The sequence below is a fragment of the Dendrobates tinctorius genome, unplaced genomic scaffold (genome assembly GCF_039654945.1).
Source record: "Dendrobates tinctorius isolate UK_male_01 unplaced genomic scaffold, ASM3965494v1 ptg000158l, whole genome shotgun sequence".
NCBI lineage: Eukaryota > Metazoa > Chordata > Amphibia > Anura > Dendrobatidae > Dendrobates > Dendrobates tinctorius.
This window is the reverse complement of record NW_027361825.1, coordinates 4,840,219-4,912,307: the sequence shown is the minus strand read 5'-3', so window position 1 is coordinate 4,912,307 and position 72,089 is coordinate 4,840,219. Positions and strand designations below refer to the sequence as shown.

Genomic DNA, 72,089 nt, shown 5'->3' with positions numbered 1-72,089 from the left:
CACAGATTTATGATGTGTTTTGTAATAAAAATGCCCTGTTGGTTTCAAACCTTTATTAAAAAAGTTTTTTTAACTTTAAAAACAGTTTACAAAAAAAAAATATTTTAAATAAAAGTTAAATTATTGTTTACACTGGTTGTCTGTCATTTCTTTCTGCGGCGAAATATGTTTAAAAAAAAGGTTAAATACAGGGTATTTAAAAGGTAAAAAGGTATTCAAAACCAGGTATATAACTGTGGGTAAATTTTAGCTTTTTGCCACAGTTGTGTTCCTGGTTGTGTTTGAAGCAAAGTATTTCACCTGAAAAGTTGTGTTTATTGTTGGTGATTTCCTAACAATGTACACAACTTTTGTTAAAAGGTGAAATACTTTGCATAAAACACAACCAGGTACACACCTGTGGCCTAAAGCTAAAAATAGTAAGACCATGACAAGATAGCCAACTTTGGTTGGCAAAGGTATATACTGTTGGTACAGAAGGTACACAAGTTTGGTTAGGGCACAAATCTTTCACACTCTGTCATCCTGCCAGTGTACTCTGCCTTGAGGTGACATAAAGTATAGTGCAAAATTGTCCCTCATACTGAAACCGTCACAGAACTTCTAGTGGTAATATTTCCAATGACAACATCCATCTTCGTCAGTAACTTGCTCTTCTCTCCAACCTGCACTTTCTTCTCTACAACCTGTCAAAGAAGGGCTGTAGGAACATGCTATATATAGTTTTCCAGTAGCCAATCCCGTTCGGAAGGCCACAAGGGTCAATTTTAAAAACCGGATCCGGCGTAATCCTTCGAAAAACGGATAGAAAAACGGATGAACCGGATGAGACGGATCCGGTTTTGTCTGTCAAGAACAAGACGGATCCGGCAGTAAACCGGATCCAGCACATCAGGTTTTACAAAACATTTGCCGGATCCGGCATTCCGGCATGACGCCGGATCGCGCCTGACGCCGAAAACCTGATGTGTGAAAGTAGCCTTAATCGGATCGGAGTATCCGGAAAAAATCTGCTGCGCAGTTGTGCAGTTTCTTCTCTTGTCCCAGCACTCTGTTGCTGTAAATGTAGGGCACTTCGAAAAGGGTGCTATTTGTACTACCCGCTTTTCCTAGATGAGGAGCCTCAATTTCCTACCTCCTCTCACCATCAAAACCGTACATAACACAACCTTTTCAGTCTCCCTCACACCTCCAACTGCCACTTATTTTCAAATCAGATAAACAAGTTGCAATACCAAACTAAGGCAGAAGAGGGCAGCATAGAACTACAAGTTGTAATACCAAAACAAGGCAGGAGAGGGCAGCATAATATTAACCCCTTCACGACCTTTGACGCCACATAGGCGTTATGAAAAGTCATGGCAAAACGACCCATGACGCCTATGCGGCGTCATGAAAAGATCTCCCTCCTGCGGGTCAGGTGAGTGGGTTCAATGAAAGTTCACCCGACCCGCCGGTACAGAGGGACCTAGACTTGACCCCAGGGGGGGTGGCTTCGCCCCCCCGGGGATACGATCACTCCCAGTGACCTTTTTGTCACCCCCCTCGCATCTGATTGGAGCTAGCGTCCATGTGACGCTAGCCCTCCAATCAGATGTGGAGGGGTGGGGTAAAATCATGGCTGCCTCGTTCCTCAACTTCATCCCGTCCGTGGAAGCTGAGGAGCGAGGTGCCAGACTGCCGCCCTAACCTGCGATCGCCACCGCCGTCGCCACCACTGCCTTCCGGTAGTATACCTCTCTCCTTCGCCACCTAATTCCAGCCCCTCCCACCTCTGCTCACTCACCCCTGCCTCCTGATCCTCCCCCAGCACCCCCGATCTCCCCCAGCACCCCCGATCATCCACCTGCTGTTACCTCTTCTGCCAGCTCCTCAGCCGCCTACTGCCTCCTGTGCCCCAGTGATCACCCTCATTAACCCCTGCCCCCCCTGATTAACCCCTGCTGCTGCAGGTTCTTTTATTTCTTTATCTCCTCAGCCACCTTCTGCCCCCCCGGTGCCTGACAGCCCCTCTCTGCCCCTGGTGATCCCCCAGCACCCTTGATCATCCCCCAGCATCCTTGATCCTCCCCCAGCACCAAACACTCGCACATGCACACCATAATAAAGGCTTTTTACACACGCACACACACCACACGCACAATGTCCCGCTCATCCCAGTCCCAAAGGGTCTACTCAGTTGAGGAGGCATATGAAATTATTGCCTCTGATACTGATAGTGAGAGAGATGACCCCACCTTTCTCTATTCCTCCCATGCTTCCTCTTCCAGCGACACAGACTTGCCACCACCGAGATGTCGCAGGACGAGAAATCGTCCGGTGCCCAGGGAGGAAGAGTCGGAGGCCTTAGAGGAAGAGTCGGGTATCTTGGAGGAAGTCTCACAGCCAAGTGTGAGTTTCCCCCGACCTAGTGCTAGTGACGCCCAACCTAGCACTAGGTCTCCCTCCTGGACCACCGTCCCTGAAATTTTTGCTCCACGGATTCCTGATTTTGTTCCCCAATCAGGAATCCAGTTTGAGACTGCCAACTTCAGGGAAATAGACTTTTTCAAAGTCTTTTTCTTGGGAGTCAATCGTCAGTCTCATGGTGGAGCAAGCAAATTTGTATGCCCAACAATTTTTGGCGGATCACCCAATTTCTTCATTCTCTACTTGGAGTCCTGTGGACTCTGTAGAAATGATTAAATATTGGGGACTGGTCCTTCACATGGGGATTGTGAAGAAACCAGAAATTCGCCAATACTGGAGTACTGATATTTTATATCAAACTCCAGTATTTGGCATGGTGATGACTCGGAAACGGTTAGAGGCTATTCATAAATTTCTTCATTTCAGGGACAACACTGAAATCCTTCCCCGCGATGACCCGAATTTTGATAGACTATTCAAAATTCGGCCAGTCGTCGAACACTTCAACAACAAGAGATGTCTTTGTCTTGACCACAATCCATGGTCCCGGCACCACGGCCACCACCATTCGAGGTACCCCAGCACCGGTCCACAAACCGGACTGTGTCCTGGCGTACAACCATCACATGGGGGGAGTTGATCTTTCTGATCAAGTCCTCCAGCCCTATAGTGCCATGCGGAAAGCGAAGGTGTGGTACAAAAAACTGGCTGTGTACCTCGTACAAATGGCACTGTATAATGCATGCGTGCTATCACGATGTGCAGGCCAGGACCACTCCTTCCTTGATTTCCAGGAGGCGGTGATAAAGGTCATGATTTTTGGAGAGGAGGACGGAGTGCGCCCCAGCACCCCTGGAACTCAAGTTTCCCGTATGGTACCAGGGCAACATTTTGCCCGTGAGGAGAGAAAAAAAACAGGTGCCGGGTATGCTATAACAGGGGGACAAGAAGGGAAACTCGTTTCCAATGTGAAACGTGTCCCGACAAACCTGGACTGTGTTTGAATGAATGCTTCAGAATTCATTACACGTCCATGGACTAAACACATCCTGACACTCCACTACAGAACTCACACACACCAGCCTGACATACACAACACAACACCACACACACCAACCTAACGTACACTACACCACACACCAACCTGACGTACACTATGCCACACACACCAACCTGATGTAGTATCAGGTTGGTATGTGTGGCGTAGTGTACGTCAGGATGGTGTGTGTGTGGTGTATACTATACCACACACACCAACCTGATGTACACTACACCACACCACACACCAACCTGACGTACACTACGCCACACACCAACCTGATGTAGTATCAGGTTGGTATGTGTGGCGTAGTGTACGTCAGGTTGGTGTGTGTGTGGCGTAGTGTACGTCAGGTTGGTGTGTGTGTGGTATATACTATACCACACACACCAACCTGACGTACACTAAACTACACCACACACACCAACCTAATGTAGTGTGGCAGGTTGGTGTGTGTGGCGTAGTGTACGTCAGGTTGGTGTGTGTGGTGCATACCCTACCACACACACCAACCTGACATACACTACATATTTTTCATAAGCTACCTGGTGTCCGCTAATGATTGGAGCTAACTCTCCATTCAAAAAGTCAAATGGCGCTCCTTCCCTTCAGGGCCCTGCCCCGTGTGCCCAAACACTGGTTTATGACCACATATGAGGTATTGGTGTACTCAGGAGAAATTGCCCAACAAATTTTAGGATCCATTTTATCCTGTTGCCCATGAAAAAATGAAAAAGTGTAGGCAAAAAGAAATTTTTTGTGAAAAAAAAGTACTTTTTCATTTTTACAGATCAATTTGTGAAGTAGCTGGGGGTTCAAAGTCCTCACTATGCATCTAGATAAGTTCATTGGGGTGTCTAGTTTCCAAAATGGGGTCACTTGTGGGGGTACTCCAATGTTTAGGCACACAGGGGCAGTCCAAACACGACATGGTGTCCACTAACTATTGGAGCTAATTTTCCATTCCAAAAGTCAAATGGCGCTCCTTCCCTTCAGGGCCCTGCCGTGCGCCAAAACAGTGGTTTATGACCACATATGAGGTATCAGTGTACTCAGGAGAAATTGCCTAACACATTTTAGGATCCATTTTATCCTGTTGCCCAGGTCAAAATGAAAAAATTGATGCTAAAAAAAAAAATTTTGTTGGAAAAATTAAAATGTCCATTTTTTCCTTCCACGTTGCTTTAGTTCCTGTGAAGCACCTAAAGGGTTGAGGCTAAGTGCCGGAACTCTTGCGGAAATTACCGCGAGAATTCCGGAATTCCATTCCGCGGGAAAATCGCATTCTACATTCCCGCGGAAAAACTAGCATTTTGCAAACGTATTTAGCTTGCAAAATGCTAGCGTTTTCCAAGCGATCTGTAGCATCGCTTGGAGAACTGATTGACAGGTTGGTCACACTCGTCAAACATAGTGTTTGACAAGTGTGACCAACTTTTTACTACTGAGGCCGCCTATGCAGCGTCAGTAGTAAGATAAAATGCAAAAAAAAAATAAAAAAATGGTGTTATTCTTACCTTCCGACGTCCCGCGCAGCCGTTCCCAGTAATCCTTTGCGAAAATGCCCGCAATGACGTCAGTTCTCGCGGGATCGCGATGTCTCGCGGTCATTCGCGATGACGTTGCGCGAATGACCGCGAGACTGCGCGATCCCGCGAGAACGGACGCCATCGCGGGCATTTTCGCAAAGGATTACTGGGAACGAGAGCCTGGAGAGAAGCAGGAAGGCTGCGCGGGATGCCGGAAGGTGAGAATAACAATATTTTTTATTTTAAATTCTATTTTTTACAGGGATATGGTACCCAAAGCCCGGAGGACAGTCTCCTCTCCTCCGGAACGTGGGTACCATCCGCAAATGTTCTGCTTACTTTCCGCATGGTGGGCACAGCCACATGCGGGAAGTAAGCGAAACAATGCATTCCTATGGGTGCGGGATCGCCGTGATTCCGCAAAATTAATGAGCATGCTGCTGTTTTTACCGCGAAGCGATTCCACCGCGGTAAAAACTGCAGCATTAGCACAGCATTGCGGAATCCCATAGGAATGCATGGGATGCTTATTTTTCGCGTTTTCGCGGCGAAACGCGAAAAAAACGCCACGTGTGAACTCAGCCTGATAATCTTCTTAAATGTAGTTTTGAGTAGCTTGAGGGGTGCAGTTTTTAGAATGGTGTCACTTTTGGGTATTTTCTGCCATATAGACCCCTCAAAGTGACTTTAAATGTGAGGTGGTCCCTAAAAAAATGGTTTTGTAAATTTGGTTGTAAAAATGAGAAATCACTGGTCAACTTTTAACCCTTATAACTTCCTAACAAAAAAAATGTTGTTACCAAAATTGTGCTGATGTAAAGTAGACATGTGGGAAATGTTATTTATTAACTAGTTTGTGTCGCATAACTCTCTGGTTTAACAGAATAAAAATTAAAAATTTGAAAATTCCAAAATTTTCGCCAAATTTCCATTTTTTTCACAAATAAACGCAAAAATTTTCGACCTAAATTTACCACTAACATGAAGCCCAATATGTCACGAAAAAACAGTCTCAGAATTGCTAGGATGCGTTGAAGCGCTCCTGAGTTATTACCTCATAAAGGGACACTGGTCAGAAATGCAAAAAATGGCCAGGTCATTAAGGTCAAAATAGGCTGGGTCATGAAGGGGTTAAATAATTCACCTCCTCCCAAGGCAAGACGGGAAATCGGTGTTACAAATGCAGTCATGTAAGGAATAGAGAACACACTTACCATATGGCAAATAACCTACATTAGTAATGGTTTTTCTGGTCACTACATTAACAGCTTCAGGCTCTCCAGAGCCTTCACCTTGTGGTGCACTGTGTCAATGCTTCAGACAGCACAACATCATATACCACCCTAGCAGTTGCTACGGGCAACGACACGTCACCTTCCTTCCCGACCTCTTCAGTGGCTGGAAGAGTACTAACATCTTGAAAAAATGCTCAAGTCACTGGTTTCTCTATTTCTTCAAAGAGCGCAAGTTGTTCAGCCTCTTTGTGCCCTTCACTTCTCCGGCGATGGGAGGAAGACTTGCCATTTGTACCCGTGTCAACCTTACTACCCTCTTTTCCCTTGCATCACCGTCTGCATGGGAGTCACCAGTGCTCAATCTGTCATCCAGGAACCAGCAGTCCCCACTTCTAACGGTCATACTTTCTGGTATTGCTGCCTCCATCATGTCACTAAGTTGGGCCCGTCCACCATTTTCCTTGGTCATGCCTAACTTAGGACTGTCAACTCTAGGGGGCACATTCAACACATCATTATGTTCAACACACATTAATTCTACAGACACTTTTTCCTCTATCCAGTCCCACAGGGCTTCCAAGTCCTGACCTATTACTATAGTATACTATACAGCAAGTCTGGGACTTCTGTCACTTCGTGGTACGTGGTCACCTCAATGTAGAGGTAGGCTGTCAAAGGTCCTTTATCATCCCTACCGGAGCTATTCACTCTCGGCCCCGTCCTAGGTGACACCGAACGTTCAGGAGGGGTCCTCAGCAAAGACACCCGACTCCCCGGTCTATCAGTCCCATCACCCATTCTCCATCCAGCCAGGAAGGGCATTGTAGTGTCAGTTCACTGAACATGCTATCCACAGTATAGCATAGTCCTGCGTAGCAGGAACTTCGCTGATCCCGTCTACAGTTCAATGGCGCATTCGCCGCCGCCTCTTTATTTGCCACCACCCCTATTTGGGTAACCGCACCCTTTTGGAACTCCACCCGTTTGGGTCACCGCCATCTTTTGGGACTCCACCCCCTCTCTGGGGTACACCCCGTGGACTCCCCCACGGCACTCTCAGGCCCCAGTTCGCACAGTACACTTATGTCTCTCTGGGTTTGTACTGTCCCTTTAAGAGTTTGTATGACCACAATGTCCACACTGCCTCTTATGACACCTCTGAAGCTCTGGTAGCTTCCACTGCAGTGCCTCTTACTGCTGCTACTGCAACTCCTGCTGCTGCAGAACCTCTTGCTGCAACTGCAGCTCCTGCTACTGCAGAACCTCTTGTTGCAACTGCAGCTCCTCTCCCCAAGGCTCTGCACAGCTCCGCACCGCATACTTCGTGGACCCGCTGATCCACAGCAAATCTTCGTAACCCCGCCGAGTTACAGCAAGACGCTTGTAATGTTCGTGGCCCCACCGAGCCACAGCAAGCTGTCCTGAAAAATTTTTCATGCTACCTCGACCATTGCCTGCAGTTTAGCACCACATCTAAGACAGAGCTCACTGCATGTGCTGGGGGACACTCGCTTAGCAACGGGATGAAGGCACACGGGCACGTTTTCTCACAAAACAGTCTTTATTTTTCTCAGCATAAACCGCCATGTTACACATCACACACATAGTCCATAACACATCATAGAACACGGCTTAACTCGCAGTCCCTAAAAACGCCGGACTTCTTTGTCCAGTTACCGTGGGCGACCGCATGCCGAACAGTTAATTAATGTCCATGGAACACAACAAGCACCAAAATAGGACATTATGTTGCAGTCTCTAAACATGCTGGACTTTATCCAGTTACCATGGGTGACTGCACAGTTCATTAACATCCATGGAACATCATAGGCACGAACAGTCTGTTCCAATAGCATACACTTGTCTGCCCATAACCCCCTTATCTGGAGTTACCATACAGGAGCTATTGCTCCACACGCGGACTTATTAGTCATCTCTCTCGGGGAAACTGCCTTACTGGGATCACCATCTCAGCAGATGCCTTGGGACAAGGGCATTCCCGACAGTCCAGACCCTCAGAAGGTCCGTAGCTTCCCCAATTCAGTGCCGTCACAGACTCTGTACACACACACACGGTCTCCCCCTGTGCTCTTCAGGAATCCGGTCCTACTCCCAGGACCTTCCAACACACAGGCCATCCAGGACCTTACACACCAACCATGTGACCCCAAACCCTGGTCGCATTATATAGCTGTATCCACCCCCATAGGTGGGCGGTGTATGTGTGGTTAGCCAGTCCCACCCAGCTCTCAGACTAACCCTGTAAGCCCCCTTATAACTAAACAAACACTTGAGGAACTACAAGTCCCATAACAAAAACATTTTGCGCTTATAGCGCAGAGGACCTCCTCTGTGACACATACCGGCCTTTTACAATGACGCTGGTCACTGTCTCACCATCACAGTTACGCCTCCATGCATATCCTGAGGAGCACATACAGTGCACCCTAGCTGTAACAGGGGTCATTGCCTCACACTGTGTTAAAGAGGCTACTAGACTACAGGGAGCTTAAAAAAAAATAAATATATTCTGGGATCTCCCCTTCAAGGACTTAGCAAGATTATGGTCACTCATGGGCACCATGTAAGACAACATGTGGAACATTGTCAACTTTTCCCGACCATACGAGCTGGTCATTGGGGATTCTTGAGCCTAGAAGCCTCATGATAAGCTCAACACGGAGGTTCCTAGGGGCAACTTTTAAAGCTAACATCTAGTCAACATTTTTAGGACCAATTACCCCTTTGAATATCTTCTGATGGATTAATAAGAAGTGTCAGAAGATGATGTTAAATCTGAATGGGACCGAGGCACAGAGGCAGTATCATAAGGAACAAAATGGGGGTAAGAATGATGGTAACGTGCACCCCTAGGAGTTGTATAAAGAAACAACACCTGTAGAAGCCTGATGTACTGTTGCTGCAGGCCGGTGGCTGGAGGAGAGCATCGTTCAGATTGCAGATTGGCAAAGCGAAGATGATCACGATGTGCAGGCTGCATTCACGGAAAGGATAAGAGCTGGAGCGTATAAGCAAGGTTTTATTAATCACACAAATGCATTTTGGCACCTTTTTCAATGTAAAGAATGCGTTGGTGTGATTAATAAAACCTTGCTTATACTCTTCGGCTCTTATCCTTTCCGTGACTGCAGCTCGCACATCCCCATAATCTCCTCTTTGCCAATCTACAATCTGGACGAAAGTCTCCTCCAGCCAGGGGCTGATAATCTCTACTTTGCCAAGTAAGATCTCTATAATAGCTTGTATTGAGCACTATCTCCACCATCTACTCTCCAAGTAAATCCTAAAACACATGACTTAAGAATCCATGTGAGAACATACCATGGGCCCATATCATACCACCATGTGCTCTTGATGTTTTATGAAGCCATATGAAATGTTCTATGGCAGGTTATATATTACAGAGGTATCATCTCCTAGGTATAATGTGTTGCTGGAAGAGTAAGGGTGTGTGCACACACTGCGGATTCTGCTGCGGATTGATCCGCGAGGATTTTGCAAAATCCGCAGGTCAAAAGACCTGTGGTTTATCTGCGGATTAGCCTGCGGTTTTGCCCTGCAGTTTATCACCTCTACAATGGAGGAGATAGTAAACTGCAGCGGAATCTGCAGAAAGAATGGACATGTCCATTCTTTCTGTGGATTAGAAACCGCAGGAAATCCGCACGGTCTGCACAGCGGTTTCCATTTCCCATAGGATATTATGGTTCTGTATGGATCCGTAGCAGAATCCGCAGTGTGTGCACACACCCTAAGGTGCCTCGTGGAGGTACCATTTGGTGGCGCAGTGAGTGACTAAGCCTATAACCACTTAAATTCTTGCCCAAAAAACTTTGATCACCGGTGGAATATAGAGAGTTGTTTACAGCATTCATATATCTTGTCACTCTGTTTGTAATGACACTTGCCGGGTGATTATTGATTCTGTAGAGCCTGCTCTACCACCAAGAGGCACAGTCATCCAAGAGAGGTCACTGGTAGAGGTCAACAACAGTAAAAATAGTAGTTCTCCTGCAGGATCAGGTAACTGAGAATTAGCTGTAGGGTGCAGACAAATGCAGACAAGCGGGACACATATTAAAAGAAGTCTGCCGGCAGAGTGGGAGATGGAGGATCATTAGGGCTGCCACGCATGTGTAGATATCTCACAGCCACCAATGATGGGCAAGGCATGGAGACAATACATTAGCCGCCTCTTTTAATGTTGCTAACCTATGAAGGGGTTCAACAAAAGCAAAATCATGTGTCAGTTCTGAACACCTGGAGGAATTTGACAGATGGTCAAAATTTGGCCAGACCTTCCCATACACAATACAATTCTTGGGGCAAAAAAAAAATGCTCAATGTATGACTATAGCATAATCTCACTTCTACGTCCTGTTCAGACTTGTGCTCAGAGTCCACATTGAGGTTTCGGTTGAGATCAGTTATGACAGCAAGAATAGCTCAGTTCTTGCCGTCAATATGAAAGACGCTATGTGGTCTGTGATGTCAGTGTGAACAGAGACCATTACTAAAATGAAACAAAAAATAACCCCCACCCCGAACGACCATAGGTGACTTGCCTTCTGAGGTTTGCAGGGGATTTGGAGGAGGTAGGAGCAGGATTTTCTCTCTGGATGATGGTTGAGATAACTCCAAAGTTGGGTCAGGTTAAGGAGTTTCTATGCTCCTCTTCCTCCGTTTCTGCGCTCTTTCAAAGCATTCTTCTCCGCACACGTTTTCCTTGTCTTGTCCACTTAAACTTTTCCTTCTTTTGGTTTCATGGACTTGTCAGTCTACCTTTGACTCTCTTTCGTATCCCATAGATTCCATTTACGCTGTACCTTTCCAGTTTCGCTCTCCCGTCCTTCCAGCACAGAGTTCCCTCTCTCTTCCACCTCTCCTTTAGGTAGGAGGTAGCTTGAACGGTGCTTTTCACACACAATAGGTGTGGTCTGCCTTCCTCTCTTTCGCTGTGCCTACCTCCTCCTCCTCCTCTTCCTAGGTCCTCTATGTCTCATAGCCGGAATTCCAAAAAGGGTGCAGCTGCTATGGAAAGCCGTAGGGGACATCCTCACAACAAAAGACTTTTTTTTTTTGTTTTGCAAATCTCCGCCCTCAGATGACCATTCCTAGAGATTCAAGTTCTGCAGCTAAGCACAAAAACAGGGAGGAAGGGAAGACACATGATTACACTATGCAGAATACCACACTGAGCGTAGCTAGAATAGGAAGCGCTACACTTCTCTCCTACGTGAGGTCACAGTAACATTTAACTATGTCCTGACCAGAACTGGCAAAAGCCAAGATTGCATCACGCTGCCACGTGCTCCTACACCAAAGAAGAACGGCTACCATGGCCAAGTGTGAATCTTCCAAAAGATCTTCACACCGAGAGAAAAAAAAAAAGCACCAATACGACAACATATAGACAAACCCTAAAAAGTACAAATGTATTTCTCCCGCCAGACCCATGTCAGACAGCCATTATGTGACATAAGGGGTAATATTTGCACTTAAGCCCTGGTGACAGAAGGAGCTCGAAAGATCAAACATGTTCCCATTATAGTCTATGGAGCTATCCACGAAAAAAAAAAAAAATCAGAGAGGCGTCCAATTTTGATCCAAATAACAGGTCCGTGAAAAGCATAGATCACTATCCGTCCGCTGATGGGTAGAAGAAACTTTTCAGCATTTTTTTTGTTTGCATACGAGAACAAACACTGATAGTAAAGTGTACTAAATGTACAACTGGGGGTCTGTATGTGGGGGAGACAGGGCAAAAGCATAGAACAAGGATGAATTCTCATCGTCACACAATAAGAGAAAAAGGAATGGATCTACCTGTGGCAAAACATTTTTGTATGCCTGATCATAACACCGTGAATATGAAATTACTGGTATTGAAAAGTAACTTCACATCTCAGAGAGAGAAGAGTCTGGGAGTTCAAGCTCATGATGACCTTTGACACTGTCAATGCTGGAATGAATGTGTCGCATGGATTTATGTCTTTTTACATCAATTAAGGAATTAGCTCCTAAAGGTACTGTCACTCTAAGCGATATCGCTATAACTTGTGACGTTATAGCGATATTTCTAGCGATATCGCTATGTCTGATACTTACCTACGACCTGCTCCCCCGCTGGTTATCGCTGATCGCGCGAGAACGTCCTGGACCACTTCTCGACGTCCGCTTCCTGCGGCGCTTCCTGTGGAGAGACGAGCGACGAGCGTGGAGCCGGGCGGGAGGATGCAGGATCGCCTAGTGTGACAGGTAAGTAGCGATCCCCGTCCCCAGCGATGTCGCTGGTGAGATCTGCCTGTGTGGCAGCTCACTAGCGACCACTTAGCGATGTACCAGCGATCCTGACCGTGTCATATCGCTGGTCGGGATCGCTGGTACATCGCTAAGTGTGACAGTACCTTAAGACCTTGTAGGGGCATCACAACACATTAGGAGACCCCAATCAGAGGACAATAAAACATCCGGACTCCTTATCTATGAACTGGTCCAATATTCATGTTTCTTTCTCTCCCATAATCATAATTCTGCTCCACGTCACTTGTCTCATCTATTGCATTTTTTCTGTGCTGTATTGTGCATAAATATGTGACTCTTCAGATTTTGTATTAGTCATTGCCTGATGAAGAGACCTGAGTAGTCTGGAAAGCTTGCAATGTGTTACCATCTTTTCAGTTAGCCATTAAAAGGTATCAATTACTGAGGACTATCAATTCTAAATATTCTTCTATCTAATGGCTAACACGGTACAAAGATATACATCTTTCCTGTATTAAAGTGTAACCAAACACCGATATCAACCAGATCCAAAATATTGATGAAAATATGGCCAGATTTTTTTTTCACGTACCCGAAAAATGACTGACATCTGAATGAGCCCTAAGGTCCCACTCATCAAGAGTCCATACTATAAATCCTAGGCTGGGGACTTGAACATATTATTTGAGCACGCCGAAGACACTCTGTCAGCACCCGAGCATGCTCAGACAACTCCTTATCCGAGCACGTTCGCTCATCACTACTCCTGACCTCAAGAAATGGCTGCAACAGTAGAGTAGAAATAGACCGTACATGTCAAAGCAAGTCTTCTAATAAGCCTTAATTGAAACTGCTGTCACCCGGGAAAGCCTGAGTCTCCATGCCTGGGAAGCAATGTAAATAGTGGGGAGCGCCGCATGGTCACACCCTGAGGGGCACAATTGAAAGGGTGATTAATAGTCCAACCAGACACAGGGGACTCCAGGACTTCTGTGATCATTTCCACTTTTATGGAAACTGCACCCGCAGGGGATTATTTGCTGCAAACCCTGTTACATACACTGGCTTACAAAAGTATTCACCCCCCCTTGCCATTTTATGCACTGTTAGGGTTGGTGGATCACACTAAATATAAATTATGATAGAGTGCAATCGCAAACTAGGGTCCACCGTGCAGAGATGATATACTGCTGCTAATGAACAATGGGGGAGCCGTGTGGCAAGCGTTCACCAAGGCTATGTTAACTCCACACAGTGTGAACTGAACGCAAGATACCAGTCTCTGATAACGTCTCAGAGAGGTATGAACTGGCAGAGGAATACCAGCTCAGCTAACCACCGAGTGGCAAGGAAAACATAAATAACTAACTCAGCAGACCACAGAGTTGTGCAAAAATATAAGTACCAGTTCAGCTAAGCACCGAGCAGTACAAATGAGGTGTGTGCAATACCCAGAAAAACAATAGGGTTTAAGCACGTGGGTTGACTGTGCCCTGTAAACAGCCCGTGCTAATCGCACACGTGGCCAAGACAGGCGCTAGGTCAAGCAAAAAGAAAAACCTGCCTCTTTAAGGAAAACTAGGCGTTCATACAAGCCGCTAGAGCAGCAGAGTCTCCACACACACACACACACAACCACAAATGATGCTAGTGCACAGGCGTGCGCCATTGAGAGCATTTTACACCTTGCTCAAGTCCTGACAGACAGGACTTTGCCTGTGGACCAATCTGAAGCTGCCACATCACCAGAGCAGCTAATGTCCGAGCACCAATGAGAAGGCACCACATCATGGACATGCTCAGTAGGGTGAAATCAGGACTTAGGCTCCAGAGTACAACGCTGCATGTGTAAAGCAGCAGTCACCATAGGCTTAGCTGGAGAGGCAGCAGCAACTACACATGCAGCATGAGCCTGGGCTAGGTACTGGGACCAGAGTCTGTGCTGAGCAGTCATTCCAGTGGCCAAGCCTGAATGGGAGACCACAGCACCAGACAAGGCTTGAGAGCTATCATGTACAGTGGGAGAATCCTGGTGCCTAACATGCACTTTGCTACCACACAAACTGGAATTGCACTTGGGTTTTTGGAGGATCTTCACCAGTTCATGTAAAGAACAGGCCTACAGCTGAAAACATTTGTTTTTCTTTTTATTGTGAAGCAAACAATAAATAGGACAAAATAACTGAAAACTGCAGTGTGCATAACTATTCGCCCCCCTAAAGTCAGTGCTTTGTAGAACCTCTTTTGCTGCAATTACAGCTGCAAGTTGCTTTAGTAAAGTCTCTATGAGCTTTCCATATCTGGCCAGCGGGATTTTTGCCTATTCAAGGCAAAACTGCGCCAGTTCCTTCAAGTTAGATGGTTTCTTCTGGTGAACAGCAATCTTCAAGTCGAGCCACAAATTATCAATTGGATTAAGATCTGGGCTGTGGCTCTGTCACATCAAAACATTTACACGTTTCCCCTTAAACCACTTGAGTGTTGCTTTAGAAGTATGGTTTCGTCCATTGTCTTGTTGGAAAGTTCCGTCAGTGGTTCCAAAAAACAACCCCACAGCATGATGCTGCCATCAACATGTTTCACTGTGGGAATAGTGTTCTTGGGTGAATGAGCTGTGTCAGTTTGGTGTCAGATATAGTGTTTACCTTGGTGGCCAAAAAGTTGATTTTTATCATATCTGACCACAGCACCTCCCTCCACACATTTGGGAAGTCTTTTGCGTCTTTTTGCAAACTCAAAACGAGTCTTACAATATTTGTGTGCAAGTATAGGCTTTTTTCTACCCACTCTTCCATAAAAGCCACCTCTATGGAGCATCCGGCTTATTATGGTCATATGAACAGATACTCCAGTCTCTGGCTCAGAACTCTGCAGCTCCTTCAGGGTTACCTTTGGTCTTTGTGTTGCCTCTCTGATTAATGCCCTCCTTGCCCAGGCTACCAGTTTTGGTGTGTTGCCCTCTCTTGGCAGGTTTATGGTGCTACCATGTTCTTTCCATGTGATGATAATGGATCTAATGGTGCCCCAGGATCATCAGAAATTGGGATTTTATTTATAACCCAGTCCTGACTTGTACATCTTAACAACTTTGTCCCTGACTTGTCTGGAGATCTCCTTGGTCATGATGTTGTCTGGAGATCTTCTTGGCGGTGTTTGGTTAGTGGTGCCTCTTGTTAATGGTGTTGCAGCCTCTGTGGTCTTTCAGAAAAGGTAAAGTGTATATAATGACAGACCATTTGACATGTAGATTGCACACAGGGGGACGTCCTGTCACTAATAATAATAATTTTATTTCTATAGCGCCAACATATTCCACTAGAACTTTACATTTTAGAGGGGACTTGTACAGACAATAAAAGACATTACAGAATAACAATCACATAAATCAACAGATACCAAGAGGAATGAGGGCCCTGCTCACAAGATAATCTATGAGGAAATAGGGGAGACACAAAAGGTGGATGGTAATAATTGCTTGTATTGTACGGTCCAGCCTTCAATGTGATAAATCGGGTGTTCATGTAAAGCTGCATGAACCGGTCACCAACTAATGTGTGTAAAAGTACAGACACAAAGGGCTATTAAATGCTTGAAGAAAATTTTGTATGGGCAAAACAGGGATTGTTACATAAGAATGTTAATGCAATAGGCCAGTCTGAAGAAATGAGTTTTAGGGCACACTTAAAACTGTGGGTATTGGAGATTAATCGAAGAGTCCTGGGTAGTGCATTCCAAAGAATTGGCGTAGCATGCGATAAGTCATGGAAACAGGAGTGGAAGGTTCTGATAATTGAGGATGTTATTAGCAGAACGGAGGGCACGGGTAGGGTGGTAGACTGAAACGAGGGAGATGTAGGGTGGTGCTGAGCCATGGAGTGCTTTGTGGGTGATCAGTTTATATTGAACTCTGTAAGGAAAGAGAAGTACAGCTGACTAGGGCGCTCAGACCAAGACAGACACTTGTTTTGGATGGAAAAGATACTTCTTTACTTGGTCATTATGTCCTCACAAGCTTTTCGGTGGTGAATCCGCCTTCATCAGGTTGAACTCTGTAGCAGATGGGTAACCAGTGCAACAATTGGCACAAGGTTGAGGCATCGGTGTAACTGTTGGCGAGGAATATGATCCTGGCTGCTGCATTCAAGACAGATCGAGGGGAGAGTTTAATAAGAGGGAAACTGATTAGTAGAGAGTTACAACAGTTCAGACGAGAATGAATAAGAGAAACAGTAAGAGTTTTTGCAGAGTCAAAAGTAATAAACAACAAATTCTAGAAATGTTTTTGAGGTGCAGATAAGAGCGAGTCAGTGATCGGATGTGGGGGGTGAATGAAAGCTCTGAATCAAATATGACCCCAAGACAGCAGGCATGTTGCTGGGGAGTAAAGGTGGAACCACACACAGAAATGGCAATGTCGGGCATAGGTACATTAGTAGAGGGAGGTAACACAATTTTAGTTTTTGAAAGGTTTGGTTTCAGATAGAGGGAGGACATGATGTTAGAGGCAGCAGTAAGACAATCACTGGTGTTTTGTAATAATGCAGGTGTGATATCAGGAGAAGTGTATAATTGGGTGCCATTAGTATAAAGATGGTACTGGAAACCAAATCTACGGATTGTCCAATGGGGCAGTATACAAAGAGAAGAGGAGGGGGCCTAGAACCGATCCTTGAGGAACCCCAACCGTAAGGGGAAGATGAGAAGAGGAGCCAGCAAAAGATACAGTGAAGGAGTGGTCAGAGAGGTAGGAGTACCAGGAGAGAACAGTGTCCTTCAGGCCGATGGAGCGGAGCATAGTGAGGAAGAGATGGTGATCCACAATGTCAGAGGCTGCAGAGAGATCCAAGAGAATTAGCATGGAATAGTGACCATTAGATTTAGCTGTTAGTAGATCATTAGAGACTTTAGTGAGGGCAGTTTCAGTAGAGTATAAAGAGCAGGAACCGGATTATAGAGGGTCAAGAAGAGAGTGAGCTGAGAGATCGTGGATTAGATGGGAGTGGACCAAGCATTCCAGGAGTTTAGAGATGAAGAGATTAGAGACGGGTCTATAGTTAGCAGCACAGTTCTGGTCAAAGGATGTTTTTTTTATTTTTATAATTAATGGATGTATGCTGGCGTGTTTAATTCAGGAGGGAAACATACCAGTTGAGAGATGTTGAATATTTTCGTTAGGCGACTGGTGACAGCTGGGGAAATAGACTGAAGGAGATGTGAGAAAATAGGGTCATTGGTGCATATGGTAGGGTGAGAAGATACAAGGAGCCTCATCACTTCCTTCTTCTGTGACTGGTTCAAAGTCAGAGAGTGAGCTAGATGCAGTGGGGGAGGGAGAACAGAGCATGGTATGAGGGGATTAGGAGAAAGTTTCCTGTCTGATGGTCAAATTTTTATTTGAAATAATTGGCCAGATTGTCAGCGCAGAAGTTTGTTGTCAGATTGGTCCGTATGGTGGTCTGTACTCTTGGACTGAGGAGGGAATGAAAAGTGTCAGATTCGTTTAGGATTCTTGGATAGTGAGGCAATGAAGGTGTTGAAATGGGTTTTCTTGTAGAGGTGAAGGGCAGAGTTGTATATTTGAAGCATAAACTTCTAATGGATGAAATCTTCGGGTAGATTAGATTCTCTACAGACGTTCGGCACCACTGTAGTAAACATGTTTGCAGCATGTGCAAGGGTTGTTGCCGTCTGTGCCAAGTTGTTCTATGTATAGGAGGTGCAGATACATCCAGTGCATTTTGCAGTGTTTCAGTGCAGAGTCGGGACATGAGAGAGAGGAGATTGGGGCCAATGATCACCGCAAATTCTTCATAAGTTTCTGGGTGTTAATAGCACATATTTCTATAATTGTGCAAAATTGGGGTGTCCTGAGAGGGGGAGAAAGTTCTTGACAGAGAATGAAAGGTTGTGGTCAGAGAGCAGGAGGGGGGGGGGGGGTTTAGTAAAATGATGCCCTGAGCAAAATCTGGAGAAGACCAGGTCCAGCTTATTTCTGTCTTCATGCATTGGCAAGTTAGTAAGCTATAAAAGGTGGATATTAGAGATAAAAGGGGAGTAGCAGATGGGGTCACCCACGGGTTGTTAAAGTCTCCCATGATGAGGGTGGGGATGGCACAGGAATACAAAAATGGAAGCCAGGTGGCAAAGTGATCTAGGAATTGACGGGAGGGACCCGGAGGACGATACACAACTGCCACTCAAAGGGGTTGTAGAGTCTGACAAGTGTACTTCATATGAAGGGAAAATAAGTGAGGGTACTTGGGGGAATAACCTGAAAAGTACATTTGGCTGATAGAAGATAAACACCTCCACCTGGGCCATTGTCAGATCTCAGGGTATGAGAATTTTTTTTTTCTGATCAAATAGATTTTTATTAATCAGAATTCAAAATACAGAATATACAGTAAATCTTCAACAAACAATAGATTTAAGGGCATGAGAAATTTTATGAGATTTCCAGTGTGTAGTAGGTGAGGCGTTTGACTTACTACTACAAGAAGGGCCAATGCTGGGAGAGATCTTCTGCAACTAGGAGACTAGAGAATGAGCAGATGGTTAATTGATTAGTGAGAGCTTTCTCTTTTGTTGTATGGTGGGGACTGAATGAATCAGTGCTGTTTAGGATTATGAAAAGACCCGAGTGCTGTACACAGATGCAAGAGGGGCGGGTATGGATGCAGTGCAAGAGTTTGTGCAAGTAAAGTGGATGTGAGTGAATGCAGCACTCAGGATATAAAATGATAAATATATAAGGCTACATGCACACGCTGCAGAATGGGGTGCGGATTTGGCCGCACAGATTTTGTATAATCCACAGGTAAAAAGACCTGCGATTTATCTGCAGATTATCCTGTGGTTTCACCATCTCCACAATGGTGGAGATTGGAATCCACAGAGAGAATGGACATGTCTATTCTTTCTGCGGTTTCAAAACCGCACGGAAAAATAAGCACCATCTGCACTACGGTTTATTCCCACAGGGAATAATGGTACTATACACCGAAGCAAAACCTGCTGCGGAACCGCAGCAGAATCCGCAACGTGTGCACACACCCTAAAGGTTAATATTTGTTGCAATGCAAATGTTCTAGAAGTAGCCGCTTAGAATAGGCAGGGGGCTTTTATGCATAAACTAAGCCCGTGCCTTATTAAGGTAACTTCTCAAGTATATTTTATGCCTAGATTTTTCTCACGTCCTCAACTTAGCCTATTTTGTGTGAATTAGTTTACACAAATAAGTAAAACACAGGTAATTTGGCAATAGGTAAAAAGGGGGTGAACACTTTCACAATCCCATGTGGTTTGTGCCTGAAAGTTTGCAGCACAACATGCAACAGCCAATACTCTGCATTGCAAAGAAAGCCCACTTTTTTTAATTTTACTGTAGATTTGTCACTGGAGTAAGATATATTTACCATCTTCAAGCAGCTGGGACAGGGTTAAGCCATCAGCACCCCTTATTTCTGCCAAGTGACCCCCATGGTGCTGGTCTTCTCATGCTACTCTTGGGGTCAAGTAGATTTTGCAGACTTCTCATGGAAAAGTCAATAAAAGTCGTAGTTACTCACCGGTTAACGGTGTTTTTCGGAGTCCATGACAGCACCACCTGAGAGAGGGGATCCGCCCTTCAGGAACAGGAAAACTACAGATACAAAAGGGCGGCACCTCTCCCACGCATCAGTTGGATTACAGAGCACAAGAGGACCACAATGGTTAACAGCAAAATTTATATACAGTACTTTTACACAACTATTCCTTATCAGTGTACATACAAGAGGAAGAAGTGCACACCCAAATTTAAACTAAAGGGAGGGACTATACGGGTGCTGTCATGGACTCCGAAAAACACCGTTAACCGGTGAGTAACTAAGTATTTATCGGTCGTCCATGACAGCACCACCTGAGAGAATTACAGAGAGTAAAACTATTTAGGGAGGGACTACAGCCTGCAGTACCCTTATACCAAAAGAGAGGTCTGTGGAAGCACCCAAGTCTAGCCTATAATGACTATAAAAGGTGCTCGGAGAGGACCAAGTAGCCGCCTTACATATCTGGTCAATGGACACTTCTGATCTTTCGGCCCACGATGTCGCCATGGCTCTGGTGGAATGCGCCCTCAGCCTCCAGGGTGGCGACCTGCCTTTTGAGGTGTATGCTATTGAGATCGCTTCTCTAACCCACCTGGCTAGTGTACTTTTTGACGCTCTACAACCTTTCCTAGGGCCGTGATGAGAGACAAACAGGGCATTATCTTTTTTCCAGGAATCGGTAACTGCCAGATATTCTATGAGGCATTTCCTAACATCCAAGGTGTGAAGTTTCTCTTCCTTCTCATTACCTGGATTAGGGAGGAAAGATGGAAGGACTATCTCCTGTGTCCTATGAATGCTGGAAACTACCTTAGGTAAATACGCCGGATCAGGTCTGAGTATTACCCTATCGTCCTTGAACTGTATATAAGGAGGACGTCTAGATAATGCCTGGATGTCGCTTACCCTACGAGCTGAGGTTAGAGCTACCAGGAAGGCTACTTTGAGGGACAGGTTCTTTATGGAAGCTGATGAGATAGGTTCGAATGGGGCTTCTGTCATAGCCGTGAGGAGTAGGTTCAAGTCCCACGGCATGAATCTATCTTTCGCTATTGGCCTGGATCTACCTGCTGACTTAATGAATCTACTGATCCAGTAATTACCCGCGATGTTGCAGCTAAAGAGGGCCCCCAAGGCTGATACTTGTACTTTAAGGGTACTAGTGGAGAGCCCCATATCCAGACCTTTCTGAAGATTTGGTTTACAGGTGCTGAAGCGCCAGCAACCACTCCAGAGTTCTGCAGGAATTGTTTCCAAATTCTGACAGATTTTGGTGGTGATGACTTTTCTACTTTTAAGTAGGGTGTTAATCAGGTCTGGGGAGAAGCCTTTTTCTCTCAGCAGTGTCCGTTCAAACTCCACGCCGTCAGATGTAGGCCAGCCACCTGAGGATGGAACACTGGGCCCTGGGATAGGAGATCCGGAATGTCCGGAAGGACCCAAGGGTCGGACACCGACATGGTCCTGAGGCAAGAAAACCAAGCCCTCCTGGGCCAGAATGGAGCGATAACTATCACCCTTGCTCTGTCTCTCCTGATTTTCTTCATCACCAGGGGTAGTAACGATAGGGGAGGGAAGGCGTATGCTAGCCCGAAGTCCCACTTTATCAGAAAGGCATCTACCGCCAGGGGGTTCTCTCTGGGATTTAGGGCGCAAAATTGTTTTAATTTTCTGTTTTCCCTGGTAGCGAAGAGGTCTATCTCTGGTTGTCCCCATTTTTGTACAATTAGGTCGAAGATGGAGGTGCTTAGAGACCATTTTCCTTGTTTTAGTGGATTGCGGCTTAGGAAATCTGCTGTGATATTTTCCTTCCCTTTTATATGTAGAGCTGTTAAAGATTGAAAATGCTGCTCTGCTAGCCGGAATAGCCGTTCTGCCACATTCATCAGGGGTTTGGAACGAGTCCCGCCTTGGTGGTTGATATAAGCCACGGTGACCTGGTTGTCGGAGAACACACACATGATGGCCCTGTAGATACACAAGTAGCTCCTTAGCTGCCTGCTCTACCGCTGTCAACTCTTTCAGATTAGATGACATTTCTATCTGATGACGCTCCCATAGGCCCTGTACCAGAATCTCCCCCATATGAGCCCCTCAACCGGATGGGCTGGCATCCGTGGTGATTATGCGGGATATGTCATACTCCCAGGGGACCCCTTTGGATAAATTATCCTTGACTAGCCACCACTCTAGGGACTCCCTTGTGTTTCGGGACAAGGTTAGCTGGCCCTCTAAGTAACCCTCAAGGATTCTCTGATGCCTTAAGACCTCGCCCTGCAGTTTTCTTGTATGAAACTGTGCCCACTGGACTGCCGGGATACAGGACGAGAGGGAACCCAGAAGGGACATGGCTTTCCTGAGGGACATGGTAGGGTTATTGGAAGCGTTCAGGACCTGATAGTGTAGGCGAACAAGCTTCTCCGGGGGCAGACGGCATTCCTGTTTCTCAGAGTCTAGGATCAGGCCCAAAAATTGTTGGACTCTCACCGGCTGTAACCGAGACTTTTTGATGTTAAGCAGCCATCCTAACCCCTCTAGGGCAGACATTGCCCTTTGTAGTTGTTCCAGACAATGTTTTGCTGTTTTCCCTACGATCAGGAAGTCATCTAAGTAGGGGATCACAAGAATGTCCGATTCACGTAGATGGGCCATAACTTCCACTACTACTTTGGTAAACACACGGGGAGCGACTGCCACCCCAAAGGGGAGGGGCAGAATATTGGAAATGTTGGACTGACCCATCCAGCTGAACCGCCACTGAGAAACCGCTGATGAGCTGCATGAATGGGAATATGGTAGTGTCTTTTAAATCTAACACCACCATAAAACAGTTTTGAAACAGTAATTTTATTGTTGGATTTAATTGTCGCCATCTTAAACGGGCGTATGACCAGGAATTCGTTGAGGGATTTAAGATTTATTATAGTCCTGAAGGACCCGTCTGGTTTGCGGACCAGGAATAGGGGGGAGTAAAACCCTTTCCCCGTTTCTCCCTCTGGGACCACCGTTAGGACCCTCTTACGGCAGAGATCATGCACCTCGGCCTCCAGGGCAGCTTGTTCTGGTGTGGAAGACCTGAGCGGGGTGACTTTAAATCGATCTTGGGGGGCCCGGGCGAATTCTAGGCGTGACCCGCAGCTATCACCCCCAGTATCCATTTACTATTGGAAATCAAGGACCAGGCTGGGTAGAAGGCAGCTAGTCTCCCCCCTACCAGGGCAACTAGTCATTGGGGCGGTTTTTTAGTGTCACGTGCTGGACCTTCTTGACGCCCCCCCTCCTCCGAACATGAAACCTGTACCTCTCCTTTTGTCCTCCCATCTGCCCTGATCTCTGGACGGCCTTCTACGGAAATAGCCTTTCCTGGTAAAGGGACGTCTGTAAGAAGGATTCGGTAGACTGGGGAACTTCTTTTTATCATCCCCGGCTTTCTCTAAGAGTTCATCCAAGACTGGGCCAAACAGATATTCACCCTCACATGGAATGGAGCAGAGTCGTGATCTGGCCTGGATATCTCCCGGCCAGCATTTTAGCCAGAGGGCCCTTCGAGCTGCGTTAGATAAACTCGCAGCTCTGGCTGCCATCCTCGCAGAGTCTGCTGAAGCATCCGCCAAAAAAGCCGCCGCACTTTGGATGATTGGCAGCGTTTTCCGGATAGAAGCTCTTGAGACTCCGTCCTTTAGTTGGGAATCCAATTGGTCTAGACAGACCATCATGGATCTGGCCGTACATGTGGCAGCTATCGCTGGTCTTAGAGCACCTGCTGACATCTCCCAAGTTCCCTTGAAAAAGGAGTCTGCTTTCTTATCCAGCGGGTCTTTTAAGGAGGCCATGTCGTCGAAGGGAATGGAGGATTTTTTGGAGGCTTTGGCTACTGCCGCGTCCAGGTTAGGGGCTTTATCCCATCTGTTTACCACTGGGTCGACAAACGGGTACCTCCGCTTGAAGGCCGGCGGTAAGGAGCCTCTCTTTTCAGGTCTCTTCCATTCCCCATCTATTAGGCTCTGGACCTTATTTAATGGAAAGGCCTTCCCGTTTCCTGGGATCTAGACCCCCGAACATCACATCCTGAGCTGAAAGTTCCGGTTTTGTGTCTGCTACCCCCATGGTGGACCTTATTGCTTTAACTAGCTTATCCATCTGGTCTAAGGGGAAGCAGAATTGACTCGAGTCTTCCTCCGAAGACGAAGTGGAGGCCGGGGAATCTGAAGAGTCATCGATCCTTAGGGCGGTCGAGGACTCTGAACCTGAGAAACTACATTCTCTACCCCTAGAGGAATCCTTTTTAGATAGGGCCTTGATCTCGGTCCTGATTATGTCCCTCAGGCTTGTGGTGAAGTCCGGCGTTTCTTCTGCTACCTGTGTGGACGGGGGAGAGTGTAAGGGCCTGTCAATCTACCCCAGGGCCGACGTCCCCTTCCACCCCTACCGTTTGTCTCACGCATGGCTGACAACTTTTTAGGGTGGCTGTCCGGAAAGGGGCAACTACAGAGGGCACATTCCCTGTGCTTCTGTTTTCCCATAGCTTTCCTACCCTGCGAAAAAAACATAAGGGGACACTGCATCAGGGTACATTCACAGAGATCTCTTACCCATGCAGATGAGACAGGTACCGGATCATGGAGGGAGGCAGGAGGGTCCTTTAGCCTGGAGGAACTTCTGTGGCTTTGTTCGCCCGTCAGTTTCTTCTTCTGCTGGCCATGCCATTTAAGGCCTCCTTATCCGGGTCAGCAGGGTTCTGGCGCACACCTCCCACCTGGGACCCTCCCCCCGCAAGCTCCGGTCATCCCCCCCCGCCCAGTACCGCCGTGCACACACGGCGCGTGCCAGAAGCCGGCACCCGACTTCCGGTTTCGGCGTCCCCGGCCCCCTCCCATCTGAGGCCTGCGGGGACGCGCAGGAGCCGGCACGGCGCCCCCGGCTCAGGCCAGAGCCCCCACACGCGCCGCCTGCGCCCACCGACCGGGCGCCACCGGCCCGGAAGAGAGATCGGACCCCGGGGAGAGCGCACCAGGAGGGGCCCGGGACATACATACCTCCTGGTGCGGCAATATGGAGGCGGCTGTCCACCGAACCCCTGGCTCCACCTGCTCTCACCACAGTCGTGGAGACCTACCCGGCCCCACCGTGGTGCTTCCAAGGACCCGAGCTTGCCCGAGGTAGGAGACCCCCTCGCTACCTGGGTCGGTCAGCCGGCCTGGGAAACCCTCGGCGACTCCATGATGGACGATCAGAAGGAAGTCCCGTCCTCTAGGAACAGGAAACCAACTGATGCGTGGGAGAGGTGCCACCCTTTTGTATCTGTAGGTTTCCTGTTCCTGAAGGGCGGATCCCCTATCTCAGGTGGTGCTGTCATGGACGACCGATAAACTTAGGATAACAGACTGTCAAAAACCCAGGGTAAATCAAATTCCAATATAACCCTAGTGGAACCTCTCACAAGTAGTTGTATGAGTGCAGAAGGGGTAAGGCTGGTTTCACATTAGTGTTGAAACAACGCTGCACACTGCGTTGGTAAGCCCCGCCCCCCTCATCCGGGATCACCGCCTACTATCGCATTTGCACGCATGCGATCGGTGCACCCTATCTTTAGCATAGGGTGCGCAGATCATGCGCTGCCAATGTGAAAGTAGCGTGCTGCGCACTTTTGACGGTGCGCCCCGAAATGCAACATGTTGCATTTCGGCACGCACAGCGCACCATCAAAACTGCGCAGCATGCTACTTTCACATTGGCAGCGCATGATCTGCGCACCCTATGCTAAAGATAGGGTGCACCGATCGCATGCGTGCAAATGCGATAGTAGGCGGTGATCCCGGATGGGGCGGGGCTTATGTGAAACCAGCCTTATACAGACATAATTGGGCTTAAAAGCCAGCCAAAAACAACAGATTATAAAAATGGAGCAGTCGCACCCATAAGTAGTGCAGGCAGCCATCACAGATAAGGGGGATCAGTTGGCCTAGCCTGAACCCCAAGACTCCTGCTCTGACAAGGGTAGTCCACGTCTGACCCTTACAATGGAGGCTCGGCCCTATCCCTGTGCGTCCCAACACATTTCACCAAATCAGTTTCTTCAGGGAACCTATAGCATGCATGGGCACTTGTTAGTGCAGAGAAGAGGTACACTTTACTTATTTCACATTTTTTTTATTCCCATGCACACTATTGTGACTTAAGGGTTGCAAATAGAGATTTCTAAATTGTTTCAGACAACCACACTGGATTTTCTTACACATGGTTTATTTTTTAAATAGCACCATTGGTTCCATGGTGCTGTACATAAGGGGTTACATACAAATTACAGATATCACTTACAGTAAACAAACTAACAATGACAGACTGAGAGGGGAGAGAGGACCCTGCCCTTACATGCTACAGGATGGTGGGGAAGGAGACAGTAGGTTGGGGGGTTGCAGCAGCTCCAGTGATGGTGAGGAGGTAGCGGGGATCATTGCAGGCTGCAAGCTTTCCTGAAGAGGTGGGTTTTCAGGTTCCATCTGAAGGATCCAAGTGTGGTTGATAGCTGGACCTGTTGGGGCAGGGAATTCCAGAGAATGGCAGCTATTCAGGAGAAGTCTTGGAGGCGGTTGGGTGAGGAGCAAATAAGCGTGGAGGAGAGAAGGTGGTCTTGGGAGGATCAGAGATTACATGAGGGAAGGTATTGGGAGATTAGTTCAGAGATGTATGGAGGAGACAGGTTGTAGATGGCCTTGTAGGTCAGTATTAGTAATTTGAATTGGATGCGCTGAGGGAATGGGAGCCAGTGAAGAAATTTGCAGAGGGGAGAAGTGGAGGAGAGAGATTAGTCAGGCTGCAGAGTTGAAGATGGATTGGAGAGGTGCACAGGTGTTAGCAGGGAGGCCACAGAAAAGGATGTTGCCATAGTCAACCATGGTTCATAGACTGCAGGTTTCCTTGCATTGTGTCTTCTAGTAAAGGTGAGCTGACTCCTTTTGCACACCTGAGGTCATCCAATACTTAGGTGAGGTTTCTAGACTTTAATTATGTCATATAGGGATATATTTGTAATATCCCTCTTTGCACATGGATCCATATATTTTTAAGGCTGCATGGAGTGAAATACGTATAGATTTATGACCAGCGGTAACTTTGCATCTGTTCTAGGCTGCAGCCCTTCACAAACCTTCGCTAACCTATGTTAGCCTGAGGAAGGGGGGGGACGGGACAAAACCGGTTTCCTGTCTCAACCCCGGGGGACCTTCCTGAAAGAACAGAATTGGAGACATTCAGTGATTTATAGACACATTAATAAGACTCATTTAACAGTAATGACTCATTTATTGCAGAATTTTAGTCTACAGACTTGTGACCAATTCTGCTTCAACTGTCAGTGATGGGGACATAGCACCTGTGTAGAGAGGGGAATAATAAGTAGATACACAAACACATGTAGGAACCAAATCATTCGTTCTGGATATTGTTTGAGCCACCAATCCCCAAGTTTGCCAATGACCAAGTGATTGTCTTAACATTTAAGGGGGGGGGGGGGTGATGGCAGATATTATTTGCATCATTTACTGCCCCTATATGCATGCTTCAACCTTTAAGTCCATGGTGTAAAGTAAAGGTACTGTCACACTTAGCGATCCCGACCAGCGATATGACATGGTCAGGATCGCTGGTGCATCGCTAAGTGGTCGCTAGTGAGCTGCCACACAGGCAGATCTCACCAGCGACATTGCTGGGGACAGGGGTCGCTACTTACCTGTCACACAAGGCGATCCTGCGTCCTCCCGCCTGGCTCCACGCGTCGCTCGTCGTCACAGCAGAAGCGCCGCAGGAAGCTGACGATGAGAAACAGTCCAGCCTGTTCACGCGATCAGCGATAAGCAGCGGGTTGTAGGCAAGTATCACACAGTGATATTGCTATAACGTCACAAGTTATAGCAATATCGCTTAGTGTGACAGTACCTTAAGAGACATCCAGGGAAGCTTATGCAAATTCTCATGGACACCACTAGTGGTAACTGCCCAGGACACCAGCAGCTTTATTTCCTTTCACCATGTTATCCACATGAATGTTTGGCCAAGCAGTTTGGGGGCATCAGAAGATGTGGTCTTACAGGCATCCAAACATTAGATTGTTTACCAAGACATAGTACCAGTTCACATCCACCCCCTATTATATACAGACTTACATCCAGTATTGAGATTTGAGCAGTCTTCTTCGCAAGACACCATCATGCTGCATCTGCAGACAAAATCCAGATCACATCATAATGAATATGACAGGACATTACAACCAGTTCTCTAAGTAAAGGCATGTGCTTCAGGGTCTGCCACAGACCCCCAGACAGCATTCACTGCAGTTCTTTCAAAGGAGACTCAGGACCAAAGTATTAAGTCTACTGGAAGCTTTCAAGACCATTGCTGAAAGTACAACTCGAAGCCTCTGGCATCCTATTAAGAGTGCGTCAGAGCGTTTACTACAGCATCAGACCAATCAGAGACTAGTCTTAGTGTCATCATTCACACTCCATTGTAAAGCTGGGGCCAGACATGTCAGCAGATGGGTTCAGGGGACAAAGTCTCCTACCTTCATCTCTGCAACTCTGGAATAGTCATGATTAACCTAGAAGACAGAACAGTGTTAATAAATTAAAGTCTGAAATATAACAAGACATGTGACCCCCTAGCTATAAGACTACAACCCCCAGAAGTTGTCATGACCAGCAAATCTAAACTACCAACTGACTACTTTGGATCCCCACACCACTGATTACCACAGCACTCCCAAACCCATAACTGCACCCAATGACTTCCAATAAAAAGGGGCAACATCCACTATCCAGCACTAACAGACAAGTGGCACATATCACTCCAGCGGCTGATGGCACTGCTACAGGCAAGGTATTGAGTGCATCAGAGCGTTTACTGTGACTTCATGAGATATCAGAGACTCTAGTCACGGTGTCATCATATGCACACAGACATCACATGAGGGACGCTCACCCAGTCGGTCCTGCAGACCATATCCACCAAGCCCAGCCCATGACAGCAACACTTTCCACTACTCACCTTCAGTTCATCCACAGCCCTGCATAGTCTGGCCTCATTCACCACAGCTATGGAAGGAAGAGAATAGATCAGTGTCGGGAAAGCAGAGGGGCCTCAGGAGAGCAGTCAGAACACTGCAGAATTGGCATCAAAAGACAAGTCACACAGAATGAGATCATGTAAGGACCACAGGGGGAATAATGGGAGTCATGGAGGAGAACCATCAGCTTACCATATCAAGAGCTCAGCCCAGGAGCACGACCTGCAAGATAAAGCACAACATAAACCAGGGGCTGAGAGACCCTAACGAGAGATAGGACGCCAGGACCCCCCCATTGTGTCATCTGCCAGCACTGCTTAAGTATCAGCATTGAGTTGAATGCAACTCTACACAAAGCCCAAAACAGTACAGATGCAGTCACAATACTGTCAAACCAACCACAAGCCAAAGAGCTGATGGATGGCATGCACCAGTTACAAGGAAGACCACAGTACTGCCATCTAACTACTAACCAGGCTTCCATCACTGCGCTCCAGATCATTTAGGAGACTGATCCATTCTATTAAAAGCCCACCACACAGATATGTATACCTCCCCCACATACTGCAGCATGGCAGAACCCAGTCAATCTGCATTTCCACAACACTTGCCATCCGCCATCTTTTAGGGTTTTCCACACACCAGAAAGTTCCCGCAATGTAGAGACAGCTCCTTATAACAGCGCTGAAAGTGTCCCCCATCCAGACTAGCTTCAAGCTACCTGAATGTCACCTCATTGCAAACAAAACCAGTCTGGACATTTTCACCAGTAAAAATATTGCTGGACCCAGAGACCTAAAGGACAGTCACAACCAGTTCAGCACAGACACCTGTGGATCAGGCACTAGAGGGCAGACACTTTTAAGGTCTTTGCCATTTCATAAAGAATTTGATTTGCCAACCAGGTGTTCCTTTTTATGAATAATATGATGTTGAAAGCTGTCCAGCTCCAGCAGACCCCTGACTGTCACCATTACCATCATGGGGCACAATGATTTACCAGAAAAGGTGGCAGCAGTTTTCACAGAGCTAGTGCTATAAGGCAATCAGTGGCACATTACACTACAGTGTCTCTATAGGCGAGGTATTGAGTGCATCAGAGCGTTTACTGTGACTTCATGAGATGTCAGAGACTCTAGTCACGTTGTCATCACATGCACTCAAACCATGGGGGACCTTCACCCCGTCAGTATTGGAGACAGCACCCCCTAGCACAGCAGATGATAGCAGCACTTTTCAATGCTCACCTTCAGCTCATCCACAGCCCTGCAAAGTCTGGCCTCACTCACTGCAGCTATGGAAGGAAGAGAATAGATAAGCGTTGGGAAAACCGAGAGCAGAGGGTCCGCAGAGGAGAGCGGTCGTCAGAACGCTGCGGAATTGACATCACAAGACGAGTCAGACAGAATGAGATCATCATGTAAGGACCAAAGGTGGGGGATGATGGGAGCCATGGAGGAGAATCGGCACCTTACCATGTTAGGAGCTTGGCCCGGGAGCACGACCTGCAAGATAAAGCACAGCATAAACCAGAGACTGAGACCAACCCTACAGAGATGGTACCAGGCCCCCAACTCTACAAAGACAGCACCACACACAATAGAGAACGACAGCAGGGCAACACACACTAGAGAAAGACAGCGGCAGGGCCACACACGATAAAGACAGCGGCAGGGCCACACACGATAAAGACGGCGGCAAGGCCACACACATTAGAAAAAGATGGCAGTAGAGCCACACTAGTAAAAGATGGCGGTAGGGCCACACACACACACACTAGTAAAAGATGGCGGTAGGGCCACACACACACACTAGAAAAAGATGGCGGTAGGGCCACACACACACACACACACACACACTAGTAAAAGATGGCGGTAGGGCCACACACACACACTAGTAAAAGATGGCGGTAGGGCCACACACACACACTAGAAAAAGATGGCGGTAGGGCCACACACACACACTAGAAAAAGATGGCGGTAGGGCCACACACACACTAGAAAAAGATGGCGGTAGGGCCACACACACACACTAGAAAAAGATGGCGGTAGGGCCACACACACACACTAGAAAAAGATGGCGGTAGGGCCACACACACACACTAGAAAAAGATGGCGGTAGGGCCACACACACACTAGAAAAAGATGGCGGTAGGGCCACACACACACACTAGAAAAAGATGGCGGTAGGGCCACACACTAGAAAAAGATGGCGGTAGGGCCACACACTAGAAAAAGATGGCGGTAGGGCCACACACACACACACACTAGAAAAAGATGGCGGTAGGGCCACACACACACGAGAAAGACAGCGGTAGAGCCACACACTAGAAAAAGATGGCGGTAGGGCCACACACGCTAGAAAAAGACAGCGGCAGGGCCACACACCGTGTCAGACTGAGGTGCTACGGGCCCACCAGCAGCCAACTCCAGGACCCTCCTTTTAATCATAAAGCAAAAGTCACATTACCCTCAGTCACAAGTTTATATAACAATGAGTTGAGTAGATTGGTACATGAAAAAGATGCTGCCTCTGTCTGTACATAGTGATTAGAGTATACTGTGCCAGTTACTGCTCATGTAAACAGGTGGTATTCCACTCTTGCAGAGGCCCACCGGAGGACTCCTGTTGTCCCGTGGGCCAGTCCAAGCCTGCACACAAGAGCCAGGAGCCAGCAGCAGGGCCACACCATGGTGTCACCTGCCTAAGTATTAGCAAAAATGAATCTACAAAAATAAAAGCACATCCCTGTGGGCAAGAAAAGTGGTACACTCAATAGTCACATGGTGCCACCAAGCCAATCACAATCAGTACAGCTAGGGCTAGGCACGTTCCATTCAGTTATAAGAGGGGGGGAAAGCAGATGACCCTGGTAGTGTCTCACGTGACTGCCAAGTAACATAAAACCAGACAAATAAACCCCTCTGCAGACAGGACGCGGCCCCCGATACAGAGAGAATATATACCTCACCCCATGCTCTGCAGGATGGCACCGATATCGCTCTGATACCGCAGATCAGCCGATTCACCACAGACCTTGCCACCAACCATGTTACAGGACTTCGCGCGAAAAGAACCCGCAATGCGGCGCGAGCATCTTATATTGCCCCTAAGGACCCCTTCAGACTGGTTTCAAGCTGTTCAATACCCGCCTGTTTCTAAATTATACCCGCCTGTTTCTAAATGAAAAAGACCTGTCATTTTGAACAAAAAAAGATGAGATTGCGAGAAACTCAGAGCTGTAGGAAAGTCAGGGATCTGCTGTGAGGGAGAGCTCAGCGCAGTCCATCCCCCGCATATATTGTGATCAGGCACTGAGAAGGGCAGCCTTGGTTGGCAGATACGTTAATAATGGCTTTCGTTTCTATATAGGAAATTTGCCAACCAGGTGGCTCTTTTCACCGGAAGTAGATTCTCTGTTGTTGGCGGCGCCTTGGGAGAACAAGGAATAACGGTTGAGGTAAGCGGGATGCGGCTCCTGGTCTGTGCCGTCATGTCTGCCGCATCTCCTGTCACTACACTTCCAGTATATGCAGGGCTGGTTGGGACTTGTAGTTCCCCAGCGGTCGATGTGTGTGTATATATCTATATATTATTACAGAAATCTCTGGAGAAACCCCCCCCCCCCTTACCCAAGACCTGTTACCTCAAAAGCTTAGGGGGCGATGGGTGGACGCAGCGCCAGAGGACCCCTTTTACAACACCTTTATGTGGGAAAAAAAAGTCCTGAATGACATTTGTCACCATATGGAATCATTAAAGGGGGCCTCAGAGATAAGTGCTGGGGGGTAGCAGATTGCCAGTGGTCCACAGCTATCTGCCTGCAGATAAGGGGTAACAGACTTCGTGGGTCCGTACCAATCAGCCATAGGATAAGGGTAACAAATTGTCAGGGTCTGCACTGATCTTCTTCGGGATCAGGGGTAACAGATTGTCAGCACCGATCTGCCTCAGGATAAGGGGTAACAGATTTCCAGGGGTCCGCACCGATCTGCCTCAGGATAAGGGGTAACAGAATGTCAGGTGTCCGCACCGATCTGCCTCAGGATAAGGGGTAACATTATCTGGGGTCCGCACCGATCTGCCTCAGGATAAGGGGTAACAGATTATCTGGGGTCCGCACCGATCTGCCTCAGGATAAGGGGTAACAGATTATCTGGGGTCCGCACCGATCTGCCTCAGGATAAGGGGTAACAGATTATCTGGGGTCTGCACCGATCTGCCTCAGGATAAGGGGTAACAGATTATCTGGGGTCCGCACCGATCTGCCTCAGGATAAGGGGTAACAGCTTGTCAGGTGTCCGCACCGATCTGCCTCAGGATAAGGGCTAACAGATTATCTGGGGTCTGTACCGATCTGCCTCAGGATAAGGGGTAACAGATTATCTGGGGTCTGTACCGATCTGCCTCAGGATAAGGGGTAACAGATTGTCAGGTGTCCGCACCGATCTGCCTCAGGATAAGGGGTAACATTATCTGGGGTCCGCACCGATCTGCCTCAGGATAAGGGGTAACAGATTATCTGGGGTCTGTACCTATCTGCCTCAGGATAAGGGGTAACAGATTATCTGGGGTCTGTACCGATCTGCCTCAGGATAAGGGGTAACAGATTATCTGGGGTCTGTACCGATCTGCCTCAGGATAAGGGCTAACAGATTATCTGGGGTCCGCACCGATCTGCCTCAGGATAAGGGCTAACAGATTATCTGGGGTCTGTACCGATCTGCCTCAGGATAAGGGGTAACAGTCTGTACCGATCTGCCTCAGGATAAAGGGTAACAGATTATCTGGGGTCTGTACCGATCTGCCTCAGGATAAGGGCTAACAGATTATCTGGGGTCCGCACCGATCTGCCTCAGGATAAGGGGTAACAGATTATCTGGGGTCTGTACCGATTTGCCTCAGGATAAGGGGTAACAGATTATCCGGGGTCTGTACCTATCTGCCTCAGGATAAGGGGTAACAGATTATCTGGAGTCTGTACCGATCTGCCTCAGGATAAGGGGTAACAGATTATCTGGGGTCCGCACCGATCTGCCTCAGGATAAGGGGTTAACAGATTATCTGGGGTTTGTACCGATCTGCCTCAGGATAAGGGGTAACAGATTATCTGGGGTCTGTACCGATCTGCCTCAGGATAAGGGGTAACATTATCTGGGGTCCGCACCGATCTGCCTCAGGATAAGGGGTAACAGATTATCTGGAGTCTGTACCGATCTGCCTCAGGATAAGGGGTAACAGATTTTCTGGGGTCCGCACCGATCTGCCTCAGGATAAGGGGTTAACAGATTATCTGGGGTTTGTACCGATCTGCCTCAGGATAAGGGGTAACAGATTATCTGGGGTCTGTACCGATCTGCCTCAGGATAAGGGTTAACAGATTATCTGGGGTCTGTACCGATCTGCCTCAGGATAAGGGGTAACAGATTATCTGGGGTCTGTACCGATCTGCCTCAGGATAAGGGGTAACAGATTATCTGGGGTCTGTACTGATCTGCCTCAGGATAAGGGGTAAAAGATTATCTGGGGTCTGTACCGATCTGCCTCAGGATAAGGGGTAACAGATTATCTGGGGTCTGTACCGATCTGCCTCAGGATAAGGGGTAACAGATTATCTGGGGTCTGTACCGATCTGCCTCAGGATAAGGGGTAAAAGATTATCTGGGGTCTGTACCGACCTGCCTCAGGATAAGGGGTAACAGATTATCTGGGGTCCGCACCGATCTGCCTCAGGATAAGGGGTTAACAGATTATCTGGGGTTTGTACCGATCTGCCTCAGGATAAGGGGTAACAGATTATCTGGGGTCTGTACCGATCTGCCTCAGGATAAGGGTTAAAAGATTATCTGGGGTCTGTACCGATCTGCCTCAGGATAAGGGGTAACAGATTATCTGGGGTCTGTACCGATCTGCCTCAGGATAAGGGGTAACAGATTATCTGGGGTCTGTACCGATCTGCCTCAGGATAAGGGGTAACAGATTATCTGGGGTCTGTACCGATCTGCCTCAGGATAAGGGGTAACAGATTATCTGGGGTCTGTACCGATCTGCCTCAGGATAAGGGCTAACAGATTATCTGGGGTCTGTACTGATCTGCCTCAGGATAAGGGGTAACAGATTATCTGGGGTCCGCACCGATCTGCCTCAGGATAAGGGGTAACAGATTGTCAAGTGTCCGCACCGACCTGCCTCAGGACAAGGGGTAACAGATTATCTGGGGTCTGTACCGATCTGCCTCAGGATAAGGGGTAAAAGATTATCTGGGGTCTGTACCGATCTGCCTCAGGATAAGGGCTAACAGATTATCTGGGGTCTGTACTGATCTGCCTCAGGATAAGGGGTAACAGATTATCTGGGGTCTGTACCGATCTGCCTCAGGATAAGGGCTAACAGATTATCTGGGGTCTGTACTGATTTGCCTCAGGATAAGGGGTAACAGATTATCCGGGGTCCGCACCGATCTGCCTCAGGATAAGGGGTAACAGATTGTCAGGGTCCGCACCGATCTGCCTCAGGATAAGGGGTAACAGATTATCTGGGGTCTGTACCGATCTGCCTCAGGATAAGGGGTAACAGATTATCCGGGGTCCGCACCGATCTGCCTCAGGATAAGGGGTAACAGATTGTCAGGGTCCGCACCGATCTGCCTCAGGATAAGGGGTAACAGATTATCTGGGGTCTGTACCGATCTGCCTCAGGATAAGGGGTAACAGATTATCTGGGGTCTGTACCGATCTGCCTCAGGATAAGGGGTAACAGATTGTTGAGATATGCCTCGGGATAGGGGGTAACAGATTGTCAGGGTCTTCACTGATCTGCCTCAGGATAAGGGGTAACAGATTGTCAGGGTCTGCACCGATTTGCCTCGGGATAGGGGGTAACGAATAGATTGTTGGGGGTCCAGACCATCTGCAGAAAGGAGCACTGTCACCCCCTTTAGGATGGAGCATCGTGTCTGACCTTCTCCCCATTCACACCTATGGGAACACTGTGTTATTTCAGGCAGCCCCATAGGGAATGAATGGAGCGACGGTCCTAATGGCGGGGTGGGGGGGTTGAAGTTATTAGTACATGTTCTAGCGACTGGAGCTCCCACTACTTCAAGGGAATCTGTCAGCAGATTTCTGTTATGTAATCTGAGAGTAGCAGTATGTGGGGGCAGAGATCCTGATTCCAGCAATGTGTCACTGGGCTGCTTGTTGTAGTTTCAGTACAATCAGTGTTTTGTCAGCAGGAGATCATCACTACAGGACTAGGTGTCACATGCAGAGCAGGTTAAAAAAAAAAATGTTTTTTTTTTGTCTCAAAAGTGAGCCATAGGGTTTTTAGTTTCCCATGGAAGGAGCTTTGTGAGGGTCTTAATGTTTGTGTGCCGAGCTGTAGATCTTTGGCTCAGTTGTTGGCCAATGTCGGGCACATAAGCTCATTAGGCGGACACTATCAGGATGGATGCTGAGGAATCCGACCATCACAGGCACCCGCTGCTGTAAAGAAACCTTTGCCGTGTGGAGTCCCAGTCTTTGCTGTGGCCCCCTCTATAGGAAAGAGTCGTCCACTGCACTTTCTTACACAGTTCTAGACACTGGATGTCGGTCATACAGAGGCTGAGAGAACACAGATGTGGATGAGGTTACGGGGCCGTTACAGGTCAGGAGCACGGAGATATCATTATGGTTGCAGCTTTGCCAAAGGGCTTTTTTTCTGAGTGGGGCATGTCTTTTGCTGCACCATCCTTGAGACGTGCTGTGGTTAAGATCCTGACCTTTCGGATGGGATGTGGGACAAGTGCAGGAGCTGATCCTTATGTAAATTTGTCCCTGCAATTTGCCCCTTTTTAAGATGGCGGTTTTCACATGTAATGGCCAAAGCGCATGCGCGCTGCCTGTCGGCCAGATAGTTGACTCCTACTGCCTAGCAACGCCTGATCACGTGGGCCCGCGTGTTTCCGGCGACGCCGCAGTAGTGACTCGGCCGATGAATGATGGGCAGCTCGCGCGCCTTTGTGACTTCCGGTGGGCGCACTATTTAAACCTGGTGGTAGCATCCATCTACCACGCCCCCTGATGAAGGAGCTGCGGCTCCGGAATGCGCGTCGGGGACAGGGCCAATCTCACCGCTCTTACTGCTCCCAGGTAATTATGCTGATTTAGTGATGTTTGACTTAGTATTGCATTTATTCTGAGCACTAGCTTTGTACTGGTCCCTTCCTATTATGTCAGGGAAGTATGGTAATTTTATCATATGTAGTAGCACTTGCTATGAGACCTTCTATACGCTTATGCACAAAATGTACTTACAGCATGTTCTCCTGACCCTATATTAAGGGTATATAGCCATTACATTGAATATTTATTAATTTTTCCTGGCGCTGTGTACACTAGGGTGACCGCAAAAAATCGATGTCGGAATTTTGTCCGTCTGGACCCCACAAAACGATTCCCCTTTCCAGATATTGAGATAGCCAAAATTTGAGCTCGATCAAACGACGTTAACCCGTGCCGCTCGTCGCTCAAAGTTTGAAAAAATCCAAATTGAGGTTTTTTAAGATTTAGGTATTTTGCATAGTCTGTTAGACTATAAAGAATGTGACAACAACATTGCAGAAATAGCCCTGACCAAATTTTCGAACCATTTGTGGTATTTGAATGCAGAGTTGGTGGGATTATCGTTTTTTGATCCCACCATTACACACAATGAAAAGTTGTTAATGGCTAATAAATTGCTCAGTAGCACAGATGAACCATCAGAGCACGCTAGGGTTGTAAATCCAAAAGTTAGGAAAGAAAAATTAAAAGAGGTAGGAAGTAACCGACTTTAACGACCTTCTGACAAAAGATGAAGAACAAAAGCAATATGTCCTGCAAGTTGTAAGCAAATGCCGAGCATTACATTCTGACGTTTCAAAAACTACTTTAACAAAAGCTCTAGAATAGATTAACTATGTAAAATTATCAACTCATGTAGGTTAGCGTGCTCTGATGGTTCATCTGTGCTACTGAGCAATTTATTAGCCATTAACAACTTTTCATTGTCTGTAATGGTGGGATCAAAAAACGATAATCCCACCAACTCTGCATTCAAATACCACAAATGGTTCGAAAATTTGGTCAGGGCTATTTCTGCAATGTTGTTGTCACATTCTTTATAGTCTAACAGACTATGCAAAATACCTAAATCTTAAAATACCTCAATTTGGATTTTTTCAAACTTTGAGCGACGAGCGGCACGGGTTAACGTCGTTTGATCGAGCTCAAATTTTGGCTCTATCAATATCTGGAAAGGGGAATCGTTTTGTGGGGTCCAGACGAACAAGATTCTGACATTTTTTTCCCCCCCATATGAGATCCGGTCACCCTAGTGCACACGGTGTGCTTGCCCCCTTTTTTGACTTTGTGCACGCCTATCTATGTACCCCCCATTCCATGTACTGTCATGTCCACTATTTATATGTAATTTCAATAAAATTATCTATTTATGGATTTCTTGACTGCCTGTCCTTCTTGTGCTTTTCTGGCAAATGCGCAGTCATCCCATTTAGTCCTGTGGCTATATATATATATATATATATATATATATATATATATATATGGGAATATAAATCATTGATCCACTATTGATCTATTTGGCCATATTAATTTTGTGATAATTTTGGCCTCCACATATATTATGTCTGTTACCCGCTTATATCCGTCCTGTGGTCATGAGATCTCCCCGTACCTGTGTAATCCGCTGCTCCCTCGTGTCTCAGATCTTTTCAGAGAATCATGGCAGAAACCGATGTGGACAACGAACTCCTGGACTATGAAGACGACGAGGTCGACAACCAGACCGGGGGTGACGCTCCGGACATTGCCCCCAAGAAGGAGATGAAGGGATCCTACGTGTCCATCCACAGCTCCGGATTCAGAGATTTTCTCCTAAAACCCGAGTTGCTTCGGGCTATCGTGGACTGTGGTTTCGAGCATCCGTCAGAAGGTGAGAGGGGGAAGGACCTGGGGCTGCCGAGTCTATGGGAGTGAGACTAGATCACATTGTTTTTCATATCTGACCTGATTCCTTTTTCCTTCGGCAGTACAACACGAGTGCATCCCCCAAGCCATCCTGGGCATGGACATCCTGTGCCAGGCAAAGTCAGGGATGGGGAAAACCGCAGTGTTTGTCTTGGCCACATTACAGCAGCTGGAACCGATCACAGGACAGGTAATGGTCTGCTAATATCCCCCCGATCCTCTCCTCATGACCTTTATTATCGAGCACCATGCCACCAACGCAACGTTCAGACGTCTGACAGTAGAAATTTCCAAACCGCGAAGGGGGAGCTGTGAGAAATGCGTGACTATGTCATGGCTCCGGTGCTCAAACACGGGTCTCATCTTGTTTTACAGGTTTCCGTGTTAGTCATGTGTCACATCAGAGAGCTGGCCTTCCAGATCAGCAAAGAGTACGAGCGATTCTCCAAATACATGCCGTCCGTCAAGGTAATCTCATCCTGTCCACAGATTGTCCCCCCATGCTGCCACATTTAGGATGTTTTTATTGAGGTCCTTATGGGACGTGTGACTGACTCGTAGAGGAATTTATACCGATAATGCAGGTCTCCTAGTCCAGCTGTTGTATCCCAGACTGAAGGACGTCTTGTCATCAGAAGGGTCATACTTTCCTGGATGTTCCTTCATCCTGGTAGTTCTTATAAGATATATATTTATTTATAGGGGTTTCCCCAGTTTCTCAGAATGGGATGGATTTAATCCATAAGGTCCTAACTCAGATCCTATACCCGGATAAATATACCGTATATCTGTTAGTTTGAGTCAGGACCCCCAGTTAGGTCATAACATACAACAAATCCCGCTGACTTTCCAACCCCAATTTTCTAGCCTAGTCAGGTGTAGGTAGCAGCTGTCGCCTTTTTCATCCTCTTCCTTCTCATCACTGTTCATTATTTTGTTCCTCCCAGGTGGCAGTGTTCTTTGGCGGCCTTGCTATTAAGAAGGACGAGGATATGATAAAAAAGAGCTGCCCCCATATTGTGGTGGGCACCCCGGGCCGAATCCTAGCCCTGGCAAGAAGCAAGACCCTGAATCTCAAACACATCAAACACTTTATCTTGGACGAATGTGACAAGATGTTGGAGCAGTTAGGTGAGTGACGGCTTGTCTCATCATCATGGAGGGTCTGACTGCCAGATCTGTGGCGTCTGCGTATTACAACGACTACTGCGCCCCTGCTCCGTAGGTTGTTATTGCATTTCTATACAAACCACTTTAGAGTTGGGACATTTTTTATTTTAGCACTTTTTTTAATTTTCTCACCATATCATTTTTTTTTTTAATGTGATTATTTTTTTTTCATCAACATTTTTGCAGGATGAGATGTATTTTTGAGTTTTACTGTTAAATCCTCAGCGTGCGTGCTTCCCCCGCTTCCAACATATGGCGATGTGTGTTCAGAAGGGACATTAGCTTTCTCGGCTGGTGTGATATCAGTAAAAGTTTGTGTAAAATGTTTTTTTTTTCCCCTCTATAGACATGCGCAAAGACGTTCAAGAAATCTTCCGTATGACTCCTCATGAGAAGCAGGTCATGATGTTCAGCGCAACTCTGAGCAAGGAGATCCGTCCAGTCTGCCGCAAGTTCATGCAAGATGTAATAACCAACTCCTCACATTCCTCCTCCTCCTGCATCATCCTTCCAGCAGCCCCTGCTTGACATGGCTACCAAAGAGATGTCGCTGATCAAAATCTGCAAGCCACAGGCTCTGGGTTTAGCTGCAGTCCTGCCTGTCGTGACCCTAAGCCAGCCAACTAGCTGCCTCTGCTCTCCTCCATCACAGAGTCATCTGTGTCACAACAGCAAGTTTTTTTTGTTTTTTTTTCACACGACACAATGTGTCACACATCACGTTTCTTACAACTTTTGGCACAATGCGGGTCGTTTTCACGTTTCACGACCCCGTGTGGTACCCCCGCAAAAGTATGACACAGACATCAGCACTTGGGCTACATTAGTCGGGATGAAGCATGCAGTCCTGTGTGACACAACTGCAAACACAGAACAGCTCTGACACCAGAAATATAGTGGCATTGTGCAAAGGTGTGGCCACCAAAAACATTCAGCCATTCCTGATCACTCATGATACACAGCAATCAGGACACAGCCGCACCAGACTCACAAACTAAATTACCAGTTTGTGGATCCCCTCTGCCTTGCTACCTTACAGTATCAGTGCCATGCCATACTACAGTGCCATGCCACACTACAATATCAATGTGCATAACACCAGAGCAAAGCCACCCTACAGTATCAGTGTGAGATACACCAGTGCTAAGCCACCCTGCAGTGCCATGCCATGCTACAGTGGCAGCGTGCAACACACCAGTGCAAAGCCACCCTACTGTATCATTGTGTGACACACCAGAGCAAGGCACCACTACATTATCAGTGCCATGCCATGCTACAATATCAGTGTGCAGCACACCAGAGCAAAGCCACCCTACAGTGTCAGTGTAAGACGCACCAGTGCTAAGCCACCCTACAGTGCCGTGCCACGCCACAATATCAGTGTGCAGCACACCAGAGCAAAGCCACCCTACAGTATCAGTGTGAGACATACCAGTGCTAAGCCACCCTACAGTGCTGTGCCACGCTACAATATCAGTGGGCAGCACACCAGAGCAAAGCCACCCTACAGTATCAGTGTGAGACATACCAGTGCTAAGCCACCCTACAGTGCTGTGCCACGCCACAATATCAGTGTGCAGCACACCAGAGCAAAGCCACCCTACAGTATCATTGTGCGACACAACAGAGCAAGGCAACACTACATTATCAGTGCCATGCCATGCTACAATATCAGTGTGCAGCACACCAGAGCAAAGCCACCCTACAGTGTCAATGTAAGACACACCAGTGCTAAGCCACCCTACAGTGCCGTGCCATGCCACAATATCAGTGTGCAGCACACCAGAGCAAAGCCACCCTACAGTATCAGTGTGAGACATACCAGTGCTAAGCCACCCTACAGTGCTGTGCCACGCTACAATATCAGTGTGCAGCACACCAGAGCAAAGCCACCCTACAGTATCATTGTGCGACACAACAGAGCAAGGCAACGCTACAGTATAGGTGCCATGCCACACTACAGTATCAGTGTGCAACACACCAGTGCAAAACCACTCTACAGTATCCTGGCAAGGCCACTCTACAGTATCAGTATGCAACACCTCACTGCACATTTCATGCTATCAAGTGCCCGTTTTTGACACACCAACCACCAAAAGCCACCTAAAACCATATGACACCACAGAACAAATCACACTAGTAAGTCTCCACACCACATTGCTACATGAGCTTTATTTTTTTTATAAATCCTGTTGACCAATTTTTTTGCACACATCCCTGACGGCATAAACATTAACATTCCTTTTTGTTTGTTTTTTTTTCTCCTTTTTTATTACATGGGACACACCTTCAATTTTTTATCTTTTTGTGTCTCAATTTTAATTTTTGATTTTTTTTTTGGCTGAAAATTTCAGTATTGTTTAAAAACAACCTACACTTTTTTTTTATAAACTGTGTGATGGGTGCTGAAATGTCCTGCAGATCGGTGGAGGTCCAGGTACCAAGACCCTCCCCGATCGCTCCAAACCCTTGTCTAATGTCTGCTGCACCTGTCTTGAGGTTTGCACGCAGAGCTGAGTATGAGCTCGGTGCAAAGTCTGTGACCCATTACTCCACACTTTTTGTATTGAGCCCGTACACCACTCTGCCCACACGTTCCGGCTTGAGTAGAAACTTCCTGAGCTATCCCATTGGACAAGGGTTTTGATCTGCTGGACATAGTAGTGCCCATCACATAACTAAAAAAATAAAGATAGGATCTCTTAAATTGCTTTAATCCAGCATCTTCTAATCCAGCACCTATAGGAACAGGAAAAAGCGCAATAGGGTCTTATCCGGGTTAATGTTAAAATTATAAAAGAAATCCACTCACCTATTATAGGAGAGATCAGGCATATACAATTGGTAGTCAGCTGCTGCACGTCCAATGGCCAGTCAAGTGGCCGCTAATATATAAATTCTTATGGAACTAATATTTGGACTTCCATGCGCTGCTTGACAAAATACAGGATTCCAATTATAGTAGAAGATTAATCATTTATTCCCAACGCGTTTCGAAGTAAGAACTACTACTTCCTCAGGGGATGACAAATATTTGTCATCCCCTGAGGAAGAAGTAATTCTTACTTCGAAATGCGTTGGGAATAAATGATTAACTTCTACTATAATTGGAATCCTGTATTTTGTCAAGCAGCGCATGGAAGTCCAAAAATTAGTTCCATAAGAATTAATCCAGCACCTAACATTCAGGGTAAGGGGGGAATATAATTGGAAGACTCCTGATTTTTTTAATTCAGGCTCCATGACTGGTCTTAAAAGTGTTTTTAGGGATTTCTTTTTCATAGTGTCTGATGCCTGTCTGGTCTTGTGGATGCTGGATTAAAGGAATATTTACTTCTCCCATATATAGATGCTCTTAGTCGAATCCAGAGCAGTCGCATATATATATTAACCCTAAGGAGACAATTTTTGTTATATATATGTGTGTGTCTATATATATATATATATATACCATATACAGTGGGGGAGAGTTTAGTCAGCCACCAATTGTGCTAGTTCTCCCACTTAAAAAGATGAGAGAGCCCTGTAATTGACATAATAGGTAGACCACATCTATGAGAGTCAAAATGAGAAAACAAATCCAGAAAATCACCTTGACTGGTTTGGCAAGATTTATTTTTCAAATTATAGTGGAAAATAAGTATTTGGTCATTAACAAAAGTTCATTTCAGTATTTTGTTATATGTCCTTTGTTGGCAATGACAGAGGTCAAATGTTTTCTGCAAGTCTTCACAAGGTTGGCACACATTGTTGGTGGTATGTTGGCCCATTCCTCCATGCAGATGTCCTCTAGAGCAGTGATGTTTTGGGCCTGTCGCTGGGCAGCACAGACTTTTAAAGGGAATCTGTCACCTACCCTTTGGCGGGCGATGAAAACGAGGTTGGTCCGGTCCGATGGGTGGTGTTCCCGATGTGTGCCGCCTCCCCATCCTTGCCCGTCGTCCGCAGGTTATTGCTAAATTGGAGTAGGTGTACGCCATTTTTTGCACGTGCGCTAAACATTCATAGCCAGCGCACGCGCAGTATGCTTTGCCCAACTGCGGGCAAAGCCGGACTGCGCATGCGCGCCGGTTAACTAAGCCCCGGAACACAGTAAAATACTTCCGGGACTTAGTTAACCGGCGCATGCGCAGTCCGGCTTTTTGGCTTTGCCCGCAGTTAGGCAAAGCATACTGCGCGTGCGCTAGCTATGAATGCTTAGCGCACGCGCAAAAAATGGCGTATACCTACTCCAATTCAGCAATAACCTGCGGACGGCGGGCAAGGATGGGGAGGCGGCACACATCGGGAACACCGCCCATCGGACCGGACCGACCTCGTTTTCATCGCCCGCCAAAGGGTAGGTGACAGATTCCCTTTAAATCCCTCCAAAGATTTTCTATGGGGTTGTGTTGTGAGTTCATTTTCCCCTTCACCATTGAGGTCTGATGAACTCCCTCTTCTGGTGAAGGAAGGTAGTGAGGCTGATTACCAAGCACTTGAGCTGGATGATGATGACTGGGTGACGGGAATTGCTGACTGGATATAAGGCAGCCGATGCCCTTCTGCCTTGCTGGTGATTTCTCTAAGGGATTCTAGGAGACCAGTCTGATTCCTGCTCTGCTCCTCAAAAGCTAAGTTTTCTGCTCTGCTTTTTGCATTTGTGTTTTGGTTTTGTTTTGCCTTGTTTTTCTGGATTTCTGCCATTCCCTGCTGGGGTGAGCTGAATTCCTTTTTGCTCTGTCTTCAGAAAATAACTGAGTACTGATATAGTCTTTTTTGAAGCCTAGCGTCTTCAGGGCTTTTTTCCCTATCAGTCTGTTGGCTCTTGTTTTGATAGGGTTTTGGCGGATTGCAGACAGCAGCTTTTCTATCCTGTCCTATTTAGTTAGCTTGGGCCCCATCATTTGCTCAGCCTATCTTTCTATCTGTGTGAGTTTTTTCGTCTTGCTTCACTGTCATTATATGTTGGGGGCTGCCTATTGCTTTGGGGTCTGCTCTGGGGCAGTTTAGATTTCCCTTTCTGTCTTTAGGCTATTTAGTTCTCCGGCTGTGATCGAGGGGTCTAGGGCACCGTAGGAACCCCCCACGGCTACTGCTAGTTGTTGTTGATAGGTTCAGGGGTCTGCAATCCGATAGCTGCCAACTTCTCTGGTTTTCTGGAATTAGCTAGTATTTCTGTTTTTGCCTCCTACGGTGACTCATTCATAACAGGGTTGAGTTCTGGAGACTGGCTAGGCCACTCCAGGACCTTCATATGCTTCTTACGAAGCCACTCCTTCGTTGCCCTGAAAGTGTGCTTGAGATCATAATCATTCTGAAAGACCCACCCACGTTTCATCTTCAATGCTCTTGCTGATGGAAAGAGGTTTGCACGCAAAATCTCACGATACATAGCCCCATTCATTTTTTTCATGTACACGGATCAGTCGTCCTGGTCCCTTTGCAGAGAAAGAGCCCCAAAGTATGATTTTGCCACCCTCATGCTTTACAGTAGGTATGGTGTTCTTTGGATGCAACTCAGCATTCTGTCTCCTCCAAACAAGACGAGTTCTACTCTTGTTTCATCAGACCATATAACGTTCTCGTAATACTCTTCTGGATAATCCAAATGCTATGTAGCAAACTTCAGACGGGCCCAAATATGTACTGGCTTAAGCAGGGGGACACGTCTGGCACTGCAGGATCTGAGTCCCTTGTGGTGTAGTGTGTTACTGATGGCAGCCTTTGTTACAGTGGTCCCAGCTCTATGCAGGTCATTCACTAGGCCCCCCTGTGTGGTTCTTGGATTTTTGCTCACCGTTCTTGAGATCATTTTGACTCCACGAGGTGAGATCTTGCGTGGAGCCCCAGATCGAGGAAGATTATCAGTGGTCTTGTATGTCTTCCATTTTCTTATTATTGCTCCCACAGTTGATTTCATCACACCAAGCTGCTTGCCTATTGCAGATTCAGTCTTCCCAGCCTGGTGCAGGGCTACAATTTTGTTTCTGGTGTCCTTCAACAGCTCTTTGGTCTTCATCATAGTTACAGAGTTTGGAGTGTGACTGTTTGAGGTTGTGGACAGGTGTGTTTTTTATGCTGATAACAAGTTCAAACAGGTGCCATTACTACAGGTAATGAGTGGAGGACAGAGGAGCCTCTTAAAGAAAAAGTTATAGGTCTGTGAGAGGCAGAAATCTTGCAATGTTTTTAGGTGACCAATACTTACCGTATTTTTCGGACCATAAGACGCACTTTTTTCCCCAAAAACTTTGGGGGAAAGTGGGGTGTGCGTCTTATGGTCGCAATATACTAACCTCCGATCATGGCTGGAGGCTGGTGCGGGTGCCGCGGGGCTCTGTAGTGCGGTGGTGGCAGCGGGCTGTGCTCCGGTGCAGGGGTAGCGTCTCTCTGCTCCGGTGCAGGGGCAGCGGCTCCGCCGGCATTTCCTCCAAGCCCGGAGGCCCCCCGCACAGCCCTTGCTGGCCGCCGCCATGTTGCAGTGGGCTCCGGGAACATGGATGCCGGGAAGATGGCCGCCGGTCCGGGGACTGCGCATGCGCAGGTTCAGATCTCGTCCCGAGATCCCGTTGGACGAGATTCAAATCTTGGCAACGAGATCTCGGGACGAGATCTGAACCTGCGAATGCGCCGTCCCCGGACCGGCGGCCATCATCCCGGAGGCCACCGCAACATGGCAGCGGCCAGCAAGGGATGTGCGGGGGGCCTCCGGGCTTGGAGGAAATGCTGGCGGAGCCGCCGCCCCTGCACCGGAGCACAGAGAGCCGCGACCCTCACCCCACAGAGCCCACCTGCCCCAGCACAGCTGCCCCAGCACAGCACAGCTGCCCCAGCACAGCCCAGCTGCCCCAGCCGCCCCAGCACAGCCCAGCTGCCCCAGCACAGCCCACCTTCCCCAGCACAGCCCAGCCCAGCTGCCCCAGTACAGCCCAGCTGCTCCAGCACAACCAACCTGCCCCAGCACAGAGCCGCCACCGCACGAGCCTGGACCACTGAATGACCCCTATGACCACTCGTCCACCTGTGCCGGATCCCTTCCCAGGTAAGCTGAATTCGGACTGTAAGACGGACTCCCATTTGACACATTATTATTTTTTTCCCTATTTTCCTTCTGAAAATTGGGGTGCGTCTTATGGTCCGGTGCGTCTTATAGTCCGAAAAATACGGTAGTTTCCATAATAATTTGCAAAATAAATCTTGCCAAATCAGACAAGGTGATTTTCTGGATTTGTTCTCTCATTTTGAAGTTTATAGTTGTGGTCTACCTATGATGTCAATTACAGGCCTCTCTCAACTCTTTATGTGGGAGAACTTGCACAATTAGTGGCTGACTAAATAATTTTTTCTTTTTTTCCCCACTGTGTATATATAATATAATATGTATATATCATTACGGTAAATTCCCAGACACTTAAGCATCGGTCTCCAGAAATTACGTCCACCACCCATCAGTCATCTGACCGCTGCCACCAGTCTCTATAACATGTGACTGTTGATTAGGTGCAGCAGTCAGCTGACTGATGGGTTGGCTGGTATTACTGGAGTAGCCGCATTGGGGGTAATTTAGGGCTTAATAATGCTCTAGGGATTCTTTTCTAAAGTTCGTTTTTTTTCCCTTTGTGACATATTTAGTTGTCACATTTTCTTTTTCCTCTTTGTGTCGGGGAACGGGGGGTTATCTGTGCACTTAGAAGACAGGGCATGGATATGTAGGTTATCGGTATGGAGTGTAGGTTGTCAGCCACAGGATCAGTGTATGTAGATATTCAGCAACGGGGTCTGACCCTGTTAGAGGCGGCTTTAGTTAAAGGGATCTTGCCACCAGTTTTGTCATATATCAACTAAAACTATCACCTTATTCAGCACCTGAGCTGCACTCCATAAATGCTTATATATCCCCCCGACTCCCCCTGTATAACCCCCAAAAACCATTTGAAGTTCTCCCATGCTGTATGGTAATCCTATTGTCCGGTCTGATGACCGTGGTGTTGTGAACACTTTTGACCTGGCTTCTGAGTTTGGGCTCCCTCTGCTGGTTCCTGCTGGTAATGGAGCTGGTCTGGCTGACAGAAGTAATCACCTGAGGAGGATGATTGGAGGTCAGGTGTTACAGACTGGAGAGATTTAAGTGAGCAACCTTCCCTCAGTTGTTGCCGGTGATTTGGTTTTCTTCCTGAGCATTTTGGAAGTCTGCTTGCTTCCTGCTTTGTCCTGCATCTATCAGGTTATTTGTCTGCTTGAATCTTTTTGCATTTGAGCCATTTTTTGCTTGTCTCTGATTTCTGCTTTGCTGGTGTGAGTTCAGCCTTGTTCCCTGCTGGGACCTGTGCTGGACTCTGTTCCATATGCCACAGCTCATGTTAGTCTTTTCAGTATTTCTAATCCCCTGTTATATCAATATCTTTTGTTTTGCGTCCAGTTCACACCAGAGTTCTGATTTAGTGGGGGAGAGGTCGTGTGGCCTCAGACGTGTTGGATTTTTTCTTAGGGTTTTTTGCGTGATTGCAGACAGTATCCTTTCCTGTCCTGTTCTATCTAGACAGTTTGGGCCCCATCATTTGCTTACTCTATTTTCTGCCTGTGTTTGTGCCTCATCTTGTCTCACAGGCAATATATGTTCGGGGGCTATCTATTCCTTTGGGGTTCTACTCCGGGGCAGTTTAGCTTTCCCCTTTCTCTCTTTAGGCATAGTTAATTCTTTGGCTGTGCCGAGGCGTCTAGGGCATCGTAGGTACGTCCCACGGCTAATTCTAGTTGCGTTGTCAGTTTAGGGGTCTGCAATCCGCTAAGTTACCAACCTCTCTGGTTATCTGGTTGCCTAGCCTATTCCCCTGCTATCCTCCTCGGTTACCTAATCATAACTGTGGCTTCTGGTCGCTTCATCCCTCCTCCCGTATGCTGTTTGCTGTCCTCCTTCATTGATTGACTTGGATGATGCCTCATGCGTCATCCACCTGGCCTGGTGAAACCTTGTGCCTGCGCACTATGCTTTGCCCTACTGCTGGAAGAGCTGAAAGCAGAAGTGCACATGAACCTGTACACGTTTTTCCGACACGAGCCTTGACGTTTGCTGGAGCATGCACACTTATGCTTTTGGCTCTGTCCACGGTAAGGCAAGGCATAGTGCGCAGGCACGAGCTGTGATCTATCTGCTGAGGCGCAATATTTTGTCCGTTAATGTGGATGATGCAGGAGGCGTCAGCCACGTCAATCAATGAAAAAGGACGGTGAGCAGCAGCCCGGGGAAGGATGGAGAGGCCAGAAGCCACACCCATCACACCGGACCGAAACGATTGCCATACAGTGTGGGAAGGATTCAAAAGGTTTTGGGAGGTATAGGGGGGGTGTTATATAAGCATTTATGTGCAGCACAAGCGTTGAATAAGGTGGTGGTTTTAGTTGATATATGACAAAACTGGTGACAGGTTTCCTTTAAGGAGCGATTTTTGCTTTTTACCTTTTATTAATGTTGACCATTAGGGAAGGTAACGGTAATTAGATGCAGAAACCAGAGAGCAGTATCACGTGACAATATTGGGGGGGGGGGGGGCAATGTGGAGGTGCAGCCGACTCCGGAGATTACTTGAGCCATCTCTCTTCCTATTGTCAAGTCGTCTCTCTCATATGTGTGACTGTCTCGCTGGGTCCGAGCGTCTGGCCGGATCTGCCCTTGCGACTCGCAGCCATTTGCTTTGGTTACAAGGCGATTCCGTCCAAAAGGCTGGAAATCAAGGTGTACATTTTGGCTGTGCAGTGTGCTTGTCCATGTGCATGAATAATCTCCTGTACTGTGTCGTGGGTCTCCGAAATGATGTGATGCATGTATTCTGAACACACGTGATATGTTTGTTGGACGGTAGGATGTAGACTCCCACCCATCATGAGAATGGAAGTCAGAACTGTACTGTACTTTTCTTTCATCCCGTCCCAGAAGCTCCCACCACCACTTTATTGGGATCCTACTCCAATGATTGGGGTCGGATCAGTGCCCAGTAGACCCAGCGCTGCACCTAGCTTCTGCCCATACGTTCTTGGAATCGGTGGGGGGTCCCGGAGGTCGAGCCCCCAGTAATCCTAAAGAGATGGCTTATCAATATCCCTTTTTTTTTTATTGGCCAGAGCAGAGTGCAGAGCTATCAATCAAGCCGGGGAGTTCTGATGAAGACTGGAGCCCTTATTATGTATATCATGTATTTTCAGAACAATCTGGACAACACGTGTCAGTTTACATTGGGTTTTAAAGACCTGTATGGTTACGTATTCAGATGGATATTGGGGAGGGGGATATAGAGTTGATAACACTCATTTAAGGGTGCAGTCAGGCGGCCATATCAATTGGACACTCCCAACCCAAGTGTTACCGCTTCAATTTTTATGCAAGAGATCCACAGCCTGTCTGAGCATTGCGGTCCGATTTATATGGCTGTCTGAATTTCTCCTAATGATGATGTCCAGTAACCGTAGAGAAAGCCGCGCCCGGCCTTATAGAAAACGTTTATTTGCCAGTAAATGGTGAAGTTGTAACGCATAGACTTGTTGGTGTCATCCCCCTTTCCTGTGACTTGCAATGTTTTGTGTTGCTGTGCTACGGCTGTTTTTTCTTCTCCTTTTCACCAGTTTTTGTTTTACTCCTGACAGCTCTGCTCAGTCTGAACAATACTGGCGTATTGTCATCGGTTAAAGGGACATGTACAATTTTTTTTTTTTTTACCCTTGAATTGGGGGTTTCTGACGGTTTGCACTTTTGGCATTCACGTATATGGAAGCTTCCTCTAATCTGACTTGTGCCGTCATCTGCCTTGAATCCTCTGTGAATGAGGAGAAAGATGGTCAGAGTTGAGGAATGAGTGAGCCAAGTTTGTTGACCTGTACTGTCCTCTATCTGATCGTGAAGCGTATGTTATGAAAATGTACACCTTGAAGAGTGCGTGTGATGACCTCTGATTACATTGTACCCTTTCTTTCACAGGTTAAGATGGCTTCTCGCACGATAGGGTTTTACAATGTCTCCTAATATGAGTAATATAGGTTTTTTTTCTATTAACCATTGATTTTATAATGGACTTCTTTCTTATCTGATGTCTGCCCCTATATGCCTCATCCCAGCAAATATTTATGGTGCACAACGCTTTAAAAAGTAAAAAAAAATTTTTGGCTCAACATGAAGTTGCTACAAAAATTTGCAGCTTTTGGCATTCACATGCTATCTCAGGGGCAGCACTCAGCTACTGAATTCGTTAGAAGTTGCGCCATTTCTTACTGGCATAACCGGTGAAATGCACAAAAGCGCTGCCCAAAGAGGAGGTACGGCAAATTCATTAAGTGGCGTGCACCTCTTAATGAATTCGGATCATCCTACTTCATCACTTCCCTTCATTAAGATTGGCGTGTACAATGCCTGTCAATTCAGCCCCATAGAGTTTTTTTAGAATTGGATTCAAGAGTTTTGGTTATCTGTCTGCTGTAGGGCTTGAACACATGGCCCTTAAGTCATGTTTTCCCCTCTGCCTGCTCAATAGAGAGCCTGCGAGTCCTGCATTCCACTCTGCCTGCTCAATAGAGGGAGCCTGTGAGTCCTGTTTTCCCCTATGCCCACTCAATAGAGGGAGCCTGCAAGTCCTGCTTTTCCCTCTGCCCGCTCAGTAGAGAGCCTGCGAGTCCTGCTTTCCCCTATGCCCGCTCAATAGAGGGAGCCTGTTTTCCCCTATGCCCACTCAATAGAGGGAGCCTGCAAGTCCTGCTTTCCCCTCTGCCCGCTCAGTAGGAGAGCCTGCGAGTCCTGCTTTCCACCCTGCCTGCTTAATAAAGAGCCTGCGAGTCCTGCTTTCCACCCTGCCCACTTAATGAAGAGCCTGCGAGTCCTGCTTTCCCCTCTGCCCGAGCCTGCGAGTCCTGATTTTCCCACTGCCCGCTCAATAGGGAGCCTACGAGCCCTGCTATCCCCCCTGCTCGCTCAATAGAGAGAGCCTGCGAGTCCTACTTTCCCCTCCGTCCCCTCACTAGAGGCTGCAAATCCTGCATTACCCTCTGCTTGGTCAGTAGAGGCTGCCAATCCTGCTTTCCTCGCTCTCCGCTCAATAGAGAGCCTTCAAATCCTGCTTTCCCCTCTGCCTCTCCGAGAGCAAGCCTGTGAGTTCTGCTTTCCCTTTTGCCGCTACTAGAAAGGCTGCAAGTCCTGCTTTCCCCTCTGCCTGCTCCTGTTAAAAGGGTGTCGCGTTTTCTGGAAGACCTGGAGTTAGTCTGTAACGTTGGATGATGAATCGCAGGTCTTTAGAGATGGTGTGATTTGTGTTCCATATCAAATGAATTTAGCTTCCTCTGGTGCTAAAGAGGCTAACGTGCTGTGTACTAAAATATAAGTAGTTGGAGTAAAGTTGTAGTGATCTGTAGTTTGCTGTAGTGCATATGTGTTTATCTCCTGGTTGCTGTTCCCATTTCCTCCCTGTCCCTATCCGCCTCCCTATTGTTGGTTATTGCTTTTTGTATGATAGCGGTTTTCTGTTATCCCTGTTTTGTCTTTGTGTCTTGTTTACCTTACATTTCTGTCCTATGCCTCATGGGGTGGGGGAGGGAATAGATCAGGGTTTAACAGGAGCATAGTAAGGTCGGAGACTCGGGCCTCTCTACCTTCAAGAGTACCCCCGAGACAGGGATAGTTAGGATCCCAGTTCCAGGGACAGTTTGAGGCCCCCCTTCCTTACCGAAAACTGTCAGTTTGACAGCTCCTAGAGAGGCTGAGACTCCTACTTTCTGTTTGGCCCGCTCCCAGAGCGGCGCTGCAACTCCTGCCTTCCCTTCAGCCCACTCCTAGAGAGGCGCTGGCACTCCTGCCCTCCCATCGGTACGCTCCTGCTTTGCCCTCTCTCTGCGACTCCTGATTTTCCTGTGTCCTCTCGTAGATAGAGCCTGTGAGTCATATATGTGCACAGAGAAACCCTCAGTGATAGACAGCTCTTCTCTCTGGCACACAGGCAGCTGTTGGTCACTATGACCAGGTAGTGGGGGATGTCGGGCTCACAGGCTTTTCTTTTAAGAAATTTCAGTGGACCACTTTGAGTCAACCACCCTGTATGACATTCTAAGTGGGTTGCCTTCTCAGAAGGTGGCCAGTGTGCATAATGGGAATGGGATACTTCCGTTTTATCAATAAGGTCAGGAATCTAGACGTGACGGGATGACCCCTCTGTGTTTGTGGGTTTAGGATTCCTCTGTGTGCGAGATTCCAGCTTAACCCACGAAAGCCGACATTGTAGGATACCACTTGATCCAGTCCTCACCTGTGACGATAAAGCCAGCGCTGCCCCTTACTGTTTAACCCTTAATCTCCCACCCCCTCCTCCAGCCGATGGAAATCTTCGTGGATGATGAGACCAAGCTGACCCTTCACGGCCTGCAGCAATACTACGTCAAACTCAAGGACAATGAGAAAAACCGCAAACTTTTTGACCTCCTGGACTTGTTGGAGTTCAATCAGGTGACTTAGGTTTATATTATTATCTCTGGCATAAAGTGGTGGACAAAGGCAGCATCCTTCCATGAAAACACCTACCTGTAGCTGAGATATGGACCCTGGGGCTATTAGCTTGTCATGGGACGGTGTGGTTATGGTCCAAGAGTTAACGGTCAGTGGGCAGCCATGGCTAAGTGGGTCCTTCGGTGTGTTTGATCTGCCTCTTGAGAGTAAAATTCACTTTTTTTTTACTATTATTATTGCTGCAATGCATCTAAAATTAATAGTTTTACAAATAATCCAAATGGAAAATCTGCTACTGTTTCATCTAGAATTATGCAAACCTATGTGTATCCATGGTAACAGTCTAGAAACAAACCCTAAATGTAGTCTGTCCTTGCAGCAAGAGGGAGAAAGGTGAGACTATGCACTTGGACCCCGATTTCATTTGTGATTTATTGAAATCACTTTTTTTTGGTCTTGCATTCACTGATTTTTTTTGTGGTGAATTTTTATGTAAATGGCTCACACAGTTAATGAATCTCAAGCAGAATAAGAAATGCTTCATTTTTGTCTTTTGAGCGGTTTTATTGTAACTTTTTGGCAATGAAAGTCAGAAACCCTATGAATAAGTCACAAAAGATGTGCCACATTGAAAATGACTCCAGAAACTTTACTCCAGGCAGGACCTAGAATGGGATGCGTAAAAAAAAGTTGACATTTGGTAAAAGTTGCATTTTCAATTAATCTGTTGTTGGGGAGGATAAAAAAAAAGGACTTAAAGGCAATCTGTCACCTCATTTTTGACCTATGAGATGCCGCCTCCGCCATTAGGGGCTTATCTACAGCATTCTGTAATGCTGTAGATAAGCCCCCGATGTAACCTGAAAGATAAGAAAAACGAGTTAGATTATTCTCACCCAGGGGACCGGTCTAGTCCATTGGGTGTCACGATCCGGTGCCTACCATCTTCTAACGATGACATCCTCCTCCTTTCTTCTGCTGCGGTTCCTGCGCCGGCATACTATATCTGCCCTATTGAGGGTTGAGTATAGTACTGCAGTGCGCAGGCGCCGGGAAAGGTCAGAGAGCTCCGGCGCCTGCGCACTGCAATACTTTACTCTGCCCTCAATAGGGCAGATATAGTACGCCTGCGCAGGAGCCGCGGCAGAAATAAGTAGGAGGACGTCATCGCTAGAAGATGGGAGGCGCCGGACTGGATGGTGACACCCATCGGACCGGACCCCCGGGTGAGTATAATCTAACTCTTTTTCTTATCTTTCAGGTTACATCAGGGGCTTATCTACAGCATTACAGAATACTGTAGATATGAGATGCAGCCACCGCCATCAGGGTTTATCGGAAAAATGAGGTGACAGATTCCCTTTAAAGAAAGACAACTTAAAGTGGTGTAAATTACAAAACCACAAACAAAGGTGGCAATTAGGCTCAAAAAGTGGAAAAACAACAGTGATAAAACAGGGAGCTAATGTAATATTGAAGCATCTTACCATGGAGACACAAGGGTTTGCATTGGAGCTGTATAAACTGTGTTCCAAATTATTATGCAAAAAGAGTTTAGGAGTGATAAGGTTAGAATTTTTTTGTTTGTCATTTACACTCATTGATGGTGATGTGTGTCAGGGCTCTTTATATCACTGAAAGCAATTGCAGATACCTGTGCAAATTAGTTTGGCAGGTGTGTCCAAATAAAGGCAAGACTACTTGAGAAGGCTGTTCCACATTATTAAGCAGCATACATTTTTTGCCAAAATGGGAAAGAAAAAGGATGTGTCGGCTGCTGAGAAGCAACAAATTGTGGAGTATTTAGGTCAAGGCATGACTACAATCAACATTGCTAAGACACTTCATCGTGATCTTCGCACAATCAAGAAGTATGTAGCTGATTCCCAGCACACACGTGTGCGTGCTGATAAGGAATAATTGAGGACTCTTTCCAACAGGCAATTGCGTCAGGTTAAAAGAGCAGCTGCAAAAATGCCTTGTCATAGCAGCAGACAAGTTTTTGAAGCTGCTGGTGCCTCCAACGTCCCCCGAACAACAAGATGCAGGGTCCTTCAGAGGTTTGCAGCTGTGCGTAAGCCATCCTGTCGACCACCTCTATCCACTGCACACAAGCAGAAACGGCTCCAGTGGGCCAAACGATACATGAAGACTGACTTCCAAACTGTTTTGTTCACCGATGAGTGCCGTGCAATGCTCAATGGTCCAGATGGATGGAGTGGAGGATGACTGATTGATGGACACCCCATGAAAACACGGCTAAGGCGCCAACAAGGAGGAGGTGGAGTAATGTTTTGGGCTGGAATCATGGGGAGAGAGATTGTCGGCCCCTTTAGGATCCCTGAAGGGGTAAAGATGAACTCCATAATCTATGTGGAGTTTCTAAAACCGTACTTCCTGCCATGGTTCAAGAGGAAGAACCGTGCTTTCCGCAGCAAAGTCATTTTCATGCATGATAATGCACCGTCTCATGCTGCAAATAACACATCTGCATCTCTGGCTGCTATGGGCATAAAAGAGGACAAACTTATCGTGTGGCCACCATCTTCCCCTGACCTCAACCCCATTGAGAACCTCTGGAGCATCATCAAAAGGAGTGTCTATGATGGCGGGAGGCAGTTCACATCTAAGCAACAGCTCTGGTAGGGTATTCTGTCCACATGCAAAACAATGGAAGCACAAACCATCCAAAAACTGACAAATTCAATGGACGAGAGAGTTCAGAGGCTTCTTTCCAACAAGGGGTCCTATGTGCAAATGTAACATCACCTAGAATAAAGTTTTGAATTGAAAACTGTTTGATTTCATTTTGTAATAAGCTGATAATGCTTATAATTTCACAACTGACCATTTTTTTGTTCAAAATTAAAAGGTTGAAAACTCTGCTGTGCATAATAATTTGGAACATGCATTTTGAGTGTTTCTTATTTTTAAAAATATACTGTTTTCATAGGCAGTTTGTTCAAAAACATTGCAATTATACTAGAATATTAGATGACTGGAAAATAACTGACTGCAATTCATATAGGTAATTTAGAGAAAATATGAGGAAATATTTTTTGCATAATAATTTGGAACACAGTGTACACAAAACAATAGCTATGTAAAACTTCACACAGTTGCTTCATTTATTTTTAGCCATATCGGGGCAATAAAATATATACAGCAAAGTTAAATGAAATCTTTTAATAATTTGATACATGAAATATATACTAAATATTTTATTAATTTGGGGAATTTTAGTGTAAAATAATATATATATTTTCACACACATAGTGGGGAAAATAAGTATTTGATACACTGCTGATTTTGCACATTTTCCCACCTACAAAAAATGGAGAGGTCTGTAATTTTTATTGTTGGAACACTTCAACTGTGAGAGACAAAATAAAAACCAGAAAATCACACTGTATGATTTTTACATAATTAATTTGCATTTTCTTGCATGAAACAAGTATTTGATACAATAGAAAAACAGAACTTAATATTTGGTACAGAAACCTTTGTTTGCAGTTACAGAGGTCAGACGTTTCCTGTAGCTCTTGACCAAGTTTGCACACACTGCAGCAGGGATTTTGGTCCCCTCCATACAGATCTTCTCCAGATCCTTAAGGTTTCGGGGCTGTCGCTGGGTAACTTTGAGTTTCAGCTCCCTCCAAAGATTTTTCTATTTGGTCTGGAGACTGACTAGGCCGCTCCAGAACCTCAAAATGCTTCTTACGGAGCCACTCCTTAGCTGCCCTGGCTGTGTGTTTTGGGTCATTGTCATGCTAGAAGATCCAGACACGGCCTATCTTCAATGCTCTTACTGAGGGAAGGAGGTTGAAGGCCAAAATCTCGCTATAAATGACCCCATACATCCTCCCTGCAATACAGTGCAGTCCTGTTCCCTTGGCAGAAACGCAGCCCCAAAGTATGATGCTTCCCCCACCATGCTTCATGGTTGGGACGGTGTTCTTGGTTTTGTACTTGTTGTTCTGCTTCCTCCAAACGCAAAGTTCTATTTTGGTATCATCTGACCATACAACCTTCTCCCATTCCTCTTCTGGATCATCAGATGATCATTAGCAAACTTCAAACGGGCCTGGAAATATGCTGGCGCGAGTATGAGGGCTTCTTAAAGAAAAATTTAACAGGTTTGTGAGAGTCAGAATTCTTGCTGGTTGGTCGATGATCAAATACTTAATGCAAATTAATTATGTAAAAATCATAATGTGATTTTCTGGTTTTTATTTTTAGATCCTGTCTTTCACAGGTGAAGTGTACCTACAATGAAAATTACAGACATCTCCATTTGCTGGTGGGAAAACTCGCAAAATCGTGGTTCTTTATTCAAAGCAGCTTAAAACGTAGCGGCGGGGAGAAGAGGTGGAGACAACGAGAGTGTGTGTGTGTGTGTGTGTTTCACTAAAATCCTCAAAATTAATAAAATATTTACTGTTTTTATATATGTAGCCTCCCCAATTCACTACTACGGGGCAATATAAGGTCTGATGGCATTGGTCAAGGCGAAAAGTTCTTGATTGCTTGTAATGTCTTTATGGTGGGACTCTGTGTTGATTTCTAAAGGAACAGGATTAAACCTGGTTTATTTCAGGTGGTCATCTTCGTGAAGTCTGTTCAGCGCTGCATCGCTCTGGCTCAGCTCCTGGTGGAGCAGAACTTTCCGGCAATCGCTATTCACCGTGGGATGGGACAGGAGGAGAGGTAGGAACTGAGGAGTATAGACTAAGCCAAGGGTGAAAAAGCACCTTCCCTCAACCCCGTGTGAGCAAAAGATCACAAAATTGCATCTCCACAACTCACCACTACTGCACATTTAGGAAATGAATCAGTAGATTGGAAGATAAAGAGATCTTATTCCCCGTCATACATAGCAATCTCGCTAGCGAGATCGCTGCTGAGTCACAAGTTTTGTGACACAACAGCAATCTCACCAGCGAGATCGCTGTGTGACAGCGATCAGTGACCGGCCCCCCCTGCCGGGATCGCTGCAAGGGATCGCTGCAAGAAACCTCTGGACATTTTTTTCGTCACTGATCTCCCGCTGGCCAGCACGCATCGATGCATGTGCCAGGCGGGAGACCAGCGATCAGCTGTAAAATAATTAAAAAAAATATTGTTATTCTCACCTTCCGGCGTCCCGTGCAGTCTTCCCGCCTCTCTCCACTCTCCCAGTCCCAGTAATCCTTTGCAAGAATGACCGCGAGACTTCGCGATCCCGCAAGAACAGACGTCATCGCTGTAATTCTCGCAAAGGATTACTGGGACCGGAGCGTGGAGAGAGGCGGGAATGCTGCGCGGGACGTCGGAAGGTGAGAATAACAACATTTTTATTTTAATTCTATTTTTGACATGAATATGGCATCAGCGCTAACGAACACAGCAATGCCGCGCGGCGTCGCTGTGCTAATCGCTGGTGAAGCTGTCTGACAGCTCACCAGCGATCACGTAGTGACTTACCAGTGATCCTGACACGTTGATATCGTTGTCGGGATCGCTGGTAAGTCGCTATGTGTGACTCCAGCTTAAGCAAGGGTAAAGAATGGTGAATGATGTACATTGACCACTTTAACATGTTCTCATTAACGGCAGGCTCTCCCGGTATCAGCAGTTCAAGGATTTCCAGCGCAGAATTCTGGTGGCCACCAATCTGTTTGGTCGCGGGATGGATATTGAAAGAGTTAACATTGCCTTCAATTACGACATGCCTGAGGACTCCGATACTTACCTGCATAGGGTACACAGACCACTGAACACTTCAGCGGGTGATATCGTGTGATGCTTGGTGCAGGGTCTGACGGGCGGAGTGCGGCACAAGGAATCTTCTCTATTACTGTGCATTTGTCGCTCATGCCCTGTAACAGAGCCCCTCAGCTGTAGCATTGGTTATCAGCCAGTGCTTTCCTTTTGCAAATGTCACTTGCTCGGTCGTCCACAATATGCTTCCTGTGACGTTCTGCCTCTTACTCTCAATTAGGTGGCCCGAGCAGGCAGGTTTGGTACCAAGGGTCTTGCCATCACGTTTGTCTCCGATGAAGGAGATGCCAAAATCCTGAATGAGGTTCAAGATCGCTTTGAGGTGAACATCAGCGAGCTGCCCGACGAGATCGATATTTCGTCATACAGTGAGTGCCATCTTCATCTTTCATGATTGCCCCCCCCCCGATACATCCCACTGGTCAGATACCGTAAGATATCTGCGGATGCAGTGGCCTAAGCAATGTAGACTCATCCACAGTTTTTAGACAGATTTCTCTTACGGAGTTGGTAATCATTTGCTTTCCAGAAACAGCTCCTCACCTGTCCATAGATTGTCTCTGGTACTGCAATTCAGCCTCTTTTATTAGATGATCATATGGAGGCAGGGTGACAACCCCTATGTATCCTGATGCACTTGAGATGGAAGTTTTAACCTTCCACATGAGAAGAGCCAATCCTCCCTCCCTAATAATTAAACTCTGTTTATCTTTCCCAGTTGAACAGACCCGATGAGGGTGTCCTCTGTCTCCGGACTCTGCGCCTCCCCTGTCTGTTCCACCCTGCACCAGTTTGGGAATTGGCAGTCACCAGCTATACCCTGTTTCACGTGGAGCATGGCTCTTCTATCTGCATCCGGCAGAACATCGCTCTCTTGTGTTTCCCCTCTGACAGTTCTCCAACAAAAAAACACATGGAAAATGTTTGAAGAAATATGCAGGAAAAAGCGAGAAAAACAAATTGTGGACAAGCTGTTGCCATGCTGGGTGTAATGTGGCTGCACGTCCCGATCCTTTCATAGCAGAAGCCCGTCCGTGATGAATAAATGAATTTTGTCAGAAGCCGCGTGGCTGCATCCGGCCGGATGAGTTGTGTAGTTCTGGTTCAGTATTTAGTTTGTTTTATATTGTGAGAGTGAATTTCTTTTTTAAGTTACGGCACAGTCTTGTATTTGGTGACTTATTATGCTGAGTCACAATGATTAAAAATAGTGTTCCTCAGTGGCTTTGCCATGATTTGTACTAGCGAATCGCCGTAATTTTTAAGGTTTCTAGAAGTCAATGAACAAGACGCTCTATGGGTTATAGCCTGGAACGAAAGAAACCCATCCACCAATCACCGGATGCTCGATGGGTCCTGGCCTGGATCGGAAAAAAAAACCATCCTCCAATCACGAGACACTCAATGGGTCGTTGTCTGGAACGGAAGAAATCCTCCAACAATCACGAGATGCTCGATGGGTCAGTGCCCAGAACGGAAGAAACCCATCCACCAATCACGAGACACTCGATGGGTCATCTGGAACGGAAGTATCCTATCCGCCAATCACAGGACGCTCGATGGGCCAGTGCCCGGAACAGAAGAAAGCCATCCGCCAACGCTCGATGGATCGTCTGGAGCGGAACAATCCCATCCGCCAAACAGGACGCTCGATGGGTCAGTGCCCAGAACGGAAGAAACCCATCTGCCAATCAAAAATGTCTGTATAAATGGGAGACAACTGGGCATGAGCTGTTTCTATGTAATAAACTTTGCCAGAAAGGGATTTTTACAGATAAGTACGCAAAGTAATCTCCCTTCTTGCTTGTGTTGGAGGGGTGCCGGAGGGGAGGTTGAGGTTATTACAAGTACTGCACGGATGAACAACATGGAGGGGTGGAGAGAAATCCAGTTTTAGGCCTTATACTGCAGGATAGCTGAGACTTTGAGGGCTATCCCCACCTCAAGAAACGCCTTTGGTGGAGTGACTGAACAGTTCACCATGAATGGGCAGCCTGATCCAGTGGGCGATAGTCTTGGAGAGTGACAGAAGTCTTCAACAAATAAAGCCATAGAGTTATCACTATGTCCAATGAAATATGTGATGAAAAGATGAATGACATAATGAAGGGAGATCCTCATTGCTGAGTCCTGCTAATGGGGCTTTGCTACTCTAATCTCCAGAAAGAATGAGAGCACAAATCTAGGACCAGACTTTCTTGTGCATCTAGCTTTGTTCTGGAGATAGTAAGTACTCCGGCCTCCAATGGCTTCTGCAGTTTTTACGTGTAAACGTGCACCAAAGAGTCTACAAAAAGACTTTAAATTATCACCTGTGAGCGTGATCAGCCGACCCAATGCTGAGTCTAAGAGTGCGGCAAAGAGACACTGCGAGGGCAGTCGGATGTGCTAGACGTTTCATATAAGCAGCTCTACTGGGTCGGCCAACACTTCTTGAACAATCCCAGATGGAGGCGAAATGTCCGCTCAGTAAACGCTTTATGGTCTTGGGGGGGGGGGGGGGGGGGGGGGGGGGGGGGGGGGTGTAAGATGGAAAAAAAAAATTACAAACAACGATTCATGGTAGCATCTGCCAAATTGATTGTAAAAGCCTTGGACAGGTGTGAGATAGAGGAGGGTTGACCTTTAGAGATGTAGTCCACTTAGAAGATCTCCAGGGAAAGGATACATCAGGTTTACACATTCGGCAGGAGAAATGTCTGACTTTGCTTCCTTCCCTGGAGAGGACATCCTCAAAATCAGAATTATTAAAGAAGGCTTGGTTACACAAACGTAGAAGCTCTTGTTGCTGGTGGGGGAATCAGTGCTGAATTTCATGCAACTCCTGGATTGCCTCGATAGCGTTTCTACCGAGGAACTCCCACCCTAATGAGAAGAGGCTTCCACACAAGTCGCTGGACATGGAAAGGAGTGCCAATGAGCAAGATCGCATGCAGTGGTTTTCTATCTTGGTCAGGTCGATGGTCCAGACTGCTGGTTAAAGGCTGGGGTATGACACCAAGGGGTCAGAGTATGAATCCGAGGAAGCATATGTCTGTCTGGATTGTGTAGTGAAATATGTATATATATGGATGTTTGACCAGCAGTAAATTAACATCTGTGTCCTTAGACTGCAGCTCTCAGGCATATGTTATCCTGAGAAAGGAAGTCTCCAGTCTCTCCAGAGGGCCTTGCTGAGAAACATTTCACACCTGACTCTTCTAAGGGAGACGCCAATTGCAGCTTGACACTATCTATGAGAAAGATCACACAAATGATGTTCAGAGGAAAATAATGTATTCATGGGTAAATAGCCATGATCCAGTCACAAACCAAGAATTAGAATATTAACATGAGAGGCTGGTCTAGAAGCCTCATCCCCGAGTAAATCAATAAATTAGGCCTTTACACAAAGAAACCTGTTCACAGTGAGGGGCAGCTAGGCTGATGTGTTCCATTTCATATTTCTGCCTCAGGGACAGAATAACAGAATGCAAAGTTCGATATTTCTGTAAGTTTTCTCCCTTTTATTTTATCACTGTTTTTGCATATTTGTTTGTCACTTTTTATCTTCATATTTTCTATATATCTTTTTATTGTAAGCACTGTACCTTTTTTATCAAAGCTTAAAACTTTAATAAGTTTGAACCTTGTATGCTCTAAAGAATCTATAGCCTTAGAGTGTGTGACCCTGATGATTGGCAGACAATAGTAGTAATATTTCCGGGACTCATCACCCGTGTATTCGGTGAGTGGTGGCGTGTATGAGAGGGTTGCATGGGCTGTGTCGGGGTGTGATTTATGCTCCCATTGCAGCATAGAACAGAGGTTGAATGCTGGACTGAGGGAGAGGAGATAGAGTAACCCCTTTCTGCCATGTGACGTACTATCCAGTCCATGTGCTCTGGGACTTAATTCCCAAGGACGGGATAGTACGTCACAGCGATCAGCGGCGCTCACAGAGTGAGCGCCGCTGATCGCGGCACGTAGTGTCAGCTGATTATGACAGCTGACACCTGGCACTATGTCAGGGGCGGTCACGGACCGCCCCCGACACGTTAACCCCTTGCACACCGCGATCAAACACGATCGCGGTGTACCGGGGGTTAAAGGGAAGCATTGGCAGGGAGGGGGCTCCCTCCGTGCTTCCCTGAGCCCCCCCAAGGCAGCGCAGTGTGCAGCGCTGCTGCGAGGGGCTCCTTCCCTGCAGGTCCCCGGATCCAAGATGGCGACGGGGGCCTGCAGGGAGCTGGCTTCATCAGTGCCTGCAAAGCGCAGGCATGAGTAAGTCTGCTTCAATGCCTGTGACAGATTGCTGATCTGTCACAGCAATCTGTGATGTGACAGATCAGCGATCTGTCACAGGACAGTGATGTCCCCCCTGGGACAATGTAATAAAGTTAAAAAGCGTAGAAATAATTTTAAAAAAATCGCCAAATTAAAAAAAAAAAAATTCCCTAATTCATTTCTTGGAAATAAAAAAAACAAAACAATAAAAGTACACATATTTGGTATCGCCGTGTCTGTAATGACCCGCCCTATAAAACTGTCCCATTAGTTAACCCCTTTAGCGAACCCCTTAAAAAATAATAAAAAACGAAGCAAAAAATAATGATTTATTATCATACCGCTGAACAAAAAGTGCAATAACGCACGATCAAAAAGACGCATATAAATATTCATGGTACCGCTGAAAACGTCATCTTGTCCTGCAAAAAACGAGCCGCCATACAGCGTCATCAGCGAAAAAATAAAAAAGTTATAGCTCGCAGAATAAAGCGATGCAAAAATTATTATTTTTTATATAAAATTGTTTTCATTGCATAAAAGCGCCAAAACATAAAAAAACGACCTGAGGTATCGCTGTAACCGTACTGACCCGAAGAATAAAAGCGCTTTATCAATTTTACCGCAGGCGGAACGGTGTAAACGCACCCCCCAAAAGAAATTCATGAAACGCTGGTTTTTGTTCATTCTGCGTCCCAAAAATCGGAATAAAAAGCGATCAAAAGATGTCACGTGCCTGAAAATTATACCAAAAAAAGTCAACTCGTCCCGCAAAAAATAAGACCTCACATGACTCGGTGGGTCAACATATGGAAAAATTATAGCTCTCAATATGTGGTGATGCAAAAACTATTTTTACAATAAAAAGCGTCTTTTAGCGTGCGACAGCTGGCAAACATAAAAACCCGCCATAAATAGTAAATCAAACCCACTGTTATCACCCCCTTAGTTAGGGAAAAATAATAAAATAAAAAAAAAAATTCCATTTTCCCGTTAGGGATAGGGGTATGTTGGTTAGGGTTAGAGTTAGAATTGGGGGTTTCCACTGTTTGGGCACATCAGGTGCTCTCCAAACGCAACATGGCGTCTGATCTCAATTCCAGCCAATTCTGCGTTGAAAAAGTCAAATGTTGCTCCTTCCCTTCCAAGCTCTGCCATGCGCCCAAACAGTGTTTTACCCCCACATATGGGGTATCAGCCTACTCAGGACAAATTGCAAAACAACTTTTGGGGTCCAATTTCTCCTGTTACTCTTAGGAAAATAAAAAATTGGGGGCAAAAATATCATTTTGTGGAAAAAAATATTTTTTTATTTTCACGCCCAGGCATTATAAACTTCTGTGAAGCACTGGGGGGTTCAAAGTGCTCACCACACATCTAGATAAGTTCCTTGGGGGGTCTAGTTTCCAAAATGGGGTCACTTGCGGGGAGTTTCAATAGTTTAGGCACATCAGAGGCTCTCCAAACGCACATGACACCCGCAGATTCCATCAAAGTCTGCATTCCAAAATGTCACTACTTCCCTTCCGAGCCCTGACGTGTGCCCATACAGTAGTTTTCTCCCACATATGAGGTATCAGCGCACTCAGGACAAATTGGACAACTTTTGGGGTCCAATTTCTCCTGGTACCCTTGGGAAAATGAAAAAATTGGGGACTAAAAGATCATGCTTGTGGAAAAAATGATTTTTTTATTTTCACGCTCAGGCATTATAAACTTCTGTGAAGCTCTGGGGGGGTTCAAAGTGCTCACTGCACATCTAGATAAGTTCTTTGGGGGGTCTAGTTTCCAAAATGGTGTCACTTGTGGGGGGTTTCCACTGTTTAGGTGCATCAGGGGCTCTCCAAACGCGACATGGAGTCCGATCTTAATTCCAGCCAATTTTGCATTGAAAAAGTCAAACGGCGCTCCTTCCATTCTGAGCTCTGCCATGCGCCGAAACAGTGGTTCCCCCCCACATATCAGGTATCAGCGTACTCAGGACAAATTGCACAATAACTTTTGCAGTCCAATTTCTCCTGTTACCCTTGGTAAAATAAAAAAAAAATTGAACCTGAAGTATTTTTTTGTGAAAAAAAGTTAAATGTTCATTTTTTTTTTTTTTTTTTTAAATATTCAAAAATTTCCTGTGAAGCACCTGAAGGGTTAATAAACTTCTTGAATGTGGTTTTGAGCACCTTAAGGGGTGCAGTTTTTAGAATGGTGTCACTTTTGGGTATTCTCTATCATATAGACCCCTCAAAGTGGCTTCAAATGTGATGTGGTCCATAAAAATAAAATGGTGTTGCAAAAATGAGAAATCGCTGGTCAACTTTTAACCCTTATAACTTCCTAACAAAAAAAAATTTTGGTTCCAAAATTGTGCTGATGTAAAGTAAACATGTGAAATGTTACTTAAGTTTTTTGTGTGCCGTATCTGTGATTTAAGGGCATAAAAATTCAAAGTTGGAAAATTGCAAAATTTTCAATAATTTCACCAAATTTCCGTTTTTTTTCACAAATAAACGCAAGTTATTTGAATGAAATGTTACCACTAGCATGAAGTACAATATGTCACGAGAAAACAATGTCAGAATCACCGGGATCCATGGAAGCGTTTTAGAGTTATTACCTCATAAAGGGACAGTGGTCAGAATTGTAAAAATTGGCCCGGTCATGAACGTGCAAACCACCCTTGGGGGTTAAGGGGTTAACCATTGCAGGCGCAGCCCCAAGTCACATGCTGAGAAGTGGGTACATGACAAATTGGTGGCAGCAGTGGGATATGAATATATCCCCCTTGTAATTCATGACAAATTGGTGGCAGCAGTGGGATAGAATTGATTTCTATTATAGCATTAGTGCATGGTGTAAGCAATTATTCCCTGTACTAAAGAATTGGTATCCTTGCGAGGAGTCCACCAGTTCTACAAGGTTCAACTCGGTGGTTATGTGGACATACTTGCAAACAGTTTCCCTTCCCCCTATTTCTTTTCTATCTTTTATTTGGCAAAGGCTGTTCATCGATATGGCAGCCCAGTACAAGAAGCAGAGCAAAGAGGCTCCGATTGACCTCTGTGAGCAGAGAGGAATAGAGACAGAAGACACCTCCAGGAACCTACTGATACGCGCCTTGGTCGAGCAGGACATAGAGGCAAAGAGAGAGTCCACCTCAGAGAGACTCAGCAATGCCAGCTCTTGCACCGGAGATACCTTCTGGAAGTGCCAGTAATGCCAGTGCTGAGGAGCCTATGGTCTTTACTTTAAAAATGCAACAAATATGAACCTAGCACTCAACTTAAAGGTATTTGTAAGGCGGTTTATTGTAGTACACGAAAAAAGACGTTTCGGTCAATGTGACCTTCTTCAGTTACTACAAGGGTAAATATAATTACAAAACAAAACGTCATATAAAACAGAAAAAATAGCAAAGGGAAAAAAACAAACAAAAGGAAAACAGAAGTATATACAAACAATAGTCAAAATGGTCATACAAAAATAGGATAAATTGGTTGCAGATAACGCCAGGTATCCCACACTGCCCATAGCACGCCAAATAATTTAAAAAGAGCCATAGAAAATATATAGCAGCAATCCATAAGAATGTCAAACATACTGTGTGGTATATAGATTGTGTAGAGCTTATAGGCATCTATCAGAAAGGACGATGGTGCTTTAGGCATCTAAAAAACAAGATGCGGTGAAATGGAGCGTATGCTAGTAGTTGTGAATCATGTAGCAGGAAAAAAAAAAACCGGATTACTTACCGGTAATACTCTTTTGTAGAGTCCACGACAGCACCCACTGAGAGAGGGGATCTGCCCCGGAACAGGAAACCTACATAGAGATAAATGGGGCGGTCCCCCTCGCTCCCTCAGTTCGTGTTACCGAGAACAACGGAGGAACCGCCATACATGTTTTAGTCAATTTGTTTGGGCGATTCATCTATCTTACCCCTATGTAGCTTTTTTATGTTTACTAAGTTTAATCACATATCTAACTTAACTCATAATCTCCACCACCAAGGAGACCCATGTGTGAAAAATTTATACGGGAGGGAAGTGAGCGGGTGCTGTCGTGGACTCTACAAAAGAGTATTACCGGTAAGTAATCCGGTTTTTCCTCTTCGCCACGACAGCACCCACTGAGAGATTTTCAGAGATAATCACTTGGGAGGGCACACCGTGTTAAGGACTGATCTACCAAAGGTTAGATCCTCGGTAGAGGACAAATCTAGTCTATAGTGACTATAGAAGGTAGATGGAGAAGACCAGGTTGCAGCCTTACATATTTGTTCAATTGGGACGTTTGCCCTCTCGGCCCAGGAGGATGATATGGCTCTAGTAGAGTGCGCCTTGATCCCCAGCGGAGGTTCTTCTCCTTTTGCCAAGTATGCCATTGTGATCGCATCTCTAATCCATCTGGATATCGTGCCTGATGTAACCGCAGACCCCTTCCTGTTGCCCTGGAAGGAGACAAAAAGAGACCTACTCTGCCTCCAGTGACTGGTCCTATCTAGGTAGGCTAGCACTGCTCTTTTCACATCTAAAGTGTGATATTTCACCTCGTCTTGTGTTGACGGGTTCTCATAGAAGGAAGGTAGGTATATCTCCTGAGATCTATGGAATTTCGTTGCCCGCTTTGGAAGGTAGGATGGGTCTGTCTTTAAAATCAGACTGTCTCGTGTTATTGACAGGAATGGAGGGTCTACTGACAGAGCGTGAAGGTCACTCTTCTAGCCGATACTAAGGCTACTAGCGTGGCAGTTTTTAAAGAGAGGCACTTTATTGATGCTGTGTTTATGGGCTCAAATGGTGCCTGAGTGAAAGCATCCAAAACTAGAGTAAGGTTCCATGCTGGTAGCTGAGGAATATGCACCGGTTCCGAGCGTTGACAAGCCGAGATGAAACGGGTCACCCATCTATTTGCTGCCACGTTATAGTTAAATATGGCTCCTAGGGCTGACACATGGACCTTTAGAGTGCTAACCGAGAGCCTTAATTCTCGGCCTCTCTGCAGAAATTCTAGAATGGCCGTAATAGGTACCTCCCCGGCTAGTTTTGCTGGGTGAAAGGCCAGGAACTTTTTCCACACTTTTGCATATATTTTAGTTGTGGATTCCTTTCTACTTTGCAGCAGGGTATTGATTAGGTTCTTTGAGAAACCTTTCTGCCTTAGTAGCTCCCTTTCAAATTCCAGGCCGCTAGGTGCAGGGCTTTGGCCTGAGGATGGTAGCAGGGTCCCTGCGAGAGAAGATTCTGGTGCAGCGGCAGGATCCACGGGTCGGTTACTGACATGGCTCTCAGCCATGAAAACCACGGCCTCTTGGGCCAAAACGGGGCTATCAAGATGACCCTCGCCCTCTCCTGCCTTATCTTCCTGACTACTGTTGGTAGTAGAACCATTGGAGGGAAGGCATAGGCTAGCTGGAATGTCCAGGGTGCTTGGAGGGCATCTAGAATGTCCGGGTTGTCCGACCTATAGAGTGAAGCAAACCTTTTTACGCGCCTGTTGGCTCTGGTCGCGAATAGGTCTATCTCTGGTCTGCCCCATTCTGACGCTATCATTTCGAAGACGTGCCTGCTGAGGACCCACTCGCCCTGATATAGGGCTTGGCGACTGAGAGTCTGCTCGGGAGTTGTCTACTCCTCTTACATGGAGTGCTGACAAGGAGAGAAGATGTACCTTGGCTATTTCCAGGATCTTTCTCGCGATAGACATCAGTGGCACTGACCGCGTGCCTCCTTGTCGGTTTATATAGGCCACTGCGGTGGTATTGTCTGTCTGGATTCTTACGTGGGTGCCCCTTAACTGCGGGAGAAAATGAGATATCGCGTAGAAAATTGCTGTTAGCTCCTTTACATTAGAGGAGGACTCTATTTCATCATTACGCCACCAGCCTTGTACCATGTGCTCCTCTAGGTGGGCCCCCCAACCTAAGGGGCTTGCATCCGTGGTGAGTATTTTGGAGGGAGTCACCCACCATTGCACCCCCTTCGATAAATTGGAAGGATTTAACCACCATCTTAGGGATTCAACCACCTCGGGCGATAGGGACATCTTCCCCTCTAACCGCCCCTGCAGTCTGTTTCCTGCAGAATAGCCCACTGTAGTTCTCTGGAGTGGAACTGGGCCCATTGCACTGCTGGAATGCATGATATCAAGGACCCCAGCAAGGACATACCCTGTCTCAATGATATTACCGGTTTTCCTCTGGTATTCCGTATCTTATTGATTATGGATATCACTTTGGCGTGCGGCAGAAAACACTCCTCAGCCACTGAGTCTACTTGCAGGCCTAGAAACCTCTAACAGGTTACTGGTTCTAGCCTAGATTTCTCCCAGTTAATTAGCCAGCCTAGTGTTTTTAGGGATGAGATAATCTTAGTTATTCTGGCTTCGCACTGTGAAACAGACTTTCCTACTATGAGTAGGTCGTCCAAGTAAGGGATCACTAGGGTGTCATTCAGCCTTACATACGACATCACCTCCAGCATCAATTTTGTAAATACTCGAGGAGCCATGGATAGCCCGAATGGCATTGCCGCAAACTGGAAATGCTGAATCCGACCTCTGAACCAGACTGCTACCCGCAGGAACCTCTGGTGCCCCCGATATATGGGGAGATGGTAATAGGCGTCCTTTAGGTCCAAGACTGCCATATAACACCTGGGGAACAAAAGTTTTATTGCAGACTTTATCGACTCCATCTTAAACGACCTCAGCTTTAAGAAGGTATTAAGCTTCTTTAAATTTATTATGGTCCTAAAAGAGCCATCTGGTTTTGGGACTAAAAATAGAGAATAAAAGCCCATTCCTATTTCGTCCTCTGGGACCTCTACCAGGACCTGTTTAGTTAGCAGTACTGCAATCTCCATCTCCAGTGCTTCCTGCTGTGTCCCGGACTTCATAGAAGTCAATAGGAAGGAGTTCGGTGGATGCCGAACAAATTCTAATTTTAGGCCTGATGACACAATCTCTATGGCCCATGGGTTTGATGTCACCTTCTCCCATTGGCAGCTAAACTTCAATAGCCTGCCACCTACCGGTGTAATGGTTTTATCGGGATCTGTCTCCCCTGAAGGGACGTTTCCCGAATAGGTTGCCCCTTTGTTTGGGGTCTTTATTTCCCCAGCGGTCCTGGGGCCTAAAGTCCTTCTTTTTACCAAATGGCGGCTTCCTGTAGGCCCTCCTGTTGAACGGAACATACGGGTTAGGAAAACCCTTCTTCCTCTCCCCCGCTTTTGTCAAAATTTCATCCAGTTCCGTGCCAAACAGGTACTTACCCTGGCAGGGTATAGCACACAGTCTAGTTTTTGTTTGTGTGTCTCCTTTCCACCCCTTCAACCATAAGGCCCGCCTGCCTGCATTGGTCAGTCCTGCCGCTCTAGCCGATAACCGGAGGGAGTCTGCGGAGGAGTCGGAGAGGAAGGCCGCTGCTCCCTTAATGAGGGGCATAGAGGAAAGGAGTCTGTTCCTAGCTACTCCATTCTTAATATTGTCCTCTAAGTCATTCAGCCACACCAACATTGATCTTGCCGTGCACGTGGCTGCTATTGCGGGCTTAAAGGCTGCCGTGCATGCTTCCCAGGATCTTTTAAGGAATGTATCGGTTTTACGATCCAAAGAATCAGCCAAAGTTCCCGAATCCTCTACCGGTAAGGAGGATCTACGAGAGGTAGAGGCCACTGCCGCATCCACCTTGGGGGCTCTCGACCAGGCTGTTAAGTCCTCATTGTCAAAGGGATACTTACGCTTTGACGTTAAGGGGAGGAAGGTTCTCTGACCTTGTTTCTCCCACTCCCTTTTCACTAGCTCTTTTACAGCTGGGACCACTGGGAATGCCCGGACCTTTCTACGGGAAATGCCCGCAAACGTCTTGAGGGGTCTTGGGGTCCTTACTCTCTGGCAACCCCATGGTATTCCGGACAGACTTCACTAAATTACTGACACTGTCCGTGGGAAAGCATGTCTGGTCCTCGTCCTCTGAGGAAAGGTATTCCTGGGACTTATCGGAATCTAGATCCCCAGTTTCTGATGGCGACTTTGACGCCAGTGAGACTCCTCCTCTTGGCGAACACATTTCTCTCACAGAGGAGTGGCCCCCCAAACTACTGGTACCGCCTAAGGCCCGTAGCTCCTCTCTTATCATTGCCCGGATATCCTCCTTTTTCCGTGAGGATTCCTCCTGTAAGGCCTCCTCAATACAGGATTGGCATAATCTTTTAGGGTGGCCGTCTGGGAGGGGCTGAGAACATAAGGCACACTCTCTATGTTTCGCCTTCTCGGTTCTTTTAGCCT

General features: G+C 46.6%; 1 protein-coding gene and 1 long non-coding RNA gene across 4 annotated transcripts; one reads left to right on the top strand and one right to left on the bottom strand.

The window, feature by feature from the left end:
• Nucleotides 1-26,312: 26,312 nt before the first annotated feature.
• On the bottom strand, nt 26,313-32,265 carry LOC141051788 (uncharacterized). Of its 2 annotated transcripts, none has more exons than XR_012220695.1 (8): nt 32,119-32,265; nt 30,623-30,652; nt 30,395-30,441; nt 29,340-29,369; nt 29,129-29,175; nt 28,647-28,682; nt 28,249-28,301; nt 26,313-27,312 (listed from the first exon to the last, which is right to left on the bottom strand). It is a non-coding gene; the product is annotated as an uncharacterized lncRNA (long non-coding RNA). The 2 variants fall into 2 exon arrangements; XR_012220696.1 differs by having other exon boundaries at nt 32,114-32,251.
• A 194-nt stretch (nt 32,266-32,459) lies between these two features.
• Nucleotides 32,460-60,766, top strand: DDX39B (DExD-box helicase 39B). 2 transcript variants are annotated; one of them, XM_073548812.1, is made up of 11 exons: nt 32,461-32,607; nt 38,896-39,122; nt 39,220-39,347; nt 39,533-39,625; nt 40,105-40,288; nt 40,674-40,792; nt 53,652-53,783; nt 58,381-58,490; nt 59,379-59,523; nt 59,764-59,911; nt 60,262-60,766. In XM_073548812.1, exons 2-11 carry the CDS (start codon nt 38,912-38,914, stop codon nt 60,276-60,278), a joined length of 1,287 nt encoding a protein of 428 aa, XP_073404913.1. In that variant the 5' UTR covers nt 32,461-32,607; nt 38,896-38,911; the 3' UTR covers nt 60,279-60,766. The 2 variants fall into 2 exon arrangements, with proteins under 2 accessions (XP_073404914.1, XP_073404913.1); XM_073548813.1 differs by lacking the exon at nt 53,652-53,783 and having other exon boundaries at nt 32,460-32,607.
• Nucleotides 60,767-72,089: the final 11,323 nt, after the last annotated feature.

What these genes read in the sequence shown, in the direction of transcription:
- DDX39B (XM_073548812.1), top strand. Translation starts at nt 38,912, where the DNA reads ATGGCAGAAACCGATGTGGACAACGAACTCCTGGACTATGAAGACGAC. An exon ending in AATACATGCCGTCCGTCAAG is followed by an intron (nt 39,626 to 40,104) that starts GTAATCTCATCC and finishes TGTTCCTCCCAG; the next exon opens with GTGGCAGTGTTCTTTGGCGG. An exon ending in GCCGCAAGTTCATGCAAGAT is followed by an intron (nt 40,793 to 53,651) that starts GTAATAACCAAC and finishes CCCCTCCTCCAG; the next exon opens with CCGATGGAAATCTTCGTGGA.